The 60,948-nt window shown below is 45.1% G+C and overlaps 1 protein-coding gene and 1 pseudogene across 1 annotated transcript; one reads left to right on the plus strand and one right to left on the minus strand.

The window, feature by feature from the left end:
* Positions 1–13,260: 13,260 nt before the first annotated feature.
* NYX (nyctalopin) lies at positions 13,261–45,596 on the plus strand. Its single transcript, XM_063703000.1, has 4 exons — positions 13,261–13,434; positions 13,767–13,844; positions 41,093–44,081; positions 45,394–45,596. Exons 2-3 carry the CDS (start codon positions 13,808–13,810, stop codon positions 42,499–42,501), a joined length of 1,446 nt encoding a protein of 481 aa, XP_063559070.1. The 5' UTR covers positions 13,261–13,434; positions 13,767–13,807; the 3' UTR covers positions 42,502–44,081; positions 45,394–45,596.
* Positions 39,838–40,233, minus strand: LOC101136662 (gem-associated protein 7-like; annotated as a pseudogene).
* Positions 45,597–60,948: the final 15,352 nt, after the last annotated feature.

Here is a 60,948-nt window from a genome sequence, read left to right on the forward strand (position 1 = left end):
ACATGAGAATTCAAAGTATGCTAAGAACAGAAGTAAATACTGGAACAAAACAGTTGTGTAAAAACCTAATAAATAGAAAGGTTAGAAAAACAAAAATTAGGCCGGGTGCAGTGGCTCATGCCTGTAATCCCAGCACTTTGGGAGGGTGAGGCGGGAGGATCACCTGAGGCCAGGAGTTCGAGACCAGCCTGGCCAACATGATGAAACCCTGTCTCTACTAAAATTACAAAAATTAGCCAGGTGTGGTGGCTCATGCCTGTAATCCCAGCTACTTAAAAGGCTGAGGCATGAGAATTGCTTGAACTCAGGAGGCAGAGGTTGTAGTGAACTGAGATAGTGCCACTGTACTCCAGCCTGGGGGACAGAGTGAGGCTGTCTCAAAAGAAAGAAAGAAAGAAAGAAAAACAAAATCTTCTGATGTCATTTAAAAGGAAACAAAGGCCTGGCGCAGTGACTCATGCCTGTAATCCCAGCACTTTGGGAGGCCGAGGTGGGTGGATCACTTGAGGTTAGGAGTTTGAGACCAGCCTGGCTGACATGGCAAAACCCCATCTTTACTAAAAATACAAAAATTAGCCAGGTGTAGTGGCACACATCTGTAGCCCAAGCTACTCGGGAGGCTGAGGCAGGAGAATTGCTTGAACCTGGGAAGTGGAGTTTGCAGTGAGCCGAGATCATGCCACTGCACTCCAGCCTGAGAGATAGAGTGAGACTCTGTCTCAAAAAAGAAAAGAAAAGGAAACAAAAAGTTTTTTTTTTTTTTTTTGAGACAGAGTCTCACTCTGTTGTCCATGCTGGAGTGCAGTGGCCCAGTCTTGGCTGACTGAAACTTCCACCTCCCGAGTTCAAGGATTCTCCTGTTTCAGCCTCCCAAGTAGCTGGGATTACAGGCGTGTGCTACCATGCCTGGCTAATTTTTTTTTTTTTTTGTCTTTTTAGTAGAGACAGGGTTTTACCACGTTGGTCAGGCTGGTCTCGAACTCCTGACCTCAGGTGATCCGCCTGCCTCGGCCTCCCAAAGTGCTCGGATTATAGGCCTGAGCCACCATGCCCAGCCAGAAACAAAAAGTTAAGTAATCTACATAAACTCCATAAATTGAAAGGGAAGTAACGAATAAAAATTAAACCTAAAAGGAAACGGTATGGTAAAATTTTACCAATTAAAGAATTAAATGTAAACAGACCGAACTCTCCTATTAAAAAATGGCAGCCTACCAACTGCCTACAACAAAATCTAACAACTTTTTGCAAACAAGAGACACACAAACCAAAATCATCATCAAGAGAGTAGCAATGTTTGAGGATATTCCCATGTGAACAGAAGAAAAGCTGGGATTACTATTTTAGTAGCAGATAAAGCAGATGTCATGTCATAGCAAAAGGCAGTACAATAAATAAATAAGGTCATTACATAATGCTCAAATGCATATTACATTATGAAAATTGAAAATACTGAATGTATGTGTTACAAAAACCATTGTAACAAATCCATAAAAGGAAATAGACAAAAAGGCAAGAAGAAGTAAATATGATTTTAATTGGAACCCTCAATATTCCATTTCTGGAAAAAATAGACAAAAACTAAATTGAAAAATACTGTATAATTGAATAATTCTTTCAAAAAACTGTTTTCAGGGCTTACTAGATTTTAAGTCTGTCCTACATGCTAGAAGACAAGTCCATGAACAATATGAATTTAACAGACTTATGGAGAGATTAGAGATGGGACAAGTTAATATAGTCTCTTTTCAAGTGTACATAGATCATACCATCTGCAAACAAACAAACATATAAAAACACTAAGATCCTATATTGGACAATAAAGACTCATTCTTTCATTAGTTTAGCACACATTAACCAGTTTATTCAATGTATTAGGTTGTTTTGGTATTCACAGAAAGGCAGAAATACCATCCACCAAATGGTCAAACCACAAGTCAATAAAATTAAAAAAAAATAAAAGCAAGTAGGGCTCGGTGGCTCATGCCTGTAATCCCAACACTTTGGGAGGCCGAGGTAGGCAGATCACCTAAGGTCAGCAGTTTGAGACCAGCCTGGCCAATATGGTGAAACCCTGTCTCTACTAAAAATACAAAAATTAGCCGGGCATGGTGATGCACGCCTGTAATCCCAGCCTCTGAGTGGGAGGCTGTGGCAAAAGAATTGCTTGAACCTGGGAGGCGGAGGTTGCAGTGAGCCGAGATTGTGCCACTGCACTCCAGTCTGGGTGATAGAGTGAGGCTCAAAAAAAAAAAAAAAAGTACAATTCAATAGCAGTAGGTACACTTACATTGTTGTGCAACCATCACCACTATCCTTCTCTAGAATGCTTCCCTCATCTCACACTGAAGCTCTATACCCTTTAAACTATAACTCCTGATTCTCCCCTCTCTCCAGGAAATTCACTTTTGAGCTTAAACTGTTTTGAGTTAGATATTTGTACCTTGTAATCAAGAGTCAACTAACACAACTTTGTAAGAGAATATATATATAATACATATACTATATATATTATACATAATATAATACATATACTATATATATTATACATAATATAATACATATACTATATATATTATATATAATATAATACATATACTATATATAATATATAATATAATACATATACTATATATATTATATATAATATAATACATATACTATATATATTATATATAATATAATACATATACTATATATATTATATATAATATAATACATATACTATATATATTATATATAATATAATACATATACTATATATTATATATAATATAATACATATAATATATTGTATAATATATATAATACATATATAATATATTATATATTATATAATACATATATAATATATTATATATTATATAATACATATATAATATATTATATATTATATAATACATATATAATATATTATATATTATATAATACATATATAATATATTATATATTATATAATACATATATAATATATTATATATTATATAATACATATATAATATATTATATATTATATAATACATATATAATATATTATATATTATATAATACATATATAATATATTATATATTATATAATACATATATAATATATTATATATTATATAATACATATATAATATATTATATATTATATAATACATATATAATATATTATATATTATATAATACATATATAATATATTATATTATATATAATATATAGATAGAATATATATAATATATATAATATATGTTATATAGAATATAGAATATAGAATATATATATAATATATAATATATATAATATGTAATATATATAATATAGAATATATAATATATATAATATATAATACATAATATATATAATATATAATATATATCATATAATATATAATATATAATATATAATATCTATAATATATATTCTCTCTATATATTCTCTCTATATATTCTCTATCTATATTCTCTATATATTCTATATCTATATATTCTTTATCTATATTCTATATCTATATATTCTATATATATTCTTATATATATTCTATATATATTCTTATATATATTCTATATATTCTTATATATTTTCTATATATATTCTTATATATTTTCTATATATATTCTATGTATATTCTATATATATTCCATGTATATTCTATATATAATCTATATATATTCTATATGGATTATATATAATCTATATATATTCTATATATATGGATTATATATATTCTATATATATAGAATATATATAATCCATATATATAGAATATATATAATCTATATAATCTATATATAATCTATAGATTATATATAATCTATATAATCTATATATAATCTATAGATTATATATAATCTATATAATCTATAGATTATATATAATCTATATAATCTATAGATTATATATAATCTATATAATCTATAGATTATATATAATCTATATATAATCTATAGATTATATATAATCTATATATAATCTATATATAATCTATATATAATCTATAGATTATATATAATCTATATATAATCTATATATAATCTATATATAATCTATAGATTATATATAATCTATATAATCTATATATAATCTATAGATTATATATAATCTATATAATCTATATATAATCTATAGATTATATATAATCTATATAATCTATATATAATCTATAGATTATATATAATCTATATAATCTATATATAATCTATAGATTATATATAATCTATATAATCTATATATAATCTATAGATTATATATAATCTATATAATCTATATATAATCTATAGATTATATATAATCTATATAATCTATATATAATCTATAGATTATATATAATCTATATAATCTATATATAATATATACAGATTATATATAATCTCTATATAATATATATATTATATATAATCTGTATATATTATATATAATATATATAATCTATATAATATATAATATATAGATTCTATGTAATCTATATATAATATATATAGATTCTATATAATCTATAGATACTATATATACAGATTATATATAATCTATAGATACTATATATAGAGATTATATAGAATCTATATATACTATATATACAGATTATATAGAATCTATATATACTATATATATTCTGTATATAATCTATATATATACTACATATATTCTATATTTAATCTATATATATGTAGATTCTATATATATGGATTATATATATTCTCTCTATATATATTCTCTATATATATTCTATATATATTCTCTCTATATATTCTATATATATTCTATATATTCTATATATATTCTATATATATTCTATATTCTATATATATTCTATATATTCTATATATATTCTATATATATTCTATATATTCTATATATTCTATGTATATATTCTATATATATTCTATATATTCTATACATATTCTATATATTCTATACATATTCTATATATATTCTATATATATATTCTCTCTATAGATATTCTGTCTATATATATTCTATATATATATATAGAGAGAGAGAAAGACAGAGAGAGAGAAAGAGTCTTACTCTGTCACCCAGGCTGGAGTGCAGTGGCACGATCTCGGCTCACTGCAGCTTCAACCTCCTGTGCACAACTGATCCTCCCACTCCAGCCTCCTGAGCTGTGGGACTACAGGCATGCACCATCATGTCTGGCTAAATTAAAAAAATTTTTTTTGTAGAGATAATGTCTCACTATGCTGCTCAGGCTGGTCTTGAACTCCTGAACTCAAACTATCCTTCTCCCTTGGCCTCCCAAAGTGTTGGGATTATAGGCGTGAGCCACTGTACCCAGCAGAGAATATTTGTTTGCTTGTTTGTTTTGAGATGGAGTTTCACTTTTGTTGCCCAGGCTAGAGTGCCATGGCATGATCTTGGCTCACTGCAACTTCCACCTCCTGGGTTCAAGTGATTCTCCTGCTTCAGCCTCCCGAGTAGCTGGGATTAAAGGCATGCACCACCATGCCTGGCTACTTTTGTACTTTTAGTAGAGACGGGGTTTCACCATGTTAGTCAGGCTGGTCTCGAACTCCTGACCTCAGATGATCCATTCACCTTGGCCTCTCAAAGTGCTGGGATTACAGGTGTGAGCCACCTCACCCGGCCTGTTTTTAAAACAGTGAAAACAGAATACAACATATAAAATTACATATAACAAGAACTATAAAAGTATTCAAACTCTTTGTCACAATAATTTTATTCTGGAGAATATAACCCAAAGAAGAACCCTCCACCACCACCATCACCACCACCACCACCACCACCACCACCACCACACACACACACACACACAGACACACACACACACACACAAACTATATTGAACAAAAGCATTCATAGCAGGCTATTGATAATAAATTATGAAAACAACATGATATACATCAATATGAATGACAACTAAGAAAAAAATTGTAATGACATGTGTGCACCATGTACAAACATGAAAATGTTTGATATGTTTTGGCTGTGCCCCCACCCAAATCTCAACTTGAATTGCATCTCTGAGAGTTCCCACATGTTATGGGAGGCACCCCGCGGGAGGTAATTGAATCATGGGGACCAGTCTTTCCCATGCTATTCTCATGATAGTAAATAACTATCACGAGATCTGATGGGTTTATCAAGGGTTTCTACTTTTGCTTCCTCCTCATTCTCTCTTGCTGTCGCCATGTAAGAAATGCCTTTTGCCCTCCACCATGATAGTGAGACCTTCCTCGGCCACGTGGGACTGTAAGTCCAATTAAACCTCTTTCTTTTGTAAATTGCCCAGTCTCGGGTATGTCTTTATCAGCAGCATGAAAACAGACTAATACAATGTTCATATAAAATAATATAAAGTAAAAGAAACAAAAAAAATTGCAGACACGCACTGATTGTAAGTACAAATGAATGAATGACCTGAATGCACACTTCACAAAAGAGGGGGTTTGAATGGCCAACAGGCTTATGTAAAGTTGCTCGATGTCATTAATCATCAGGGAGTTGCAAAGTAAAACCACGATGCAATACCACTTCACACCCACCAGAATGGCTCAAATTAAAAAAGACAATACCAAGTGTTGACAAGTATATAGAATAACCAACACTCCTATACACGGTTGCTGGGAGTGTACATTGGTACAATCATGTTGGAAAGCTGTTTGGCAGTATCTATTCCACTCCTGGGCATACACCCAAGAGAAATTCATGTACTTGAATATTCATAGCAGCACTGTTCCTAATAGCCCCAAACTGAAAACTATTCCAATGCGTGTCAGCAGTAGAATGGAGCGAGAAATATGGATAGTCACACAATAGAATATGCAGGTGTCAGCATTCTATGGCCTGCAGGCCAAATCCAGCCTGCTGCCTGTTTTTTGTAAATAAAGTTTTATTGGAACACAGCTGCACTCATTTGTTTATGTATTGTCTATGACTGCTGTCACCCTACAATTGCAGGGTTAAATAGTTGTGCTAGAAATCACATGTCCCACAAGCCTGAAATATTTACCATCTGGCCTTGAACAGAAAAAGTTTGCTGACCTGGGCTATGTAGCAATGAGAATGAATGAACTACAACTACACGCAATAACTGAATGAATCTCACAAACAGATTGTTGAGGGAAAAAAAAAAGCCAGATCCACAATCGTACGTGTTGTATGATTCAATTTACATAAAGCACAAAACCAGGTGAAACTATTCGGTGCCGTGAAAAGTCAGGATAGTGACTACCCTTGGGGAGGTAGTGTCTGAAATAGGGCATGGCGCAATGGTAATGTTCTGTTTCTTGTTCTGGGTGTTGTGAACAATAACCAGGCCAGGCGAGGTGGCTCACACCTGTAATCCCAGCACTTTGGGAGGCCATGGTGGGCGGATCACTTGAGGCAGGGAGTTCGAGCCCAGCCTGGACAACATGATGAAACCCCGTCTCTACTAACAATACAAAAATTAGCCGGGTGTGGTGGCGCACTCCTGTAGTCCCAGCTACTCGGGAGGTTGAGGCAGGAGAATCTCTTGAACCCGGGAGGTGGAGGCTGCAGTGAGCTGAGATCGCAACACTGCACTCCAGCCTGGGTGACAAAGTGAGACTCTGTCTCAAAAAAACAAAAAACAAAAACAAAAACAAAAAACCACAAAACACACACACATAAACAATAACTGGCCAGGCACGGTGGCTCACGCCCTTAATCCCAGCACTTTGGGAGGCCGAGGCAGGTGGATCACCAGGTCAGGAGTTCAAAACCAGCCTGGCCAAGATGGTGAAACCCCATCTCTACCAAAAATGCCACGCCCGGCCCTTGGTGTAACTTTTATTGAAAAAAAAATCCAAGTGTAAGTGGATACGCGAAGTTTAAACCCATATTGTTCAAGGGTCAACTGTATCGGGAAATGGAGAGCCCTACTTTGTTTTTTGTTTGACATCTGCTGCAATGGGAGACAAACCTACTTTGGATGCAATGTAAAGAACGATGATTTCAGAAGAGGCCCCAGGAAGGTGTATTTGTGGGCAGTGGGCAGAGCTTGTTGGTGAGCTAACCCTTCATTTACAGGTGACAAACAGGCCATGCGCACTACGCGGCCTGGTCAGGAGGACACGGCATTGGGAGACCTTCCCCAGGGTGTGACCTTTGGCAGGTTAGGTCCCCACCCTGGCATCCCTTCCAGCCCGGGCATTCTGCGACTCCAGGTGCGTGAGGAACGTTTCTGGCACCAGGCACGCCCTGGGACTTTCCCCAGCCCTGGCCCCCGCCCACACCGAGTAGGTGGGGGTGCCGCGGCGGGGAGCAGACAGAGGCCCCGGGGCCGCCCCACCCCGACTCCCGAACCTCGGTGCCCTCTGGCGGCCACGCTGGGCAGGACCGGGCTCATCGGGGGCGTGGCTCGCCCCGGAGGCTCCGCCCCTTCTCCCCAGGGTGGGGCCGGGGTGGTGGTTACCGGCAGAGCCTGCAGAGGTTTCGCAAGGACGTGACCTTTATGGGAAAAAAAAAACCACTGTGTCACGCACGGTTGCCAGCCGGGGCCAGCGAGCTGAACTAGTTTTCTGAAGCCCGCGGAGGGAGGAGCCAGAGCGGAAACGTCCAGCCCAGTGACTCGCTGCCTACTGCCCCTCCAGGACCGCGGCGGCGCGCCCTGAGCCCCGGGGCACCAGATGGGGCGCGAGCCCGCACCCAACTGTGTCTGGGCCTGCCGTTGGGGCGACGTCACTGTCACTACACTGGGAGTCAGCGGAATGAGGGCACTCTCGCCTCTCTTCCTCCTTCCTCCAATTCCAGAAATGAGGCCCGGGAGCCCAGGCTGATCCAATCCAACCCCACTGAGCTGGGGTTTGGATTGGAAGGGCGGATGTGAAACGACAGAAGTAGGATAGTTTGCGAATAAAGAACAAGGCAGTTGGGTGCTTTAGCCACAGAATAGGTTCAGCCAAGGTCATTTAGAGGTGCCTAGCAAGAGGGGAGTGGCTACCCCTCCCCCATCCTGATCTGAGGCATGCAGTGGGGACGTCGGGGGTGGCCACAGGGGCTCAGGTCCTTATTAGGACCTGAGAGAAACCCAGGGACTGGGAGGCAGGAGGACAGGGTACCCACTGGGTCCCAGCTCCACCTTCATCTGTCACTCTGGGGAGCAGGTCACTTAACCTCTCTGGGCCTCAGTTTCCTCACTTGAAGAATGAGGAGTCTGGACAAGATTATGGAATATGTTTCGAGTACAATCTGAGGCCTAGGAACTGAAAGTCCCTGTCCTGACACCATCCAGTAAGTCAGAGAAAAAGGAAGGGTAAGAGGCCAAGGCTGTCACTCACCCGGTTCTCTTTCTATAGCTCCCTTACGAATTCTCACATGGGCTTCAATTCCCTTCAGCAAACAATTGTGCACTTCCGCCTGTGTGCCAAACCCAGGCTTGGGCCCAGCTTTGTGGGGCCTGGGGCAAGAGTACGCACGGAGGACCACACACTGTATGTCTGAATATTTAAAAGCTACACATCAAGCTAACAAACTGTTAAATAAAACATGTTCTATCCTCCTATCTGAGCAGATATACCTTCATAACAATCTGGAAGGTCAAATTCAAGTTTGCAATTCTTGTATTCCTCAGCATTCTGGGCTAGGGTGTGATGGCACAGAGAGTGGCCCCAGCTCAAGGCCATGGCGTAACTTCCCTCTATTCCCAGGCCGGATCCATCCCATGCTATAACGGATCTTTCCCACACACGTCCTCATATCCAAGCTCTGTCCCCATCTCTGCAATTGTCTACCCCCTAAAGGATCACCTCTCGAGTGTGCACATTGGTGAGACCATCCACCTTCAGGAGACTGGACCTAGAGAAGTTGGTTCAGAACCTGTTGGGCAGTGAATTCCCAGGTCGCAGGTATCCAGAACATGGTTCTGGGTGGGTAAGTGTCTTGGCCTCAATGACTCCTTGCCCTGTGTCTCCCTGCCTCTTGCCCTGTCTGAAGGCGACACCAGCCAGACATTGTGGGGGTGCAGACTTGGATCAAGCACAGCCCCTCCAAGGAGGCCAGCCATCCAAACACTATGAACTTTGGGCGCAGTGGCTCAGGCCTGGCGTGGTGGCTCATGCCTGTAATCCCAGCACTTTGGGAGGCCGAGGCGGGCGGATCACTTGAGGTCAGGAGTTTGAGGCCAGCCTGGACAATGTGGTGAAACCCCATCTCTACTAAAAATACAAAAATTAACCGGACATGGTGGCGCATGCCTGTAATCCCAGCTACTCCGGAGGCTGAGGCAGGAGAATTGTTTGAACCCAGGAGGCGGAGGTTGCTGTGAGCCGATAGTGCGCCACTGCACTCCAGCCTGGGCAGCAGAGCGAGACTCAGTTTCAAAACAAACAAACAAACAAACACTGTGAACTTCGAGGCAGATGCCTGCAAGTGAGAAAGGAGGGCACTGGAAGGGGATTCATTTCTTAGAGGTGGTAGCGCTTATGCTAAGCATAGCAGGCAGATTGAGATTTCAGCAGGTGGAGAAGTGGGGAAAGAAAGGAGTAAAGCAAAGGCCCAGGAAGGGCTACCCAGGGTTGGGGTGTCTGTGAATTGTCACTACAGGGCAGAAAGGCTGGAGGGCAAATCTGTGTCCTCCAGATAGCAGGCAAAGCCTCCAGTAGTTGCCGGCTGTCTTAATTAATCGGTAATTCTTACCAATTCCAAGGTGGGGAAGCCTGGCCAAAACGGCGAAACCCCATCTCTGCTAAAAACACAAAAATTAGCCAGCCATGGTGGCCGGCGCCTGTAGTTCCAGCTACTTGGGAGGCTGAGGCAGGAGAATGTCTTGAACCCAGGAGGTGGAGGCTGGCAAAATCATGCATCTTGGGCCATCACTATTTCTCAAGGTCACTTACACACCCCTTCTCCCTCCTCCAGCTCCTTTTATGGGCTACCAACTGCATGATGAGTGAGAGCTAGCATGGGTACAAAACCACCCCAGGAGGGCCAGGTACAGTGGCTCACGCCTGTAATACCAACATTTTGGGAGGCTGAGGCGAGTGGATCATTTGATGTCGGGAGTTCGAGACCAACCTGGCTAGCATGGTGAAACCTCATCTTTACTAAAAATACAAAAAAAACTAGCCGGGTGTGGTGGTACTCACCTGTAGTCCCAGCTACTCAGGAGGCTGAGGCAGGAGAATTGCTTGAACCCGGGAGGCAGAGGTTGCACTGGGCCGAGATCACGCCACTGCACTACAGCCTGAGGGACAGAGTAAGGCTCCGTCTCAAAAACAAAAACAAAAAAATCCCTCCCCCAGCAGCCCACGAGTGGCTGGAGTAGGCTCTGAAAGGGCCGGCCTTTCTCCTGTCTTGAGCTTTAAGTTTCTCCCAGGGGAAGTCAGTCAATCACATTTCCTGTAACAACCCTGGGCCACCTGCTTTTCTCCCTGCAGCAAGGTTTTGATTAAGGGCTGCTCATCCTCCCAAGTCGGTGGTACCAGCTCACCTGGTGGATGGGCTCCTTCCTTTTTATGCCAAGAGTCTCTGATGCCTCCTTATTTTCCACTTGGGAGAAATGTTTCAGTTCACAGGTGGAGAAGAAGGTCTTCCTTAGTGGGATCCCAGTGCCAGAGCACCAGGCCCACTGGCCTGGAGAAGATTGAAGGCAAGGTTGGCCCAATAAGCTGCGAACAAAGGTTGTGGGTGCAGACAGGTTGGCTCTTACAGTCGAGATTCAGCCTCTGGACTGCTGCTGGGGGAGTGGGGGCTTCATTGGGCTAAGGCTTGGCGTGATGGCTACAGGGACACCTCCGACACTGGTGGTCACAATGAGAGGGCTGCCCACTGCTCTCATCTAATAAGCGGGGTGAGCCCAACACTGGGGATAGAGATGTCATTTGAGAGGCCTCCCCCACCCACATCCCTACCCCATCCCTAGTATTCTCTTCTTTCCAGCAGGTTAGACAAGTTCAGCCACATTTTGGCTTTCAAGGCTGAAATGGAAGAAAACAAAAATTCCCCAGGGCACGGTGGCCTGAGATGTCTAGATTCACATCCAGAACCCTTTCTGTGGGAAGGGAACTCCTGGCTTCCTCTCATCAGCACTGGCTCACCAAGTCCTGCGTGGCCAGAACTTGGCAGGTTGCCATGGATACCTGGAAGTGCTGTCCCAGCAGACAGCAGAGGCTTGCTGGGGCCAGGAGAATGTGGGGGCACCTGAACTGCTGGCCAGAAGGGCTAGATAAACAGGCCCCCCTGCCACCCTCATTTTGATCAGGCCCCCTCCACCAGTCTCCTAAAACAGGGCTTTCCAAACTTTACCGGGCACAGGAATCCCCCTCTCCGCCGACCTAGTTAAAATGCAGATGCTGGCCGGGCGCGGTGGTTCACGCCTGTAATCCCAGCACTCTGGGAGGCCGAGGCGGGTGGATCACAAGGTCAAGAGATCAAGACCATCCTGGTCAACATGGTGAAACCCCGTCTCTACTAAAAATACAAAAAATTAGCTGGGCATGGTGTAGTCCCAGCTACTCAGGAAGCTGAGGCAGGGGAATCGCTTGAACCCAGAAGGTGGAGGTTGCAGTGAGCCAAGATTGTGCCACTGCACTCCAGCCTGGGCGACAGAGTGAGACTCCATCTCAAAAAAAAAAAAGCAGATGCTGATTCAACAGGTCTGGGGCGGGGGGTAGAAGGCGCTGAGATTCTGTGTTCCTAACGAGCTCTCAGGTACTGCTGCTGGTCCACCGGCCACACTGAGTAGCCAGGGCCTAAACTGAGTCCTGGTAGGTTTCAGAAACCTCAGCCAGATTCTGAAGGTCCCATTCCTGGACCCACTGCCTTAGGCCACCACTACCAGCCCTAACCCCAATGGGAACCTCTTGCCTTCTTGTAGTGGAAGGACTCTCTCCAGTCCGTTTTTGTATCATTCACCATCAACCACTTCAAAGAAAGGAAATCAGCAGCCTGCATTTTGGGGAAACATTTTAAGCTGTCCTGTCCCTTCTCCAGCTCTCCAAGTTATATAATGCGTCCTTGTTGAAAATGCTGATAATACTGTTTGGGTGGCAGGAAGCCAATTTCAGGCTACATATTGCTTGGGGCTGGGGCTGGGGTCAGAGAACGGGGCAGGGTCTGGGGAAGGTTTAAGGAGAGAAAGGGGCCAGGCAGATGGAGAGAGGACAGGAGGGCCAGGGTGGTCAAGGCCCGGGGATAAAGCCGATTGGTATGTCAGCAAAATCTGTCACTGGCTTTAGTGATTCGAAAGGCAGACACATTCTTTCATCTCTGTTAATCCTCATCTGATACAGAGGATTTTCCTGCCATTAAATCTGGAGAAAGAAAAATAAGCACTCAAACCTGCACAAGCAACTGTTTCTCTTCAACCCTTGCTCCCGTCCCCCCACCCCCACCTTTACTTCTCTCTCAAACCATTTTTAGCATCTGTGGCTGCCTGATTTGGGAGATGGATGGGCTGAGGGAGTGGAGGGGGACCTCAGAGGAGCAGGACCAGGGAGACTCCCAGGACGGTAAGCAACATTTGAGGACCATTCACTAACGCTTCTCTGCAGGGGTTTCCTCTCCATCCATTTCCTTGCTGGGTTGTCAGTGATGCCATCTGAGTTGCTGTCAGGGCTGTAGCCTGACAAAGGGTTTCCTAATAGATCCAAGCTGTCCATTTGCGGGGAGCTTCTGATTGCCTGTTGTTACTGGTTTCTCTTAGCCCAACACCAGGGTCATTAAGAAGGAAGAAATGTGAGGAAGAAAGAAAGGCAGGGCATTCAGGAAGAAGTGTGGAGGCATGGGAGGGTTCTCATGGGGCCCTCCTGGGCACTGGGTGACCTGTCCTTTCTCCCCTCAGATAGGGATCCCACGGCTGGGTGGTCCTAAGCCACTGGGTGGATGAAAGGCCGAGGGATGTTGGTCCTGCTTCTGCATGGTGAGTTCTCCTGCCGGTGGGTGCAGGGGTTGGGAAGAGGGGTGGAAGCCACAGAGCTTCTGCCCAAAGAGTCTTTAAAGTGGCTTCCGGGACAGCGGTATCTGGACACTTCTGATCAGGTTTCACTGACCCTGTGATCGTTGGGGAGGGGATAGAGAAAGCAAGAAAACAGCAGGTGGTGGGGATTTTTGTTTGCTAAAAACAAAACTCCTGAGCCGAATATATGAAATAGTCCTCTTGGTGATTTTCTTATTCTAATTTCAGATATGAATTCATTGGCGTGATAACCAAAAGCTACAGTGCTACAGTGTTTTTTTTTTGTTTTGTTTTTGGAGACGGAGTCTCGCTCTGTCACCCAGGCTGGAGTACAGTGGTGCGATCTCGGCACACTGCAAGCTCCGCCTCCCGGGTTCACGCCATTCTCCTGCCTCAGCCTCCCGAGTAGCTGGGAGTACAGGTGCCCGCCACCACGCATGGCTAATTTTTTGTATTTTTAGTAGAGACGGGGTTTCACCATGTTAGCCAGGATGGTCTCGATCTCCTGACCTCGTGATCTGCCCGCCTCGGCCTCCCAAAGTGCTGGGATTACAGGCGTGAGCCACCGTACAGTGGTTTTTTCTTTTCTTTTCTTTTTTTTTTTTTTGAGACAGAGTCTCACTCTCGCCCAAGCTGGGGTGCAGGGGCATGGATCTCGGCTCACTGCAACCTCCGCCTCCCGGGTTCAAGTGATTCTCGTGCCTCAGCCTCCTGAGTAGCTGGAACTATAGGCACCTGCCACCACGCCCTGCTAATTTTTTGTATTGTTAGTAAAGACGGGGTTTCGCCATATTGCCCAGGCTGGTCTTGAACTCCTGACCTCAGGTGATCTGCCTGTCTCGGCCTCCCAAAGTGCTGGGATTACAGGCGTGAGCCACCGTACAGTGGTTTTTTCTTTTCTTTTCTTTTCTTTTTTTTTTTTGAGACAGAGTCTCACTCTCGCCCAAGCTGGGGTGCAGTGGCATGGATCTTGGCTCACTGCAACCTCCGCCTCCCGGGTTCAAGTGATTCTTGTGCCTCAGCCTCCTGAGTAGCTGGAACTATAGGCACCTGCCACCACGCCCAGCTAATTTTTTGTATTGTTAGTAAGGACGGGGTTTCGCCATATTGCCCAGGCTGGTCTTGAACTCCTGACCTCAGGTGATCTGCCTGTCTCGGCCTCCCAAAGTGCTGGGATTGCAGGCATGAACCACCGTGCCCGGCCTACAGTGGTTTCTAATCACATTATTTTAAGCTCATTTAGTTAAAAACAAAAGTCCCTTTAAAAAACCACCTTCCTAAAGGAAAAAGAAAAAATGAAAAATGCCTTGGAATTATAGGATTATGGATATTGAAGTTATTTTTCAAAGTTTCTTGCTCTGTTATGTGCACTTTAATATACCAAGAAGACTCATTATGAAATATTTTCCCTGGCTCTAGCTGTTCCAATCTGACTGAGATAGCCCAAGGAAAAATCCTTTAAATTCTTCAGTAAATGATTCTACACAAAGAATCTGTTTTTTTCTGACCCTCAAGTGAATTTAATTATTTGAGACATGATGATCTATGTAATAGACCTCTGTATGCGATGCTGATAGAGAACATTTTACCAGATCATCTAAAACAGGAGTAATGGAGTTTTCTTCCTCTTTATTCCACCTTTTCAAAAACCGGAACTTGCTCTGTTCAGTCAACCAACAGGCATACACTGTGTGCCTTCAAAACGCTCGAGAGATATTTATGAGGGATATAATAGCATGCTCTTTGTCCTTGAGAAAATTCTTTTATAAGAGATTCAATAAATAAGCAATAAAAAAATTGGAGCAAGGCACATGGAACACTGTGATAAATAGGACGTGACTTCCTACCTCGAGGAAGTTCTAAAGAACAGAGGTTGATATTTATATAATTACTAACAGTCAACTTCTTGCCATTCCTCCTACCTTGAAAAAAAAAAGAAACTTGATTGACTCATTGGGGCACAATGTTTGCTTCCAACAGCCAGTATCATTTTAAACGTGCACCAAAAGCTCTACCGTTCCTCACAGAAAGCAGACAGTATTCATAGCCTGCACACTTCAAAACAGGAACTGTCCCTGCTACAGAAACCCGAAATATATCCAGACTTCTTGTGACAAGTTGGAGAGCTCAGCGGTGACATCATTTGCTAACAATAGATGCACTTAAAATTAATGACCATCTTCACATCCCCTGGCACTTTAATTTAAAACACACTCTAGCAAGCACAGAGAATATTTCTCTGACTGCGAGTCACAAGCAATACGGACAATATGTTCCCGAGAAGCAGGCAGGGATAGTGCTCTACCTCCTTGGCCAGAAAAAAAATGACTACGTGAGCCTCACAAAACAACACCTTGGAGAAATCAGAAGTGGCTCGCAGCAGGGAAATTTGGGGCAAGAGAAATTCTCCTCTGGACACACAGGGCTCCTGGAAGTGCCCCACTTCTCAGATGCATAAGTGCAAATACCTCTACCTCCTCCCCCCATGTTAACCCCTGGGGTCTTCCCACTGTTCACAGCATAATATCTGAACCCCTTAACTTCCTTTACAGGGTCTTTCACATGTGACTTCCTCTACACTGAGTCTTCAAAGAGAGTCAGGGGTTGTGTGTTTGTGTTTTTTGTGTGTGTTTCTTTTGAGACAGGGTCTCGCTCTGTTGCCCAGGCTGGAGTGCAGTGGCATGATCTCGGCTCACTGCAACCTCTGCCTCCCGGGTTCAAGTGATTCTCGTGCCTCAGTCTCCAGAGTAGCTGGGATGCACCACCACCACACCTGGTTAATTTTTGTATGTTTAGTAGTGATGGGGTTTCACCATGTTGGCCAGGCTGGTCTTGAACTCATGGCCTCAAGTGATCTGCCTGCCTTGGCCTTCCAAAGTGCTGGGATTACAGGTGTGAGCCACTGTGCCCCACCAAGATTTGCATTTTAAAGGAAGTCTATAGGAAAATAAAATCACGATGAGGTGCCACTCACACAACTAGAATGGCTACATTTTTTTTTTTTTTTTTGAGACAGGGTCTCACTCTGTTGACCAGGCTGAAGTGCAGTGGTACTATCTCGACTCACTGCAACCTCTGCCTCCTGGGTTCAAGTGATTCTCATGCCTCAGCCTCCTGAGTAGCTGGGATTGCTGGCGTGAGCCACCACACCTGGCATATATATATATATATATATATATATATATTTTTTTTTTTTTATTTTTTTTATTTTTTTTTTTTTTTGGTATTTTTAGTAGAGAGGGGGTTTCGCCATGTTGGCCAGGCTGGTCTTGAACTCCTGACCTCAAGTGATCTGCCCACCTCGGCCTCCCAAAGTGCTGGGATTACAGGTGTGAGCCACCACGCCCAGCCATAATTTTTGCATTTTTAGTAGAGATGGGGTTTTGCCATGTTGGCCAGGCTGGTCTCAAACTCCTGGCCTCAAGTGACAGGCTCAAGTGAGGCTGCCTCGGCCTCCCAAAGTGCTGGGATTAGAGGTGTGAGCCACAATGCCCAGCCAAGAATGGCTACAAATTAAAACACTGACAACAGCAAATGTTGGTGAGAATGTGGAGTAACTGGAACTCCCATACATTGCTGCTGGGAATGTATAATGGTGCAACCATTTTGAAGAACTGTTTGGTAGTTTCTTAGAAAGTGAAATACATACTTATCATATAACTCAGCCATCCCACTCCTAGATAAATGAGAAACAAAAACACATGTCACAGCTTTAGTCACGATAGGCTGAAACTAGAAGCAATGCAAATGTCCATCAACAGGTGAGTGAATAAACAAATTGAGGCACCTCTATCCAGGGAAATACTGCTCAGCAATAGAAAGGAATGATCAACTGATATTCATGACCACATGGATGAACTTTACAGAAGGTTGTGCAAAATAAGCATTTGATTTCATTTCCTTTTGAGACAGAGTCTTGCTCTGTTGTCCAGGCTGGAGTGCAGTGGCGTGATCTTGGCTCACTGCAACCTCTGCCTCCCGGGTTCACGTGATTCTTGTGCCTCAGCCTCCTGAGTAGCTGGGATTACAGGTGCCCCCCACCATGCTCTGCTAATTTTTGTATTTTTAATAGGCATGGGGTTTTGTCATGTTGGCCAGGCTGTTTTCGAACTCCTGACCTCAGGTGATCCACCTGTCTCGGCCTCCCAAAGTGCTGGGATTGCATGCGTGAGCCACTGCACCCAACCTTGATTTCATTTCTGTAAAGTTCTAAAACAGGCAAAACTAATCTATAGTTCAGAAAGCAGGTCAGTGGTTGCCTGGAGCCAGGGGTGGGAAAAGGACTGAAGTCAAAGGAGCCTGAGGAAACTTTCTGGGTGGTAGAAATGTTTTAAGTCTTTTTGCTGTTGCTGTTGTTGTTGTTGTTGTTCTGAGACAGGGTCTTGCTCTGTTGCCCAGACTGGAGTGTAGTGGTGCAATTATGGCTCACTGCAACCTCAACCTCCTGGGCTCAAAGGATCCTCCCACCTCAGCTTCCCGAGTAGCTGGGACTAAATGTGCACCACCATGCCTGGCTAATTTTTGTTTTTTGTTGTAGAGATGGGGTTTCGCCATGTTGCCCTGGCTGGTCTTGAACTCGTGACCTCAAGCAATTCTCCTGCCTCGGCCTCCCAAAGTGCTGGGTGCCCAGCCAGAAATGTTCTAAGTCTTGATTGGGGTGGTGGTTACACAGGCATGTGTACATTTATTATACTTACTGAACTGCACGCTTAAAATGGGTACATTTTATTGTAAGTAAAGTATACCTTAATCAACTTGATTTAAAAGAAAAAATGAAGGCTGGAGGGAGAGAGTGGCTGTACCAGAAGCAGAAAAAATGCTTCACTGTCCACAGTCAGGCACTGTGGTATATCAGGCAACATGTATGTGAGATTCATCAACGTTATTACATGGATTAGAATAGTTTTTCCTTTTGAATGCCTAGTAATATTCATTTGTACAGATTGACTGGTTAGTTTATCCATTCCCCTATTGTCGGGTGTTTGTTTCCAGTTTGAGGTGATTGTTAATATTTAGGCCTGGAGGCCTTTCTGGGGCCTTGCATTCTTCTCCTTAGATGGGACAGATGTTCATCTTCAAGTTTCACCAGGCCTGTGAGGCTACCAGCACACCACCCCTCTGGAAACATTGATTTCTCCATCCCTTATGACACGTTAGTCGGCAAAACTGCAGCTCGAATCCTTTCTTTCCTGTCACAAAAGGTACCTGCATGGGGTGAAAACCAAGTTCTGGGGTCACAGGAGGCCAGAGGCCACAGCATGGTCTCCGCCTCCGCACTTCTGTTTCCTCCAGCCAGTCTTGTTTTGAAGATCCAGCATTGGGTTTTGGTCCGAGGAGCCACTTGGTAGCATTTGCCAAGAATGGAAGGAGAGTGATTTCTAGAGCCAAGGTAGCTAAATAGATTTTGCTGAAACCAGAAATTTGACCATGTTTTCCCTTGCTATTTTTGGTTTCATAAGGCTCAAGTTCTTTTAAAACAATGAGAATAAAGAAACATTCCAATCTCAGTCTGTGGTTAGAAACACCAAGTGGCTGTTCTCCTAGCAAACCTCAAGGTGGGAAAGCACATATTTGAAAAGCCGAGGGCTTAGGAAAGAGAAACTGCTCAGATGGTCTGCATTAGACCTCATTATGCGGGTGCCTGAGGCTGGCCATCCCTGCCTCCTTGCAGCTCGGGGGCTGGCCAGGACACCCGATAGGGACACACAAGCAGGGAGCCATTTCTGGTGTTTATTTTCCCAGATTCAGGGACGCCTTGTAACATTTTTAAAAAACTGAAGGAAAATTCACACAAGATAAAATTAACCATTTAACTATCTTATTTTCTTCTTCTTCTTCTTCTTTTTTTTGTTTTTTTTTTTTTTTTTTGAGATAGAGTCTTGCTCTGTCGCCCAGGCTGGAGTGCAGTGGTGCGATCTCTGCTCACTGCAACCTCCGCCTCCCAGGTTCAAGCTATTCTCATGCCTCAACCTCCTGAGTAGCTGGGACTACAGGCATGCACCACCATGCCCAGCTAATTTTTATATTTTTAGTAGAGACAGGGTTTTGCCATGTTGGCCAGGCTGGTCTCAAACTCCTGACCTCAGGTGATCCGCCCGCCTTGGCCTCCGAAAGTGCTGGGATTACAGGCGTGAGCCACCACACCCAGCCCATTAACCATCTTAAAGTGTACAATTTGGTGGCATCCAGCACATTGTCAATGTTGTGCAACCATCGCCTCTACCTAGTTCCAAGACATGTTAGTCTCCCCAAAAGCAAACCCAATGTCTATTAAGCAGTCACTCCCCATTCTTCCCTCTCCTCAGCCCCTGACAGCCATTAATCTACTTTGTGTCTTTATGGATTGGCATATTCAGGACATTTCCTATAAAGGGAATCATAAAGTATGTGGCATTGTATGACTGGCTTCCGTCACTCAGCATGTTTCGGAGGTCCATCCATGTTGTAGCATGTGTCAGTCCTTCATTCCTTTTTTTTGTTTGTTTTTGAGACAGGGTCTCGCTTTGTCACCCAAGCTGGAGTGCAGTGGCAAGATCACAGCTCACTGCAGCCTGGACCTCCCAGGCTCAAGAGATTCTCCTGCCTCAACCCCCCAAGTAGCTGGGACTAGAGGCACACTCCACCAAGCCCAGCTAATTTTTATATTTTTAGTAGAGATGGGGTTTCACCATGTTGCCAAGGCTGGTCTTGAACCCCTGGACTCAAGCAATCTGCCTGCCTTGGCCTCTCAAAGTGTTGGGATTATAGGCGTGAGCCACCATGCCAGGCCTTCATTCCTTTTTAAGGCCAAATAATATTCCATTGTATAGTTATGCCACATTTGCTTATCCATCCATTGGCTGATGGACATTTGTTGTTTCTACCTTGGTCTGTTGTGAATAATGCTGCTGTGAACGTGCATGTGCAACTGTCTCTTTGAGACCTTGCTGTCAATTCCTTTAGGCATATGCCTAGGCATGGAATTGCTAGGTCATATAGTAATTCTACATTACACTTTGTAACTCTTTATATCACACAGATGAATCCCATTTTTATAAAATTGGTGCATCTAGACCCTTGATTTTTGACTTTGGCTGCATATGGTAATCACCTGTGGAGCTTTAAACATACCAATGCCTGATCCCACCCCTGAAGATTCTGATGTAATTGATCTGATGTATGGCCTGGGCACTGTGAGTTTTCAAAGCTCCACAAGGTGATTCTAATGTTCAGCCCTGGAAATGAACCATCCTAGACTCCAGACTCCTCTTTACAGCCTATCCCTAGTAATAGCTTCAGTATTCTGACAACTGGTGTCTTGCTTTCCATTCTAGGGCAGATTTCCACATGGTCCCTTTTTTTTTTGAGATGGAGTCTCACTCTGTTGCCCAGGCTGGAGTGCAGTGGCGTGATCTCAGCTCACTGCAACCTCTGCCTCCCGGGTTCAAGCAATTCCTCTGCCTCAGCCTCCGGAGTAGTTGGGACTACAGGTGCATGCCACCATGCCTGAATAATTTTTTGTATTTTCAGTAGAGACGGGGTTCACCATATTGGCCAGGCTGGTCTTGAACTCCTTACCTTGTGATCCACCTGCCTCAGCCTCCCAAAGTGCTGGGATTACAGGTGTGAGCCACCGCACCCGGCTGATCCTTTTTTTTTTAAGATGGGCTCTCACTCTGTCACCTAGGCTGGAGCACAGTGGCACAGGCACAGCTCACTGTAGCCTCGACCTCCTTGGCTCAAGCAATCCTCCCACCTCAGCCTCCCAAGTAGCTAGGAGTACAGGTGTGCATCACCACGCCTGGCTAATTTTTGTATTTTTTGTAGAGATGAGGTCTTGCCATGTTGCCCAGGCTCATCCTGAACTTCCAGGCTCAAGTGATCTTCCCACCTTGGCTTCCCAAAGTGCTGGGATCACAGGCATGAGCCACTGCACCTGGCCTCCACATGGTCTTTGAAGGATTTGTGCCTTAGTGAGGTTTAATCTTGTGACAAGAATGGTTCATAAGAGCCCACAACTAGCTTGGGCCAGTGTTTTCACAGCTGTGTCAAGCAACGAGACACATCAGTCCCCCATAACTGTCTACAAATTACAGATGAGGAAACTGAGAGACAGAGGTTGTCTGAGGTTTTTTTTTTTTTTTTTTTTTTTTTTTCTTTTGAGACAGAGTCTCACTCTGTTGCCCAGGCTGGAGTAAAGTGTTGCAATCTCGGCTCACTACAACCTCCGCCTCCTGGATTCAAGTGATTCTCCTGCCTCAGCCTCCTGAGTAGCTGGGATTACAGGCGCCCACCACCATGCCTGGCTAATTTTTTGTGTTTTTAGTGGAGACAGGGTTTCACCGTGTTGGTCAGGCTGGTCTCGAACTCCTGACCTCAGGTGATCTGCCTGCCTCGGCCTCCCAAAGTGCTAGGATTACAGGCATGAGTCACTGCGCCCAGCCTGAGGATTTTTTTTTTTTTTTAAAGCAGTATGACAGAACAGGGATGAGAGTGTCCTCAGAGTTTATGAGAGAACTAGGTCAAGAGGCTGTGCCCTCAGGGTGAGTATTTTAAGACCGAATGTTCTGGAAAGCCTTGCATGTGAATCCCGGGGTGATGACAGAGGCTGGCTGAGTAGGGACCTGTCATGAGCCCAGGGCAGTCCTGCTACACTTATTTCTCATCTTCCCCTCCCTACCTCAGACTGGGAAAAAAAAGCACTGAAGCCTTTTTCCGATTTCCAGATGGATCCTTCCCCAAAATACCGGTGCAAGAAGAGAAATTGCTAAGCAACTGCCAAATGAGTTTCACCTTCTCTTTTCACAAACTGTAATCTTTATTTTTAATGTGGTAAATGTTTTTCTGGCCAAGGTATTCCCATGGAACCCAGCTCTGAATAGCCAAGGAGATTCGTTTTTGGAATGATCACTGCTGATTCTGGGAGAGGCTATTTTTTCATTTGGATTCAGCAAAACCAGGGATGTCCTAAACAGTGTTTGATATGATGTTATATATTTCCTGTCAGCCAATGGGGAGCAGTTTCCTTTTGGTTGAGGGGTGCTGCATGGTCCTGAATTTGAGTTTTCTTTGCCAAGGTGAAGAGGTCACTGGCTGGGTGCGGTGGCTCATGCCTGTAATCCCAGCACTTTGGGAGGCTGAGGAGAGCGGATCACTTGACCAGGCGGTTCAAGACCAGCCTGGTCAACATGGTGGAACCCCGTTTCTACTAAAAATACAAAAATTAGTTGGGCGTCATGGTGCGTGCCAGTAGTCCCAGCTACTTGGGAGACTAGGCAGGAGAATCGCTTGAACCCGGGAGGCAGAGGTTGCAGTGAGCTGAGATCCTGCCATTGCATCACGTGGTTCTTCAGGAAAAGGAGGAGAGGCCAGGAAGAGGGAGATGGTTCTAGAGAGATTAAGGGAGCCTGTCTGATTCAGGTTATTGCTCAGGACTCTTGTTGCAAAGCATCTACTCTAGGTCGTTGAAGCCAAGAAGGAGTTTACTTAGGGACATTAGGTATTCTCAGGCTTCCTACTAGAGGCCACACTGCCCAGAGCAATGCCTAAACCAGGAAGTGCGCAGCTCCAGCAAAAATCCTGTGGCCACTGCCATTGGTGGCCATACCTGGCAGCTCCAGGGAATCATGTTGGGTACTGGGTGCCAGAAATGCAAGCCTAAAAGCCTCTGCCATCATTCTGGCCAGACACTGGTTTCTGCCTGGTGCCTACTTCTGAATCCAAGTCTTACTGGGTGTCTGATTGACAAAGCTATGTCGCATGCCTGAGCCCTAACTGTAAAGGGAGTTGAGAAAGAGAGTTTCCGGCTTCCATCTTGAGGAGGCAGGACATATGATGTTGGAAATTCTCTAAATGTAGAAAGAGTGCTTAAAAGGTACTCAGGAGCCAGAACACATGCTATGGTCTGAATGTTTCTGACCCCCATTCCCCACCCAATTTATATATTGAACCCAACTCCCCAAGATGATGGTATTAGGAGGTGGTGCCTTTAGGAGGGGATTAGGTCCTGAGAGTGGAGCCCTCATGAATGGAATTAGTGCCCTCATAAAAGAGGCCTCAGAGGCCAGGTGTGGTGGTTCATGCCTGTAATCCCAGCACTTTGGGAGGCTGAGGTGGGTGGATCACCTGAGCTCAGGAGTTCACACCAGCATGGGCAACATGGTGAAACCCCATCTCTATTAAAAATACAAAATTACCTGGGCATGGTGGCACATGCCTGTAATCCCAGCTACTCGGGAGGCTGAGGCAGAAGAATTGCTTGAACCCGGGAGGCGGAGGTTGCAGTGAGCCGAGATCATGCCATTGCACTCCAGGCTTGGGCAACAAGAACGAAACTCCATCTCAAAAAAAAAAAAAGGCCTCAGAGAGCTCCCTTGCCCCTTCTACCATGTGAGAACACAGTGAGAAGACAACTGTCTATGAACCAAGAAGTGGGCCCTTGGCAGACGCAGAATCTGCCTTGCTCTTGGATTTTCCAGCCTCCAGAACTGTGAGAAATCAATTTCTGTTGTTTGTAAGCCACCGAGTCTACGGTAGTGTGTTATGGCAGCCTGAACTGATTAAGACAATATACCAGCTTCTTCACCTTGCCCTTGGCTCCTGCTCCCCCCTAACTTTGACCTGCACATGGCTTTGGTACAAACTCCAGCCCCAAAGCTAGACAGGTTGGTGCTCACATGACCTTACTGACTAGTTATTCACTGCCTATTCCATTTTCACGGAGAAAGAATGAATCTGATTAGCTCTGTTTAGGTCAAAGTGTTTAACTGCAGTGCAAACAGCTGTAGTTTGGAGGAGATGGCAGAGACACATGGGGCTCTGAGTAGGGTATTTTTTTCTTAGAGGCAGTGGCTGGCAACACCTGCTGTCAGACCGTGGAAAATGAAAGCTACAAGGGCTCTCAAAGACCAGGATGTGCAGTGTCTTAGTCTATTTCGTGCTGCTGTAACAATACTAGAGACTGGGCAATTTATAAAGAACAGATATTTATATCTTACATTTCTGGAGGTTGGGAAGTCCAGGATTGAGGGGCTCACATCAAGTAAAAGCCTTCCTGTGGCGCCATCCCATGGTGGAAGGTGGAAGTGTGAGAGAGCAAGATGGGGCTGAACCTGCTTTTATAACAAATCTACTTTTGCAATAATGACATCAATTCATTCACGAGAGCAGAGGTCTTACGACCTAACCACCTCTTAAAGAGCCCACCTCTCAACACTACTGCAGTGGGGTTTAAGTCTCCAACACGTGAACTTAGGAGGACATATTCAAACCATAGTATGCAGTTTCTTCAGTTTACAGTTAAAGCAATGAAAGCTCAGAAAGGCTAGGTGTGTGGGGTGGGAGATAGTACAGTATAGTGAAAAACAAACAAAGGTTGGCATCATTTAACCGTCCTGAACCTCAGTTTCCTCTTTCATGAGAAGAGAAGAATAATCCTTATCTTGCATGGCTGTCATATTAAATGGAATAATGTCTATGGCAAGCTTAGCCCTGAGCAAATTCTTTTTGAGACGGAGTCTCACTCTATTGCCCAGGCTGGAGTGCAGTTGTATGATCTTGGCTCACTGCAGCCTCTGCCACCCAGGTTCAAGTGATTCTCCTACCTCAGCCCCTCTCCCCCTGAGTAGCTGGGACTACAGGTGCGTGCCACCATGCCCAGCTAATTTTTGTATTTTTAGTAGAGATGGGGTTTCACCATGTTGGCCAGGCTGGTCTCAAACTCCTGACCTCAAGTGATCCACCCACCTCAGCCTCCCAAAGTGCTGGGATTACAGGCATGAGCCACCACACCCAGCCCTGAGCAAATTCTTATTAAAAGCTGGTTGTTGGCCAGGCGTAGTGGCTCACGCCTGTAATCCCAGCACTTTGGGAGACCAAAGTGGGCAGATCACTTGAGGTCAGGAGTTCGAGACCAGCCTGGCCAACGTGGTGAAACCCCGCCTGTACCAAAAATTCACAAAAAATTAGCCAGGTGTGGTGGCAGGTGCCTGTAGTCCCAGCTACTTGGGAGGCTGAGGCAGGAGAATCACTTGAACCCGGGAGGTGGAGGTTGCAGTGAGCTGAGACGGTGCCACTGCACTCCAGCCTGGGCAACAGAGCGAGACTCCGTCTCAAAAAACAACAACAACAACAACAACAACAAAGTTCGTTGTTTTAAGAGCAAAAGAAACCCATACAATTTAATTAATTTGAGTAGCATTATACATGTTCATATTACCCAGATAACATATGTTACCACAGTACCTAAACTATGTCCTGTAGATATTTGCTGTCATTTGGGGGTGCTTCCATCTGTAGGTCTTGTTCTGTTGAGCTGCCCCGAGCCACTCCCAGCAGCTCTGTTCTAGGACTGCATGTAAATGTCATCATATAGGCTGGGTGTGGTGGCTTACGCCTGTAATCTCAGCACTTTGGGAGGCTGAGGCAGGTGGATCTCCTGAGGTCAGGAGTTCGAGACCAGCCTGACCAACATGGTGAAACTCCATCTCTACTAAAAATACAAAAATTATCTGGGTGTGGTGGTGGGTGCCTGTAATCCCAGCTACTCGGGAGGCTGAGGCAGAAGAATCACTTGAACCCAGGAGGCGGAGGTTGCAGTGAGCCGAGATCACACCACTATACTCCAGGCTGGGCAACAGAGCAAGACTCTGTCTTGGGGAAAAAAAAAAGAAAAGAAAAAAGAAAACAAAAAGTCATTGTATAGTATGTTTCTTTTGTGTCAAGTTTCTCTTAACATGTTTTTATTGCTTGTATCAGTAGTTTGTTCCTTTTATTGCTGAGTAGTATTCTACTGTACAAATAAATTATAATCTATTTCTGCATTCTACTGTTGGGTAATTTCTACTTTTTATCAATTATAAATTAGCCTCTATGAACACTCTTCTATAGTCTTTTTGTGGACTTTTTTTTTTTTTCATTTCTCTTGGGCAAATACCTAGGAGTGGAATTGCTGAGTCATATGATAGGCATATGTTTAGCTTTAATAGATATTGCCAAAGTTTTACAAAGCTATTGAGCTATTTTACACTCCCATTGACTATGTGAAAGAATCTAGTTTTTCTCCATCCTCATCAACATATGGGGTTATCAGTCTTTTGAATTTTAGCAGAAAATCTCACTGCAGTTTTAATTTGCATTTCTCTGATGGCTAATGATGCTGAGCACCTTTTCATGTGCTTAATGGCCATGTAATATATTCTTTTCCTTTTTTTTTTTTTTTTGAGACAAGGTTTCACTTTGTCACCTAGGCTGGAGTGCGGTGGTGCCATCTCAGCTCACTGCAGCCTCTGCCTCCTGGGTTCAAGCAATTCTCCTGCCTCAGCCTCTTGAGTAGCTGGGATTACAGGCACCCGCTACCACGTCCGGCTAATTTTTGTATTTTTAGCAGAGACGGGGTTTCGCCATGTTGGCGGGGCTGTTCTTGAACCCCTGACCTCAAGTGATCCGCCCACCTCGGCCTCCCAAAGTGTTGGGATTCCAGGCGTGAGCCACCGCACCCAGCCTATTCTTTTGTTAAGCATTCAAGTCTTTTATCCATTTTTTAAAAATAAATTTTAAAAAATTTTATTCTTTTTCTTTGCTGGCAAAGTGAAAGCAATCACCGATTTTTACTTAGTTGTCTTTTCATTATTCATTTGTAGGAGTTATTTTTACATTCTGTATAGTCATATATATAACACATACATACATATATACAATTCATATTTAAAGTGTATCCTCACGAAACCATCACCGCAATCAAGATAATGAACATATCCATCACCCCCAAGAATCATGCCCCATTATAATCTCTCCCTCCTACCCTTCTTTGCCTCCCTACTCATCCCCAGGCAACCCCTGATCTTTCTGTTACTATAGATTAGTTTACAGTTTCTAGAATTTTATGTAAGTGGAGTCACACAGTATGTATTCCTTTTTTTTTTTTTTTTTTTGGTCTGGCTCCTTTCACTCAGCAGAATTATCTGTCACGTGATTCATCCATGTTGCAGGTATCAATAGTCATTCCTTTTTTTTTGGCAATTTTAACATTATTTTTTTCTCTTTCATTTTTTAAAATTTTCATAGGTTTTTGGGGAACAGGAGGTATTTGGTTACATGAGTAAGTTCTTTAGTGGTGATTTGTGATATTTTGGTGCAGTCATCACCTGAGCAACAAATACTAAACCCAAATTATAGTCTTTTATCCCTCACCCCCTCCCACCCTTTCCCTCTGAGTCCCCAAAATCCACTGTATCATTCTCATGCCTTTGCATCCTTATAGCTTAGCTCCCACTTATGAGTGAGAACGCATGATATTTGGTTTTCCATTCCTGAGTTACTTCACTTAGAATAATAGTCTCCAGTCCCATCCAGGTTGCTGTGAATGCCATTAATTTATTCCTTTTTATGGTTGAGTAATATTCCGTCATATATATATATATACACACATATATATACACATATACACATATATATACATATATACACATATATATACATATATATACACATATATATACATATATACACATATATATACACATATACACACATATATACATATATACACATATATACATATATACACACATATATACATATATACACATATATATACATATATACACATATATACATATATACACATATATACATATATATACACATATATACACATATATACATATATACACATATATACCTATATACACATATATACATATATACACATATATACATATATACATATATATATACACATATACATATATACATATATATATACACACATATATATACATATATACACATATATGCATATATACACATATATACATATATACACATATATACATATATACACATATATACATATATACACATATATACATATATATACATATAGATATACACATATATATACATATATACATATATACATATATACACACATATATACGTATATATACACATATATACGTATATATACACATATATACGTGTATATATATACACATATATATACACGTATATATATACATATATATATATACGTGTATATATATACACCACAGTTTCTTTATCCACTTGTTAACTGATGGGCATTTGGGGTGGTTCCATATTTTTGCAATTGCGAATTGTGCTGCTATAAACGTGCGTGCAAGTATCTTTTTCGTATAATGACTTCTTTTCCTCTGAGTAGATACCCAGTAGTGGGATTGCTGGATCAAATGATAGTTCTACTTTTAGTTCTTTAAGGGATCTCCACACTGTTTTCCATAGTGGTTGTAGTAGTTTACATTCCCACCAGCAGTGTAGAAGTGTTCCCTGTTCACCACATCCATGCCAGCATCTATTATTTTTTGATTTTTTGATTATGGCCATTCTTGTGGGAGTAAGGTGGTTTTGCGTTGTGGTTTTGATTTGCATTTCTCTGATCATTAATGATGTTGAGCATTTTTTCTTTTTTCTTTTTTTCCTGAGACACAGTCTCACTCTGTCGTCCAGGCTGGAGTGCAGTGGTGCGATCTTGGCTCACTGCGACCTCTGCCTCCTGGGTTCAAGCAATTCTCCTGCCTCAGCCTCCTGAGTAGCTGGGATTACAGGCACGGGCCACCACGCCTGGCTAATTTTTGTATTTTTAGTAGAGACGGGGTTTCACTATATTGGCCAGGCTAGTCTTGAACTCCTGACCTCGTGATCCACCCGCCTCGGCCTCCCAAAGTGCTGGGATTACAGGCATAAGCCTCCGTGCCTGGCCAAGCATTTTTTCATGTTTCTTGGCCATTTGTATATCTTCTTTTGTGAATTATCCAATAGTCATTGCTTTTGATTGCTGAGTAATATTCCACTGTATGGCTATATCATTTGTTTGCCCATTCAACTCTTGATGGACGTTTGCACTGTTTCTAGTTTTGGGCTATTAAGAATAAAGCTGCCAAAGTCTTTGTATAGACATACGCTTTTATTTCCCTAGGAGTAGAATGGCTGGATTATAAGGTAGGCATATGTTTAACTTTTAAAGAAACAACCTCATTGTTTCCAATGTGGAAGTCCCATTTTACATTCCACCGGCAGTGTAAGACAGTCCCACCTGTTCCACATGTTCTCCAACACTTGGCACCTGTTTTAGTCCCTTCGGGCTATTGTATCAAAGTTCCATAAAATGGGTGGCTTATAAGCAACAGAAATGTATTTATCACAATTCTGGAGGCTGGAAGTCCAAGATTGGGGTGCCAGCATGGTTGGGTTCTGGTGATGGCTCTTTTCTGGGCTGCAGGCTGCTGTCTTCTTATAGTATGGCCAGTCTTTCTAATTTTAGCCATTCTAATAGGTGGCTACTTTAATTTGTATCTCCCTAACAACTAATGATGTTGAGCATCTTTTCATGTGCTTATTTATCTTCTATCTTTTTTTGGTGAAATGTTTCTTCAAATATTTTGCCCATTTATTAACTGGATTATTTTCTTATTGAGTTTTGGGAGTTCTTCATATATTTTAAATACAAGTCTTTAATGAGATATGTGACTTACAAATATTTTCTCACAGTCTATTGCCCGTCTTTTCATTCACTTTGCAGTGTCTTTGAAAGAGAAGAAGCTTTAAATTTTGATGAAGTCTAGTTTATTATTATTATTTTTAATTTTATGGTTATTGCTTTTTCTTCTTCTCTCTCTCTTTTTTTTTTGTCCCAAGAAATCTTTACCTACCTCTAGGTAACAAAGATACTCTCCTGTGTTATCTCCACGAAGCTTTGTAAGTTTTAGCTTTTACATTTAGGTTTACGGTCCATCTAAAATGAATTTTGCGTATGGTGTGAGGTAGGTGTTGAGATTCTTTTTACTTTCCAGGGATTACACTATGCATCCTTGTCGTGGTCTACCTTGAATTAATCTTGTATTGCTTCAAGTATAATGTAAGATCCTTATGAGAGTACAATTCAATTCACCTCCCTTCTCATCCTTCATGTAATTGTTGTCATAGTTTTCATTTACGTGTTTTAAACTCCACAATACATTGTTATTTTTGCTTTAAATAGTCACTTGTCTTTTAAGCAATTAAGGTGAGAAATAGTAGTCTTTTTTTTTTTTTTCTGAGACGGAGTTTTGCTCTTGTTGCCCAGGCTGGAGTGCAGTGGCGCAATCTCGGCTCACTGCAACCTCTGCCTCCTGGGTTCAAGCGATTCTCCTGCCTCAGCCTCCCGAGTGGCTGGGACTACAGGCGTGCGCCACCACACCCAGCTAATTTTTGTATTTTTAGTAGAGACGGGGTTTCACCATGTTGGCCAGGATAGTCTCGATCTCTTGACCTACTGATCTGCCCGCCTCGGCCTCCCAAAGTGCCGGGATTACAGGCATGAGCCACCACATCCAGCCCAATGCCTGGCTAATTTTTTGTATTTTTAGTAGAGACAGGGTTTCATCATGTTGGCCAGGCTGGTCTTGAACTCCTGACCTCAGGAGATCCACCCCCACATCGGCCTCCCAAAGTGCTGGGATTACAGGGGTGAGCCACCGTGCTGGCCAGTAGTCTTTTATATTTAGTAACATACTTACCATTTCCATCGCTCTTTATTCCTTCTTGTAGACCTAATTTTCATCTACCAGCATTTTCTTTCAGACTGAAGAATGTCTTCATTTCCTGTGCAGAAGATCTGCTGGAGAAGAATTTTCTCAGATTTTGTTTACCTGAAAATATCTCTATTGCCCTTCATTTCTGAAGATATTTTTACTGGAGAGAGAGAGAATTCTAGGTTGCCAAATTTTGCTTTTCATTCAGCGCTTAAAGAGCACTAATCCCATTCTTTTTTTTTTTTTTTTTTTAAAAAACAAGGTCTGGCTCTGTGGCCCAGGCAGGAATTCAGTGGCATGATCTCCACTTACTGCAACCTCTGTCTCCTGGGCTTAAGCGATCCTCCCACCTCAGCCTCCCAAGTAGCTGGGACTACAGGCACATGCCACCACACATAGCTAATTTTTGTATAGAGACAGGGTTTCGCCATGTTGCCCAGGCTGGTCTCAAACTCCTGGGCTCAAGCGATCCACCCACCTCGGCCTCCGAAAGTGCTAGGATTACAGGCATGGGCCACTGTGCCCAGCCACTAATCCCATTCTTGATCATCCACTCTCATGACCTAAGTACCTCTCAAAGTCTCCATCTCCTAATACCATCACTTTGGGGGTTAGGATTTCAACACATAAATTTGGAAGGCGGACATAAACATTCAGACCATAACTGTGATTATCTTTTACTGTTTTTTACTCTATGTAATATGTCTTCTTGTTTTGGATACTTTTAAGAATTTTCTATCTTTGGCTATGATGGGCCGTGTGTGTGTGTGTGTGTGTGTGTGTGTGTGTGTGTGTGTGTGTGTTTTATGTTACTTGGGGCTTGCTAAGCTTCTTGTTTTAATCAAATTTGGAAACTGTCATCAATTATCTTTTAGCCATATTCTGTATCTTCTCTCCTCTGAGACTCCACATACATGTATATTAGTCTAATTGCTTGATATTGTTCCACAGGTCATTGAGGCTCTGATAATTTTTCCCCCAGTCTTCTTTTTATTTTCTCTCTGTGCTTCACTTTGGTTAATAACTACTCGCCTCTCTTCAAGTTTATGAAGATTTTCTTCTGCAGTGTCTAATCTGCTATTTATCTTATTCAATAATTTTTAAAATTTCAGCTATTGTTTCAGTACTAAGATTTCTACTGGGTTCCTTTTTAGAGTTTCCATACCTCTTCTAAAATTCAGATTCCCCATGTCTTTGCCCATGATCCCTATCTTTTCCTGTAAATTCCTTAACATATTTATAGCAAATCTTTGCTTGGTAATTCCAACATGTGGGCTGTCTGAATCTGCTTCTGCTGTTTTTTTTTTTTCTTCTTGACAAGTGTCATGTTTGCTGCTTCTTCACATGTCTACTAGTATTTGGTTGTACACTGGATACTGTGGAGGCAGTGGTAGAAACTGGATTCTCTTGTCTTCTGTTGAAGAGTGTAGAATTTTGTTCTGGCATTCAGTTAAATTACTGGCAGATCACCTTGTTCCCTGAAAGCCTTGGTTTTAGGCTTTTTAAGGGTAGGACTACTTGAGTTTTGCCTTTAGTCCTGGGAAATGGTCTTCACTCCTGAGGCATGGTCCTTTGGGGTTTCAGTGGAAAGCTCAAGGTATTTGACAAGCTCCTCTAACTTGGCGGACCTTGAACTCTTTTCTTTTCTTTTTTTTTTTTTTTAAGATAGAGCCTTGCTCTGTTGCCCAGGCTGGAGTGCAGTGGCATGATCTCAGCTCACTGCAACCTCCACCTGTAGTCCCAGCTACCTGCCCCCCGAGTAGCTGGGACTACAGGTGCCTGTCACCACACCCAGCTAATTTTTTTTTTTTTGTATTTTTAGTAAAGATGAGGTTTTACCATGTTGGCTGGTCTCGAACTCCTGACCTCAAGTGATCTGCCTGCCTCGCCTTCCCAAAGGGCTGGGATTACAGGCGTGAACCACCACGCCCAGCTGGGACCTTGAACTCTTAAACTGCCTCCTGTCACTGGGCAATTGCTAAAATCTCTGTTTAGGTCTTTTGGTGTTTAGTTCTTGCTTTCCCCTTGGGCTCCCTGGAGTCATCCCACACATACGCCCTTCAGAACTCAGCCAAGGACATAAGGGGAACCTGTATACTAACTTTGTGGCTCCTCTTTTGAGGCTCCCTATTTTCCATGTTTTCCCTCCTCAATTTCCAGCCACTGTGGCAGCTATAAATGCTGACCTCTAAGCTGTCAGCTTGCTTTCTGCTTTAGCTTCACTCCCCATGTGCTGTGTGGACTTGAAAATGCCCTGAGAGAGCCGGGCCCAGAGGCTCACGCCTGTGATCCCAGCACTTTGGGAGGCCGAGGCAGGAGGATCTCTTGAGGTCAGGAGTTCAAGACCAGCCTCGGCAACATAGTGATACCTTGTCTACAAAAAATTAGCTGGGCATGGTGGTACATATTTGTAGTCCCAGCTACTTGGGAGGCTGAGGTGGGAGGATTACCCAAGCCCAGGGAGGTCAAGACTGTGGTGAACCGAGATTGCACCACCGCACTCCAGCCTGGGCAATGGAGAGAAGAGACCCTGTCTAAAAAAATAAAAAAATAAAAAAAAAATCCTGAGAGGAAAAATCAGTTAGATGCACATCTCACCTAGTTTGTGTCTCTTCTTTGAAGGGTTGCATTGACTCTGATTGCCTGTTTTGGTTGTTCCCTGGTGCTTTAAAACAATTTTTTTTTTTTTTTGAGACAGAGTTTTGCTCTTGTAGCCCAGGCTGGAGTGTAATGGCGTGAACCTGGCTCACTGCAACCTCTGCCTCCCAGGTTCAAGCAATTTTCCTGTCTCAGCCTCCTGAGTAGCTGGGATTACAGGTGCCCGCCACCATGCCTGGCTAATTTTTTTTTTTTTTTTTTTTTTTGTAGTTTTAGTAGAGACAGGGTTTCGCCATGTTGGCCAGACTGGTCTTTTTTTTTTTTTTTTTTTTTTTTTGAGATGAATTTTCGCTCTTGTTGCCCAGGCTGGAGTGCAATGGCGTGAACCTGGCTCACTGCAACCTCCGCCTCACGAGTTCAAGAGATTTGCTTGCTTCAGCCTCCCGAGTAGCTGGGATTACAGGTGCCTGCCACCATGCCGGGCTAATTTTTGTTTGTTTGTTTGTTTGTAGTTTTAGTAGAGGCAGGGTTTCGCCATGTTGGCCAGACTGGTCTCGAACTCCTGATCTCCGGTGATCCGCCCACCTCGGCCTCCCAAAGTGCTGGGATTACAGGTGTGAGCCACCATGCCCAGCTAAAACAATTTTTTTAAAAAAATTTTGTCCAGAGTCTACCATAGATAGCAGTGGGAATGTTAGTCTGATAGAAGCTACTCTGCCATGACTGCAGTAGAACTCATCCACATATATTATTATTAAAAGAATTTTTTTTTGGTGCCTTGCTTTTCTGGCTCACTAAACATGTACTTAGTCTTTATACTGAACAAACCAATACAGTTTTGCTGTCAGTTCTGAGAATTTACTTGACTTAATTTATTATTATTATTATTTATTATTTATTATTTTAGATGGAGTCTCACTGTGTCACTCAGGCTGGAGTACAGTGGCATGATCTTGGCTCACTGCAACCTCTGCCTCCCGGGTTCAAGCGATTCTTGTGCGTCAGCCTCCTGAGTAGCTGGGATTACAGGCGTGTGCCACTGCGTCTGGCTAATTTTTGTATTTTTAGTAGAGACGGGGTTTCACCATGTTGGCCAGGCTGGTCTCGAACTCCTGACCTCAGGTGATCTGTCTGCCTCTGCCTCCCAAAGTGCTGGAATTACAGGCGTGAGCCACCACGCCTGGAGACTTAATTTATTATTTTTTGGGAGGACAAGGTCTTGTTCTGTTGTCCAGGCTGGAGTTCAGTGGTCCAATCATAGCTCACTGTAATCTTGAACTCCTGGGCTCAAGTAATCTTCCTGCCTCAGCCTCCTGAGTAGCTGGGACTACAGGTGCACACCACTGTGCATGGCTAATTTTTTTATTTTTTGTAGAGATAGGGGTCTCACTATATTGCCCAGGCTGGTCTGAAACTCCTGGGCTCAAGCGATCCTCCTGCCATAGCCTCACAAAGTGCTGGGATTACAGGTGTGAGCCACTGTACCCGGCCTTGACTTAATTTAAATTTCACTAAATAATCCAGTAAATTAGTTATTGCTCCTAATGGCTATCAAAGTTTCAGAGGCTAAAAATAGGTCTCTAATAGTGACAATTTCTTGAGTGTTTAATTAAAGTTTAAACTCTAATCTATTTTTTGAAACAGGTAACATAGCCACATGGTTCAAAATGTTAAAGGCTAAAAGCAGTGTACATTGAGAAGCTTCAGTCTCACTCTTCTTATATATGTTTTTTAAACATAGGCAGCTACCTTTCTGATCTCTTGCATTATACAAATTGGTTGTATCCTGACTGTTGTAATCCCAGGAGTTCCTTGACAAATTTTTTTTTTTTTTTTTTTTTTTTTTGAGACAGAGTCTTGCTCTGTTGCCCGGGCTGGAGTGCAGTAGTGTGATCTCAACTCACTGCAACCTCTGCCTCCCTGGTTCAAGTGATTCTTATGCCTCAGCCTCCAGAGTAGCTGGGACTACAGGCACGCGCCACCATACCTGGCTAATTTTTGTATTTTTAGTAGAGATGGGGTTTCACCATGTTGGCCAGGCTGGTCTTGAACTTCTGACTCCAGTGATCTGCACGCCTTGGCCTCCCAAAGTGCTGGGATTACAGGCATGAGGCACCATGCCTGGCCAGCAAACAATTTTTAAAATAAATGGAGGAATCCTTGCATAGGAAGGCATCATTTAATTCTACAAACGTTTATTGAGCCATACAGTGCGCCTGGAACAGTGTTAGCTATTGTGGGGTATAAACATGAATCATATGACTGAGTGTACTTTTCTTAATTAGAAAGGAGAAGAGAGTAGAATGAAGGACTATTTGTAAAGAAACCTGATGCCTGATACTTGACCTAGTTGGAAGGGTTGATAGAAAAAGGTTCTGCCTCTTTCCAGCTGAGGCCTGCAGTTAAGGTTATATTCTTGGCCCTGTCTCCCTAGCAGGGTGTCTCCCCAGCCCAGCAGCAGCCCTGTTTACAGCCAGGCTCAGCACAGAGCCCAAGAACCTTGCTGGAAGCTTGGTGTCTATCTCAGTTTTTAGGGAGATGGAAAAGCTAAGTCAGGCATCCTCAACATCAGAATGTTGAAGTGGCTCCAGTTTACAACTGAGGGGCTGTTCAAAGGCCTGAGTGCTCTTCAGCTGTGTCTGAGAGGGCTGGATCCACTTCTCAGCTGCTTAGAAAACATGGAGTGTCCATAACAGATGACCTGAAAAGACATTGGAAACCAAGCAGAGCTACAGAGGTGGCAGCGAGTGTATTCTACATATCCCTTTTGGGGCCACATCTTCAGGTTCCTGCAGGGACTTGGTTAGGCAAGGCCGGGTAATGTGTACAGAATGAGAGGATGTGAGTGGCAGGCCAGGGGTATTTGCTAGGAATTTGGGAGTACTGATGACGAGGGGTAGAAATTATGAATCGGTGGGCATATTTACATCTGGGTACTGTTTGCTCTCCTACAGGAATTTCAGATAGAGCTGCCCCTGACCATGAAATAAACATTGTGCATCTACCATGCTGCCTTTTCCATTGGTCCTCAAGATTGGGCTTGGGGCCTCTGGCTTCCACAGGGTAGCAGGCCACGATGACATTCTACTTTTTTTTTTTTTTTTTTTTGAGACGGAGTCTCACTCTGTCACCCAGGCTAGAGTGTAGTGGTGCAATCTCGGCTCACTGCAACCTTTGCCTCCTGGGTTCAAGCAATTCTCCTGCTTCAGCCTCCCAAGTAGCTGGGATTATAGGTGCATGCCACCACACCCGGCTAATTTTTGTACTTTTAGTAGAGACAGGGTTTCACCATGTTGGCCAGGCTAGTCTCGAACACCTGACCTTAGGTGATCCACCCGCCTCTGCCTCCCAAAGTGCTGGGATTACAGGCATGAGCCACTGTGCCCAGCCTCATGACATTCTACTTTGCTGCAGGTGGCAAGCCTACTTGTGGGCTTTTGAAGTCTTTATCTGATCCTCCATTCAAATGCTCAAAATGAAAGTAATTTATAAGCAACTTACTCTCCCATGATGATGTAAAAAAGTTTCTAGCAGGTAAGGACTGGTGAATGGAACTTAACTGCAGAGTGTCTATAATTAATTCTTTTGAGATGTGCAAGAAGGTCATTGATTTTATTTAGTATGCTGTCCTTTTGGCTTAATTTTAGTGACTGTTACAGAAAAAAAAAATTGATTGACAGGCTTTTCTTTCATTCCCAATCTCCTGCTCCCTAATTCTCCCTCCTCCTTGAGGTATAATTTACTCAATGGGGGTGTTCAGAAATTGAATTCTTCTGGTGAGAGGAACTATAGTAGCACCAACAGAAATATAACACAAGCCGCATGTTTAAAAATTCTGAGTAGTCACATTAAAAAACGTAAAAAGAAACAGTTAACATTAATTTTAATATTTTATTTAACCCAATATATCTAAAATACCATTGTAACATGTAATCAGTATAAAAATCATTGATGCGGCTGGGTGTGGTGGCTCACACCTGTAATCCCAGCACTTTGGGAGGCCAAGGTGGGCGGATCAACTGAGGTCAGGAGTTTGAGACCAGCCTGGCCAATATGGCAAAACCCTATCTCTACTAAAAATACAAAAATTAGCCAGGTGTGGTGGCACATGCCTGTAATCCCAGCTACTCGGGTGGCTGAGGCAGAAGAATCACTTGAACCTGGGAGGCGGAGGTTGCAGTGAGCCGAGATTAGCGCCATTGCACTCTAGCCTGGTGACAGAGTGAGGACTCTGTCTCAAAAAAAAAAAAAAAAAAAAAAAAAAAATCATTGATGCAGTATTTTACTCTTTTTAAGTCTTTGAAATCTGGTGTGTCTTCTATATGCATAGCACATCTCAATTTGGGTTGGCCACATTTCAAATGCTCAGTAGCCCATGGGGCTAGTGGCTACTGTATTGGGCAGCGCAGGTCTAGGGTGTAGGCCACAGCAATGTCCTCGGAGATCCCCCAGGGCCTGCAGACAACAAACCCTCAAGGCCACATTCTAGTGTTCCCTGACCAAACTGAGGGTGGGGCTGCTATTTCTCATGGCCCAATAATGAGATGCAGATGAACTGGGAAAGGAGGGAGTTTTTATTTCTGTAACTGGTTACAGGGAAAAGGACTGGAAAATATCTCCAGACCAACTCAAAATTACGAAGTTTTCCAGAGCTTATATACCTTTTTTTTGGGGGGGGGGGGGGATGGAGTTTCACTCTTTTCACCCAGGCTGGAGTGCAATGGGACTATCTCAGCTCACTGCAACCTCCGCTTTCTGGGTTCAAGCAATTCTCCTGCCTCAATCTTCTGAGTAGTTGGGATTACAGGTGCCCACCACCATGCCCGGCTAATTTTTGTATTTTTAGTAGAGACGGGGTTTCACCATGTTGGCCAGGCTAGTCTTGAACTCCTCACCTCAGGTGATCTGCCCACCTCGGCCTCTCGAAGTGCTGGGATTACAGGCGTGAGCCACCGCACCTGGCCCAGAGTTTATATACCTTCTAAGCTATATGTCTACGTGTAAGTGTGCATTCATCTAAAGACATGTGATTAACTCCTTCTAATCTATGACTAAAATCTGAGTTTTGAAGACCTTCCTCTGGAGCCTCAGTAAATTTACTTAATCTAGATGGGTCCAGGTGCTGGGGTGATTACCCTTATTTTGTCTCCTGCTAAATCATGGAGGTTTGGGGAGTTCCTCCAGACCCCCAATAAACTTGTTTGTGGAGGTCTGGGGAGTTTAGACCCCCAGTAAAACTTGTTTAATCCTAAATGGGTCCTGTTAAGAATTATTTCATAATCTTGTCATGCTTTAAGGCCCAGGAAAGGCTTGGGCAAAACTCTTGGTGGGCTTTTGTTACCTTCCAGCCTTTGTATAAGGGCACTGGTACATATATATATATATATATATATATATATATATATATATTTTTTTTTTTTTTTCCCTGGGGTAACTGGTTCTTTAGCAGGAGGGGAGCACTGGGGAGTATCTTCAGGGTGGCTGAACTTTGCAACCTCTTTAATAAACAACTTCCCCCTGTGCAGTTTGTCCTCCTTTATCACCACACTCCGATGCCCTGGTATTCAGGAAATGGCATCAGGCCCATATTTCCGTAGAGTTCAGAGTTCTGTGAGGTAGAGCATTCCTTCCAATGGGATCTTAGAATTCTTAGAGTTGCAGAATTTTACTGACTAGACTCAGGAGGTCTCAGGAGTCCAGACTTCCTTAAAGCTTGGCTCAAAATTCCAAGGGAGCTCATAATTCCATGGGGCCCAGAGTTCCTGGCTCGGGAACATTGGGAGGCCTGGGATACAGTGGCTTAGCCTCAAGCAAAAAGGTGAACAATATCTTTATGGCTTGAAGGTATACGAAATAATGTCACTACATCGGAGCAGCGCCTCTGCTTGCACACCTATGGGAGTCTGTAGCTGTGACACATAGAAGTTGGCCACATCCATGTCGGTGGCTCCAAAGTGGGTGGCCACACGCACACCCTCGTGCAATGTGAAGCTCACCTGATGACTCACCATGGCCAGCAGGCTGCGGAGGTAACGCTCCCGAAGGGCGGCTCGGGCCCGCTGCTTCTGGGATTCCAAGGATTCTTGAGCTATGGAACACTCCTGGATTTCAAGAACCTCTGACTACAGGGGGGCTCTGCGTCCATCAGGGGCAAAGCCACGGCTGAGACCATCAGGGCCTCGGGGCAGCCGGAGCACAGGCACAGGAAAGGTCACTGGAGCCTGCATTGTCTTGGCGAGGTCCGTGGCTACTGTGGGCGCCCCCACTTCCGCCGGCACCCCGCAGTAGAGGCCCTGGAAGGCCCCGAGCCGCGGAGCCTGGGTTCCGCCTGCGCCACCGCCACCAACCCACGTGGTCACGGGCAATTTTTATTTATTTATTTATTTATTTATTTATTTATTTATTTATTTTTGATACGGAGTCTCACTCTGTTGCTCAGGCTAGAGTGCTGTGGCGTGATCTCAGCTCACTGGAACCTCCGCCTCCCGGGTTCAAGGGATTCTCGTGCTTCAGCCTCCCAAGTAGGTGGGATTACAGGAGCCCGTCACCACGCCCGGCTAATTTTTGTATTTTTAGTAGAGACGGAGTTTCACCATGTTGCTCAGGCTGGTGTGAACTCCTGAGCTCAGGTGATCCGCCCGCCTTGGCCTCCCAAAGTGCTGGGATTACAGGCGTGAGCCACTGCGACCGGTCAGCTTTTAATATTTAACTTAACCATTCAGTCAGTGCTGAAACAGTAGTTATGGAGGCCTGCATTAGTGAGTCCTGGCCTGCCACGCTAGGAGCACACAAGTGGTGGTACAGGCAGGAGGGAGTTTAGAACGGGGTCAGCTGCAGGGATTGCAGCTGGGTTTTGCTGATTAAGGTAACCGGAAAGCAAAGGAGCGGGTGTCTTAGGTGGATAAACCCGTGTGAGGCCGCGGAGGTGGGAAGAGGCCATATGCCTGACACAAGATAACTCGGTGGAGGGCCTGCATCCTGCTGCCCGGGCAGGCAGGATTTTTCCTGGGGTGACCTTTGGCTGACGGTTGCTCCTTTTTTCTCTTTTCTCCTCCTTACCGACTCCCCACCACCCTGTCCCCGCAGCGGTGGTCCTCGGCCTGCCCAGCGCCTGGGCCGTGGGGGCCTGCGCCCGCGCTTGTCCCGCCGCCTGCGCCTGCAGCACCGTGGAGCGCGGCTGCTCGGTGCGCTGCGACCGCGCGGGCCTCCTGAGGGTGCCGGCCGAGCTCCCGTGCGAGGCGGTCTCCATCGACCTGGACCGGAACGGCCTGCGCTTCCTGGGCGAGCGGGCCTTCGGCACGCTGCCGTCCCTGCGCCGCCTGTCGCTGCGCCACAACAACCTGTCCTTCATCACGCCCGGCGCCTTCAAGGGCCTGCCGCGCCTGGCTGAGCTGCGCCTGGCGCACAACGGCGACCTGCGCTACCTGCACGCGCGCACCTTCGCGGCGCTCGGCCGCCTGCGCCGCCTGGACCTAGCCGCCTGCCGCCTCTTCAGCGTGCCCGAGCGCCTCCTGGCCGAACTGCCGGCCCTGCGCGAACTCGCCGCCTTCGACAACCTGTTCCGCCGCGTGCCGGGCGCGCTGCGCGGCCTGGCCAACCTGACGCACGCGCACTTGGAGCGCGGCCGCATCGAGGCGGTGGCTTCCAGCTCGCTGCAGGGCCTGCGCCGCCTGCGCTCGCTCAGCCTGCAGGCCAACCGCGTCCGTGCCGTGCACGCTGGCGCCTTCGGGGACTGTGGCGTCCTGGAGCATCTGCTGCTCAACGACAACCTGCTGGCCGAGCTCCCGGCCGACGCCTTCCGCGGCCTGCGGCGCCTGCGCACGCTCAACCTGGGTGGCAACGCGCTGGACCGCGTGGCGCGCGCCTGGTTCGCTGACCTGGCCGAGCTGGAGCTGCTCTACCTGGACCGCAACAGCATCGCCTTCGTGGAGGAGGGCACCTTCCAGAACCTCTCGGGCCTCCTCGCCCTGCACCTCAACGGCAACCGCCTCACCGTGCTCGCCTGGGCCGCCTTCCAGCCCGGCTTCTTCCTGGGCCGCCTCTTCCTCTTCCGCAACCCGTGGTGCTGTGACTGCCGCCTGGAGTGGCTGAGGGACTGGATGGAGGGCTCCGGACGTGTCACCGACGTGCCGTGCGCCTCCCCGGGCTCCGTGGCCGGCCTGGACCTCAGCCAGGTGACCTTCGGGCGCTCCTCCGATGGCCTCTGTGTGGACCCCGAGGAGCTGAACCTCACCACGTCCAGTCCAGGCCCGTCCCCAGAACCAGCGGCCACCACCGTGAGCAGGTTCAGCAGCCTCCTCTCCAAGCTGCTGGCCCCGAGGGTCCCGGTGGAGGAGGCGGCCAACACCACTGGGGGGCTGGCCAACGCCTCCCTGTCCGACAGCCTCTCCTCCCGTGGGGTGGGAGGCGCGGGCCGGCAGCCCTGGTTTCTCCTCGCCTCTTGTCTCCTGCCCAGCGTGGCCCAGCACGTGGTGTTTGGCCTGCAGATGGACTGACCTGGCCAGAGGGGGGAAAGTTTGCTTAACTGGGCTTGAGTGTGTTTGTGGTAAGGGGAGAGGAGCCGGGATGGAGGGCAGAGGTGAAAATCCCAGTGGAGGGTGGAAGGAACCGTTTGCTTCCAGAGATGGCCCCAGGGAGAACACAGGGAGGTGCCACTCGAGGGGGAGGATGGTATGGATTTCTGCTTTTGTCACACGGGCATCCATTGGAAAAGAGAAGCAAGAATGAACGTGGGCCCTCGGGTGGGAAGACTAGGAATCGGAAGCTTCTAGGGCTTCACATCCCTTCCCCTCCCCTCCCCTTCCCCTCATCCTCCAGGCAACAGTGCCTGCAGGGCCTGAATTAGAGAGACTTCCATTGGCTAAGTAGTTAAGAGCCGTCCCATTTCTCCTGGCGGGGTAACCCATTATACCGAAGTCCTTTGTTTTCTACCACAATCCTCCTCCTCCTCTCCAGGGGCCTGGAAACACTAGGATTCAGGAAGGTAGGCAGGACGTGAGAGAAGGGAGATGGGAGAGAGACTTAAGACAAAGGGTGGCGGTGGTTCCTGGGGTCTGAGATGTGTTAGGAGGCGTTTAAAACAAAGATCCAGTTCATTTACTCCACAATTATTCCCAGGGCTGGCCCTAGCCACAAAGGAACTTTAGGGCAGGGTAGGGAAAAAAGGGGCAGCAGGGGGTGTGTTTGTGGACAAATAAATTTGTAAAGTCCGAGGATTAAAAAAAAAAAAAGGTTAAACCGGTTTCTCTACTGCTGGACTTTTCAGAGTCTTTCATATGCTAACATTCATTGTGAATCTCCCAAGAGGCCACACAATCCTTTTTTCTTAGCATTTTGTGGGATGAATGTCCGGAAGACACAGAGAGCGGGGCAGGGAGGCTCCAGCTTGGATGATTCCATTAGGTGTGGAAATTATTATGGGCTGCACACTGCGGGGCTGACTAACGGCCAAGAGGGAAGGAGGCAGCCAGTAGCTGGGAAAGGCGATTTAGAGATTTCTCAGGTTGGGAGTTGGCCAACTATATTCCCCCAGGCTTGACTGCAAGGGCAAAGGCCAGCCAGGCCTGCAGCAAGCATGCATGGCTCTGGGTGTGCTGTGCCTGAGGGCGGGGTTACCAAATCCCACCTAGGGGCCCTACCAAACCCAGCTTTTCTCAGGGTTGCATTGGGAACAAACGGTGTTTGTTCTGTCTGCCTCAGGATCAGCAGCTCGTTTAGCATATGCTGCAAGAATAAGGCTTTGCAGGCTGAGTTGCAAATGCTGGCTCTGCTGGTCTGCAGTGGCCATCTCTGTGGTTTGCAGCAGAACCGTCCTAAGCTGGTCACAACAGGCAGGGATTCCTGACAGACTATAAGGCAGTCAAGTCAAGAAAAGTGCATATGCTGCTCACCACTTACACAAGAACCCAAGCTGTTCTCTGCACTGCATGCTATGACTGCATTTGTCAACATTCTGGAAATTGTCATCTTTTTAATGTCCTCTCTATATTTGAAGAGGTGGGTTTTGAAAACCCACATGAAGGCCAGGCGCGGTGGCTCACACCTGTAATCCCAGCACTTTGGGGGGCTGAGGCAGGTGGATCACGAGGTCAGGAGCTCGAGACCAGCCTGGCCAACAAAGTGAAACCCCATCTCTACTAAAAATACAAAAATTAGCCAGGCATGGTGGCACGCACCTGTAGTCCCAGCTACTTGGGAGCCTGAGGCAGGAGACTCGCTTGAACCTGGGAGGCGGAGGTTGTGGTGAGCCGAGATTGCGCCACTGCACTCCAGCCTGGGCAACAGAGCAAGACTCTGTCTCGAAAAAAAAAAAAAAGAAAACCCAAATGAATTCAGGGTGCACCAAGCTGTCACTTCTTTTTTTTTGAGACGGAGTTTCATTCTTGTTGCCCAGGTTGGAGTGTAGTGGCGTGATCTTGGCTCACCACAACCTCCGCCTCCTGGGTTCAAGCGATTCTCCTGCCTCAGCCTCCCGAGTAGCTGGGATTACAGGCACACGCCACCACACCCGGCTAATTTTATATTTTTAGTAGAGACAGGGTTTCTCCATGTTGATCAGGCTTGTCTCGAACTCCTGACCTCAGGAGATCCGCCTGCCTCGGCCTCCCAAACTGCTGGGATTACAGGCGTGAGCCCCCACGCCCGGCCAAGCAGTCACTTCTTCATGGGGACACTCCTGTGTCTCTGTGTAATACTAAGTATTGGAAGTGTCGCACAAAGTACTGCTGAGGACAGGTGTATTCAAATGTTTCAACCATTAATGGTCATTAACTCAATGGGTTTTAAATTTTTAAAAAACCAGACCGGGCACAGTGGCTCATGGCTGTAATCCCAGCACTTTGGGAAGCTGAGCCAGGAGGATCGCTTGAACCCAGTAGTTTGACACCAGTGTGGGCAACATGGTGAGACCCCATCTCTACAAAAAAATAAAAAATTAGCTTGGCATGGTGTCGAGCACCAATAGTCCCAGCTATGCAGGAGACTGAGGTGGGAGGATGTCTTGAGCCCAGGGAGTTGAGGCTGCAGTGAACTGTGTTCATATCACTGCGCTCCAGCCTGGGTGACAGAGCAAGGCCCTGTCTGAAGAAAAAAAAACCCAGCGTTTAAAAAAAAATTATAGAATAGAAAAGTCACAGAGTATCACATAATATTATAAGACTAAGTATTGTTTTGTGAAACTTTTTTTTTTTTTTTTGAGACGGAGTCTCGCTGTGTTGCCCAGGCCGGAGTGCAGTGGCGTGATCTCGGCTCGCTGCAACCTCCGCTTCCTGGGTTCAGGCGATTCTACTGCCTCAGCCTCCCGAGTAGCCGGGACTACAGGCACCCCCCACCATGCCCGGCTAATTTTTGTAATTTTAGTACAGACGGGGTTTCATTGTGTTGGCCAGGCTGGTCTCGAACTCCTGATCTTGTGATTCACCCACCTCGGCCTCCCAAAGTGCTGAGATTATCAGGCGTGAACCACCGCGCCCGACAGAACTTTTTATTTAATATATATGTATTTGTTCAAATTATACTTGTATGTGTGTGTGTACTGGGTTACTGTGTACAATTTATATTTTATTGTGGATTATGTTAAAATTTGAAAGCTACTGATCTGGAGCATGTGTGATTTTTTATTTTGAAAAATTTCAAACCTACAGAAAAGTTGCAAGAATGAACACTTTGGCCATTTACCTAGGTTTCCCAATTGTTAACATTTTACCATATTTGCTTTTTCTCTCTCTCTTTCCGTATTATTATTATTTCTTACTAACAGTTTGAGTTAGTTGCAAATATCATGACCTTTTGAACCCAGGAATTTGAGGTTACAGTGAGCTATGATTGCGCCACTGTGCTCCAGCCTGGGGAACAGAACAAGACCTCTTCTCTTAAAAAAAAAAAGATTCACTCTATACTGAAATTTTAAGAGTTAGCAAAATTATTAAGCAGTCATGTTTTTTTCCTGTGGGCGAAAAATGAGGTTTCTAGGTCATGGCTTGCTTTGGTTTGGTCACAATACTCAAAACTAGAAACCTGTTGATTGATTGCAATATTTCAAAGTGAATTTGTTCTCCAAATGTCTTACTTTTGAAAAGTGACAAGCAGATGAGGGCAGAATTGTTGTTTGCTTAAACCGAGTGTTGTGGCCATGGTAACTGAGTGAAGATCACGAGAATCCTGGAGACCAGATCTCTGCATTGAGGTATCCATGGAAGTCCGTGGCAGACATGCAGCCTGGGTTACTGAGGAACAAGGTGCTGCCTTGAGAGGAATGTCCTTCCTTTCATTTGGAGCGGGTTTATGAGAGTCAGCCTCAAAATGCTGCTCCGGTTCTGCCTGGGTGGTTAGATGGCCAGCTTTTTAATGGACATTTGCTTGGCTGAATGTTTTTGAAGGAGTATCAGCATTAAAATAGCCTCCAGGGAAACAGGTTTTTATAGAGCTACTCAGCCCAGTAGAATTCTGGGAACGTGGGAGCTACTTACTGCCAAACAGACCCAGAGTTGCTTGGAATGAGTTGCCAGTGAATTTGTGGCCGTTATGAGCTCTCGTGAGAAAACAGAGAGTGAAGACTTTCCATTTTGAGTTCATTTAGTCTCTCACCCCATCACTGGCTACATGGTACCTTAAGTAAATAGTAGGTACTATAGATTCTGTTAAGCAAAACTATGTGTACCAATCAGGATGGGCCATGTTATGCTGCGGTAACAGATAACTCCCAAAGCTCAGTGGCTTACGGAGGTTTATTTCTTGCTCATGCTACCTGTCCATTGTAGGATCATTAGCGGGGCTCTGCTCATTGTAGCTATTCAGGGACCCAGGCTGACAAAGGGTACACCATCTTAGGACATTGTTATCCAAACACGAGGCTCTAGGGTTTGCCACAGAAGAGGAGAGCTTGGGAGAGTTGTGCATCACTCTTTTTTTTTTTTTTTTTTTTTTTTTTTGAGACGGAGTCTCACTCTGTCACCCAGGCTGGAGTGCAGTGGCACGATCTCGGCTCACTGCAAGCTTCACCTCCCGGGTCCATGCCATTCTCCCGCCTCAGCCTCCCGAGTAGCTGGGACTACAGGCGCCCGCCACCACGCCTGGCTAATTTTTTGTATTTTTAGTAGAGATGGGGTTTCACCGTGTTAGCCAGGATGGTCTCGATCTCTTGACCTTGTAATCTGCCCACCTTGGCCTCCCAAAGTGCTGGGATTACAGGCGTGAGCCACCGTGCCCGGCCTTTTTTTTTTTTTTTTTTTTTTTTTTTTTTTTGATACGGAGTCTCGCTCTGTCGCCCAGACTGGAGTGCAATGGTGCCATCTTGGCTCACTGCAACCTCCCCATCCTGGGTTCAAGCAATTCTCCCACCTCAGCCTCCCAAGTAGCTGGGAGGGCATCTGCCATCACGCCCAGCTAATTTTTGTGTTTTTGTAGAAACGGGGTTTCACCATGTTGGCCAGGCTGGTCTTGTACTCCTGACCTCAAGTGATCTGCCTGCCTCAGCCTTCCAAAGTGCTGGGATTACAGGTGTGAGCCACTGCACCCGCCCTGTGCATCCCTCTTAAATGCTTCCACACAGATGTGACACACGTTGCTGCTCAAATCTCATTGACCAAAAAGGACACATAGCCAGACTTAATTTCACTGAGAAATGGAAGCATGATTTCCCTATGTACCCAGGAGAGGGGAACTGGGAATATCAGTGAACACTAGTAATGCTCCAGGCTGGGTGTGGTGGCTCATGCCTGTAACCCCAGCACTTCAGGAGGCTGAGGCAGGAGATCACTTGAGGCCAGGCATTTTAGACTAGCCTGGGCAACACAGTGAGACCCTGTCTGTACAAAAAAAACAAAAAAATTAGCCAGGTGTGGTGACACATGCTTGTAATCCCAGCTACTAGGGAGGCTGGGGTGGGAGGATCACTTGAGTCCAGAAGTTGGAGGCTGCAGTGAGCTATGATAATGTTAGGGTAGGTAGTCAGGCATGAGCAGAGCAGAAGAGGGCTCTCCCCCCACCAGGAATGGCAGGTGGCCATCAAGTGATGGGCAGGCAGTTGGTAAAGTGTGGCGCTCAAATAATAATTTGTCACAGCTGGTGTCAGGGAAAGGCAGGCTGCCAATAGATAGAAAACACCTGAAACTGGTGATCAGCAGGTTCCCGATAAGATCTCAGGAGTTGGCCGAGTGGACTCAAACATGCACACAAAATGGCAAAATGGTGGAGTTTAACCTTCCTCTAGGAACACTGGATTGGTAAGGGAAAAATGCCTCAAGTGAGCATGCGTGCGACTCCAGTAAATGCACTGTGCGTGCAGCCCCTCCCAAGTGCTGGCAGGCCACTGCGCGTGCAGGCAGCTGACCCCAAGGGAAGACTCAGGGGAGAAGTAACGCAATCCCGGAAGCATGCCAACATAGAAAACCCCAAGTCAAAGGTCACACCATGCACTTGAATCTCTCAAGTTGCCTGCTTGGCCCTCTTCCAAGTCTACTTTACTTCCTTTTGTTCCTGCTCTAAAACTTTTTAATACACTCTCACTCCTGCTTTAAAACTTGCCTAGGTCTCTCACTCTGCCTTATGCCCCTTGGACAAATTCTTTCCTCTGCAGAGGCAAGGATCGAATCTGATGCAGACCCAGGCGGATTCACCACTGCTAACAATCACAGTACTGCATTCCAGCCTGGGCGACAGAGTGAGACTCCGTCTCTAAAAAACAAATAAAAACCTTTACTTCTCAGAACTGTCAAAAGGAATAGAGACTCGAGGGGGAAATCTGGTGAGCAATCCACTAGCCCCCAGCTAGGCTTCTGGACACTGTATTTAGCCAATAGGAATGCTATGGCCTCTTTGTATTGGTTCTTTCAAGTTAAGGGGACAGAAAATATAAAGACAAAAGGCTCATATTTTTCCTTTAAAAAATGTTTTCCATACAAATACTCAACGTACAATATTCAACTCCCCAGAAGCTTGATCTTTGGAAAACATCCCCCCTTAGCCCTCTGGCTCTTTCTGAGAGGCTCCTCTGTGGTGGTTTCACACCTGAGGTCAACAGCCCCCACACCCACCCACCTTTGTTAGGCTACCACAGTGCTGCCCTCTAGAGGACAATATCTGCTGGGCACAGCTGTCCTTGGCTGGCTGTCCCTTCTGCCAACCTCAACCTGACCTCAAGGAAGGGAACCCTAGTCCTCTTTGATCCTCAGGCCCAAAGATGGTTTAGACCCTTTCTTCACAGCCCAGAAGAGAACACCAGGCTGGGAAGTGAATGAGACTTTTCCAAAGGGTTGGTTATAATAGAAGGGAAGTGAATAGGCCACTGACTAACACTGGATGGGGCTGTTGGCAGAACTGTCAGCCCCCAACCCCCTCAGGGGACCCTGCAGCTGGCCTAACTTCCCTCCCTACCCACACGCCCTGGGAATGCTAAGGCCTCCCTCTGTTTCTGAGGCCAAACTCTCAGGGAGGATTTTTTTGGCCCCCAGCCTAAAGCCCACCTCACCAACCCCACACGGGAAACTCTACTCTCCAGGCAGTGGCCCGCTTTGTCCTCAGCAGCATTCCCCACAGGATGTCACACATAGTTCTACTGTGTGGGCCATCGGAGCTGCCAAAAGGAGCAGTCAAGTCCAGGTCCTCAGCCCACCTGCCTGCCTGCCTGCCTTCCAGTCCCTTCTTTGCCCTGGCTCCACATTGTCTAAAAACTGCTGCTCAGAGCTCCAAAAGAACAAACAATAATTCTGGGGACACCAGTTAGCCTAATATTACACAGACTAAAGTAACATTTCTCTCCAAAAAGCCCCAACTTCTGGGAGACTAGCAGATACTGGGTGGCTGAGGCAGGAGGGTCACTTGAGCCCAGGAGTTTGAGACCAGCCTGGGCAACATAGTAAGACCCCATCCCTACAAAAAAAAAAAAAAATTAGCCAGGCATGGTGGCACGCACCTGTAGTCCCAGCTACTCAGAAGGCTGAGACGGGAGGATCCCTTGAATCCAGGAATTTGAGGTGGCAGTGAGCCATGATTACACCACTGCACTCAGCCTGGTGATAAAGTGACTCTGTCTCAAAAAAAAAAAAAAAAAAAAAAAAAAAAAGTACAGCATGCCCCTTCTTTTTTAACTGTTGCATGTATGACCAGTGTTTTTATCTGGAAAGATACTTCCTTTTTCTTTGCTGGAACAAGACTTTTCACTCCCCCCTCTGAGACTGTGTTCAGGTTTCCCCCGAAGGGTGAGGGGTGGGCCCTGCCTTTCTATTTGCACTGGGCCTGATAACTTCACAGAGCAAAGTACAGTCTTTCTTGGAGGCCCCTCATCTCCACCCCAGAGGGCAGAAACTGCTTGTGACATTACATGAGTTTTTCAGATTCCAGAAGCTGGAGAGCTCCATCTTTGTCCCATTAACCCTGTTGGCCAGGAAATGTCCCTGCATCTACTACTGGCTCTCCTGGGTGATGGGTGTGGGGATGGCATGACCTTGTCCCCAGTGTCATCCAGAAAGGATGAGGGGGACAGGTGTCATAGCAAGAGTATTAGTTCATTCTCACATTGCTAACAAGACATACCTGAGACTGGGTAATTTATAAAGGAAAGAGGTTTAATTGACTCACAGTCCCGCAAGGCTGGGGAGGCCTCAGGAAACTTACAATTATGGCAGAAGGGGAAGCAAACCCGTCCTTCTTACATGATGGCAGCAAGGACAAGTGCGGAGCAAAAGGGAGAAAAGCCCCTTATAAAACCATCAGATCTCGTGAGACCTCACTATCACAAGAACAGCAGCATGGGGGAACCACCCCCACAATTCAATTACCTCCCACTGGGTCCCTCCCACAATAAGTGGGGATTACGGGAACTACAATTCAAGATGAGATTTGGGTGGGGACACAGCCAAACTATCCATATCACCAGGGGAGGTGGTATTCTTGTGTTTAAGCAGTAGTAACTCCCCTCCCTTCCCCTCCCTTCCCCTCCCTTCCGCTCTCTTCCCCTCCCCTCCTCTCCTCTCTCTGTCACGGGACTGGGCTGATTTGAGGAGTCTTCTGTCTAATTCTCCTCTCCCTGGTCTCAAGCAGCCCCTGGTCTTTGGTGTCTGTCCCCACTGTGGTCTCGGGTACAGGCAGGGGTACCCAGCACTTTGGTGTCTGCCCCCACTGTGGTCTGGGGTACAGACAAGGGTGAAGTGTAGCCACTCCCGGTCAACTCCAGTTCCTGAACAAATGTTATTTCTATTCCATTTATGTTCCAGGCAGAGGAAACGTAGAAGCACTTAGACAAACATGTGCAATCTTCAAGAGAGTTCCCTTGACATTTTGCTGACTTTTACAACTGTGATCCTGAGAGGAGAAAAGGAGTTTTTGTTCATAGGCGGACTCACTGAAACACCAGCCTGCAGGGAAGCCCATGGAGGTCTTTCCTTCGTGGTTCCCATTTGCCTAGCAGGAGTTCCCTAATGGGCCTACATCACCTCAGGCCTAGGCCAGCTTGTGGCTCGCTTGCCATCCAGTAGCAGGTCACGTGGGTTGTGGCATCATTAGTTACAAGCTGCAATACAAAATAATAGTAACAAAGTAGATGGGGAAATTTCCACATGCATCACAGGTAGTAAGATAAGTATTACTTCATTAAACGTTTACTTCAGTTATGTGTGTGTGCTTGTGTGCGTGTGTGTACACCGGATTACAATACAAAAATGCATCTTTCAGCTGGGTGCAGTGACTCATGCCTGCAATCCCAGCACTTTGGGAAGCGGAGGCAGGAGGATTGCTTGAACTCAGGAGTTTGAGACCAGCCTGGGCAACATAGTGAAACCTCGTCTCTACTAAAAATCAAAAAAATTAGCCGGGTGTGGTGGTGCCTACCTGTAGTCCCAACTACTCGGGAAGCTGGGGTAGGAGGCTCGCTTGATTGCTTGAGGCTGCAATGAGCCATGATGAAGCCACTGCACTCCAGCTTGGGCAACAGAGTGAGACCCTGTCTCAAAACAAAACAAAACAAAACAAAAAGTGGCCGGTGCAGTGGCTCATGCCTGTAATCCCAGCACTTTGGAAGCCCGAGGCGGGCAGATCACCTGAGGTCAGGAGTTTGAGACCAGCCTGGCCAACGTGGTGAAACCCCGTCTCTACTAAAAATACAAAAATTAGCCGGTTGTGGTGGCAGGAGCCTGTAATCCCAGCTACTTGGGAGGCTGAGGCAGGAGAATCGCTTGAACCCGGGAGGTGGAGGTTGCAGTGAGCCGAGACTGTGCCATTGCACTCCAGCCTGGGCAACAAGAGCGAAACTCAGTCTCAAAAAAAAAAAAAAGCATCTTTTTCTGTCAGTCACAATCATATTTGAAAGTCAGTGTCGGCTGGGTGCAGTGGCTCATGCCTGTAATCCCAGCTACTTGGGAGGCTGAGGCAGGAGAATCGCTTGAACCCGGGAGGTGGAGGTTGCAGTGAGCCGAGACTGTGCCATTGCACTCCAGCCTGGGCAACAAGAGCGAAACTCAGTCTCAAAAAAAAAAAAAAAAAGCATCTTTTTCTGTCAGTCACAATCATATTTGAAAGTCAGTGTCGGCTGGGTGCGGTGGCTCATGCCTGTAATCCCAGCACTTTGGGAGGCCGAGGCGGATGGATCACTTGAGGCCAGGAGTTCGAGACCAGCCTGGCCAACATGGTGAAACCCCATCTCTACTAAAAAAAAAAAATTACAAAAATTAGTTGCGCATGGTGGCGTGCCTGTACTCCCAGCTACTCGGGAGGTTGAGGTGGGAGAATTGTTTGAATTCGGGAGGCAGAGGTTGCAGTAAGCCAAGATCGCGTGCCACTGCACTCCAGCCTGGGGCGACAGAGTGAGACCCTGCCTCAAAAACAACAACAACAAAAAATTAGCTGGGGGTGGCGCACTCCTGTAATCCCAGCTACTCAGGAGGCTGAGGCAGGAGAATTGCTTGAACCCGGGAGGCGGAGGTTGCAGTGAGCTGAGATCACGCCACTGCACTCCAGCCTGGGCGACAGAGCAAGACTCTATCTCAAAAAAAAAAAAAAAAAAAAAGGAAAGAAAGAAAATCAGTGTCATAGATCAATTTGATTCCTTATTTGTTTTCAAGGAGCATAGGATTGAAAGTAAAGTGCAGTAGTACTCCATTTCATTTGTTGCTTATTTGTCTTCCGGCCACTATATTTTCCTGCACCACCACCACAAAGTGGACTTGCCTTATTTATACCATGTTTAAAGACATAGTTAAATCCAAAGAAGTAAGACTGGGAATTTTGAAGGTTACCTGGGCAGTCAGGAGTTATTAGGTTGGTGCAAAAGTAATTGCGGTTTTTGCCGTTACTTTCAATGGTAAAAATAATGTAATCGAGGTACTCTTCAGCCTGAAAAGGCAGGGTGAATTTTTATGTGCAGAGCAGGCCACTAATGAGTGCTGGACTCCCGCAGTGCAATTCTGTTTCGTTCAATATGTTAATAACTATTGATAAGAATGTCTTTGAATGACCTTCTTGGTGTCTTGCAGTGATACTTATCAAAGTACTCAATAACATGAAGAAAAAACCCCCACCCAACCACCCAAGGATGAATGATTACAGAGGTTGTGATCATTTAGGATAAATCCCATCGTGTCAGCTCTGTGTCCTGTTCCTAATACTGTATCTAACTGCCTTTCCAAAATTCTCCAATTTCTACTCCAAAATGGTTGTTGCTCTGGAAATCAAATGGTTACCACGATTGACTGCCAGGCAGGTAGTCAGTGCGTAATCACCTTAGTGATTTAGTTCCTTTAACAATCCTCTGACATAAGCATTGTCATCCTCATTTTGCAGATGTGGAAACTAAGTTTAGAGAATTAAGCGACTTGCCAAAGGCCCAGAGCTAGTAAATGGCAAAACTGGGTTGTGAATCCAGGTCTCTAAGTTCCAGAAGCTCCAGACCCTGAGTAAACGTCCCTATCTCTAGATAATGAGGTGACATTTCTCTTCTGGGGCTAATAGTTGAAGTTCAGAAGAAATGACTTTTAAAAATTCCAAAAGAATTATACACCATGACCAAGTGAGATTTATTCCAGGTATGCAAGGCTGGTTCAACGTTTGAAAATTAATGTAACTTATCATGTTAACAGGCTAATGAAGAAAAATCATATGATCATGCCAACTGGTGCAGGAAAAGCAGTTAACAAAATCCAATATCCATTCATGATAAAAATGCTCGGCAAGTTAGAGGGGCGTGATTTCAACTCGATAGCATTTACAAGAAACCTATCACGTTGGTGAAAAAGTAATTGTGGTTTTTCCCACTGAAAGTAATGGCAAAGGGCCAGGCGAGCTGGCTCATGCCTGTAATCCCCGCACTTTGGGAGGCCGAGGCAGGCAGATCACCTGAGGTCAGGAGTTCAAGACCAGCCTGACCAACATGGAGAAACCTCGTCTCTACCAAAAATACAAAATTAGCCCGGCGTGGTGATGCATGCCTGTAATCCCAGCTACTCGGGAGGCTGAGGCAAGAGAATCGCTTGAACCCAGGAGGCGGAGGTTGCGGTGAGCCAAGATCGCGCCACTGTACTCCAGCCTGGGCAACAAGAATGAAACTCCGTGTCAAAAAAAAAAAAAGTAATGGCAAAAACCACAATTACTTTTGCACCAACCTAATATTACTAATATTAGCTGGGTGTGGTGGCACACGCCTGTAGTCCCAGCTACTTGGGAGGCTAAGATGGGAGCCTCCCAAGGGGCTCAACATCCTTTGAGCCCAGGAGGTTGAGGTTGCAGTGAGCTGGGATCAGCATGCACTGCACTCCTGACTGAGCAGCAGAACAGACTCTGTCTCTAAAACAAAAAACCAACAAGGAAACAAAACCAAGAAACCTATAGCAAATACCATACTTACTGGTGAAAGACTGAATGCTTTTTTTTTGAGACAGGGTCTCAAAGTGAGGCAAGGATGTCCACTCTTTTTTTTTTTTTTTTTGAGATGGAGTCTTGCTCTGTCATGCAGGCTGGAGTGCAGTGGCATGATCTTGGCTCACTGCAACCTCTGCCTCCCGGGTTGAAATGATTCTCCTGCCTCAGCTTCCGGAGTAGCTGGGACTACAGGCATAAGCCATCATGCCTGGCTAATTTTTATATTTTTAGTAGAGACGAGGGTTTCACCATGTTAGCCAGGCTAGTCTCAAACTCCTGACCTCAGGCAATCCACCTGCCTCGGCTTCCCAAAGCGCTGAGATTACAGGCACGAGCCACCATGCCTGGCCAAGATGTCTACTCTTACCACTTTTATTTAACATAGTACTGGAAGTTCTAGCCAGAGCAATAAAGTAAGAAAAAGAAAAAAGACATACAGAGTTGAAAGGAAGAAATAAAACTCTTCTTATTTGCAAACAACCCAATTTTCTATGTAGGAAATTCCAAATAATCTACCCCAAAATTCCTTGAACTAAGAAGTGTGTTCAGTAAGGTCACAGGATGCAAGATCAATACACAAAAATTAACTGCATTTCTATACATTAACAGTTGTGAAAGGAAACTATCTTGGGCCCCCAAAATCACGAAGCTAAAAGGAAAAGTCAAGCTGGGGACTGCTTAGGGCAAACCTGCCTTCCATTCTATTCAAAGTCACCCCTCTGCTCACTGAGATAAATGCATATCTGATTGCCTCCTTTGGAGAGGCTAATCAGAAACTCAAAAGAATGCAATCATTTGTCTTTTGTCTACCTATGACCTGGAAGGCCCCTTCTTCCTTCGAGTTGTCCTGCCTTTCCAGACCGAACCAATGTTCATCTTACATATGTTGATTGATGTCTCATGTCTCCCTAAAATGTATAACCACTTGGGCATCTGTTGTCAGGACCTTCTGAGGCTGTGTCATGGGTGCATGTCCTCAACCTTGGCAAAATAAACTTTCTAAATTAACTAAGACCTGTCTGATTTTGGGGGTTCACACAGTGAACACATGGAAACTGAAATTCAAAACACAACATTATTTACAATCACTCCAAGGAAAATGAAATACCTAGGTATGCATTTAACAAAACATGTACAGGATCTGTTCAAAATGCTGATGAAAGAAATTAAAGAAGGCCAGGTGCTGTGGCTCATGCTTGTAATCCCAGCACTTTGGGAGGCCGAGGCAGGCAGATCACGAGGTCAGGAGTTCAAGACCAACCTGGCCAACATGGTGAAATCCCGTCTCTACTAAAAATACAAAAATTAGCTGGGTGTGGTGGCAGGCGCCTGTAATCCCAGCTACTTGGGAGGCTGAGGCAGGAGAATTGCTTGAATCTGGGAGGCAGAGATTGTAGTGAGCCGAGATGGCGCCACTGCACTCCAGCCTGGGCGACAGAGAAAGACTCCGTCTCAGGGGAAAAAAAAAGAAATCAAAGAAGACCTAAATAAACGAAGAGACATACTGTGCTCAGGGACGGGAAGAATCAACATAGTAAAGATGTCAGTTCTCTCCAAATGGTTCTAGAGGAGTAATGCAATTCCTATCACAGTCTCAGCAAGGTTATTTGTAGACATAGACAAGCTCATTCTAAAATGTATATCTGAAATGTATATGGAAAGACACAGTCTCTAGAATAGCTAAAGCAATCTTCATGGAGAAGAATAAAGTGAGAGGAATCACTCTACATGATACTAAGTCTAACTATATAACTACAGTAATCATGACTGTGGTATGGTCAGAGAGATAGGAACATAGAAACATAGATCAATGAACAGAATAGAAAACCCAGACATATGTCCAGGTGCAGTGCTTCACACCTGTAATCCCAGCACTTTGGGAGGCAGAGGCGGGAGGATTGCTTGAGCTTAGGAGTTCAAGACCAGTCTGGGCAACATAGTGAGACCTCGTCTCTACTAAAAGTAAAAATAAAAATAAATTAGCTGGGCATAGTGGCATGTGCCTGTAGTCCCAGCTATTTGGGAGGCTGAGTTGGGAGGATCTCTTGAGCCTGGGAGATCGAGGCTGCAGCAAGCTATTATTGTGCCAGTGCACTCCAGGCTGGGCAATTCAGTGAGATCCTGTCTCAAAAAATAATTTAAGAAAACCCAGACATAGATCAATGCAAATATGCTCAGCCAATTTTTGACAAAAGTGCAAAAACCGGATTTTAAGACATCATCTAGCTACATAATCAAGGCTCTGTGGTACTGGTAGAGGGATAGACAACGGAACAACAGAACAGAGTAGAGAATCTAGAAATAGAGCCACACAAATATGCCCAGCTGACTTTTGACAAAGGTGCAAAAGTAAATCAATGGAGGCTGGGTGCAGTGGCTCACACCTGTAATCCCAGCACTTTGAGAGGCTGAGGCTGGCGGATCACTTGAGTAGTTCAGTTTGAGACCAGCCTGGCCAATATGGTGAAATCCTGTCCTTACTAAAAATACAAAAATTATCCAGGCATGGTGGCGTGTGCCTGTGGTCCCAGCTACTCAGGAGGCTGAGGCAGGAGAATTGCTTGAACCTGGGAGGTGGAGGTTGCAGTGAGCTGAGATGGTGCCACTGCACTCCAGCCTGGGTGACAGAGCAAGACTCCATCTCAAAAAAAAAAAAAAAAAAAAAAAATGTAAATCAATGGAGAAATGAGAGCCTTTTCAGCAAATGGTGCTGGAGCAATTGAACATCCATAGGCAAAAAAATGAACCTTCAACCTAAATTCACACCTTAGATAAGAATTAACTCAAAATGAATCATGAAATTAAATGTAGGGCTGGGCGCAGTGGCTCGCACCTGTAATCCCAGCACTTTGGGAGGCTGAGGCAGGCGGATTACGAGGTCAGGAGATCAAGACCATCCTGGCTAACATGGTGAAACCCCGTATCTACTAAAAAATACAAAAAAATTAGCCAGGTAAGGTGGCGGGCACCTGTAGTCCCAGCTACTCGGGAGGCTGAGGCAGGAGAATGGCGTGAACCTGGGAGGCAGAGCTTGCAGTGAGCCGAGATTGCGCCACTGCACTCCAGCCTGGGCGACAGCGCGAGACTCCATTTCAAAAAAAAAAAAAAAAAGAAATTAAATGTAAAATACAAATTATAAAACCTTAAGAAAAAATAGAAAATCTGTAGGCCCTAGGGCTAGACAAATAGTTCTCAGCATTGAGGAAAAATTGACAAATTCTATCTCATCAAAATTAAAAAATGTTGTTCTGCAAAAGCCCATGTAAGTAGGATGAAAAGACAAGGTATGGCCTGGAAGAAAATATTTGCAAACCGCATATCCCACAAAGGAATCTCAAAACTTTTTGGTAAAAAAGCCAACAATGCAATTAGAAAATGGGCAAAAATTACAACAGATATTTCACCGAAAAGGATACACAGATGGTAATTAAGCACACGAAAAGAGGTTCAGCATCACTAGCCATCAGAAAAATGCAAATTCAAACCATAGTGAGATAACACTACACAAAAATAAAAAATCATGACAACACCAAATGCTGGCAAAGATAGGGACAAACTGGATCACTCATAGATGGCTGGTGGGAATGTACAAGGGTATAGTCATTCTGGAAAAAGGTTTTCAGTTTCTTACAAAATTAAACATCCAACTGCCCTATGATCTAGCAATTGCACTCCTGGCCATTCATCCCAGAGAAACAAGAACTTATGTTTACAGAAAAGCCTGTACATGAATGTTCACAGCAGCTTTATTCATAATAGCTAAAAACTGAAACCAGCTCAGATATCCTTCAATGGGTGACTGGTTAAACAAACTCTGGGCTGGGCGCAGTGGCTCACGCCTGTAATCCCAGCACTTTGTGAGGCCGAGGTAGGTGGATCTCCTGAGGTCAGGAGTTCGAGACCAGCCTGGCCAACATGATGAAACCCTGTCTCTATTAAAAATACAAAAATTAACCGGGCATGGTGGCTGGCACCTGTAATCCCAGCTACTCGGGAGGCTGAGGCAAAAGAATTGCTTGAACCTGGGAGGTGGAGGTTGCAGAGAGCCGAGATCGTGCCATTGCACTCCAGGCTGGGTGACAAGAGCAAGACTTCGTCTCAAAAAGAAAAAAAAGAAAGAAAGAAAGAAAAGAGAAACAAACTCTGCTATCATTTTTTTTGGCTTTCCCCTGCTCACCACTAGTAATTTTCATTGATATATATTTTTTTGCTTTCTCTATTTTTTTTTAGTTCTTTCTTTAAACTTTTTTTGTAGATTTTATTTCTCTAGTTTTATTTTTTCTTTATTGTTTTAGTTTTGTTCTTCTCTAGTTTTAAAATACGTGCATCAAGTATACACCTACTATGTACCCACAAAAAATAAAAATTAAAACATAAAAAAATTAAATACATTCATCAGCAAAACAGAACATTGTGAATCATATTGTCAGAAGCTCCTCCCAGGGATGTAAAACTTTTCTCCCTCAAGCTGAGCAGTGGCATTGCGGGTTTGCCTGGCATGTTTTTGACCTTGTAAAACAGCATCCTGTGGTTAGGAGCTGGTCTCTAGACGAACGAACCCAATACAGCACTTTAGTAATTTCAGGTGATGGCTGACAAGGAACGGCGTGTGCTTTCTGGTTTCTCTGGCACATAGCTGACATCACAGGGCTTACTCCTTGTGATTTAGGCGGCAGCTGCAGGAACAGCCTTCTGGAAAGACAAAACCAGCATCATTTGTCTCACCTCTCCTCGGAGTGCTGAAGCTTCCTTTTCCTCATTAGGAACATTCCTTTTACCTCAAAGAGCTATTGTGAAGAATGAAAAGCAGAAATAGCTGGGAAGCACTTCACGCCAGCCAAGGAAATGTGAGTCACCGCTTGAGTCTCAAGTAGGATTGGGCTCAGCTGTGAGTAACATAAACCCTGAAATACCAGTGGCTTAAACGAGGTAGAAGTTTATTCCTTTTTCGTAATAAAGTGCAGGAGTGTGACAACATGGATGATCGTGGAGAACATTATGCAAGTGAAATTAACTAGTCATAGAAGGACAAACACTGCATGATCTCACTTACATGTGGAATCTAAAAGAGACAAACTGGAAGAGTGGAGTGGAGTGGTGGTTACCAGGGGCTGGGCAGGAGGGGTTGGGGAGATGTTGGTCAAAGGGTACAAATTTTGTACCTCAAGAGATCTATTACTAAAATGGTGACTGCCGGTCGCGGTGGCTCACACCTGTATTCCCAGCACTTTGGGAGGCCGAGGCGGGTGGATCACCTAAGGTCAGGAGTTCAAGACCAGCCTGACAAACATAGAGAAACCCCGTCTCTACTAAAAATACAAAAAAATTAGCCCTGCATGGTGGCGCATGCCTGTAATCCCAGCTACTTTGGAGGCTGAGGCAGGAGAATCGCTTGAACCCGGGAGGCAGAGGTTGCGGTGAGCTGAGATTGTGCTATTGTACTCCAGCCTGGGCAACAAGAAGGAGACTCTGTCTGGAGAAACAAAAACAAAAACAAAATAACAATGTATTGTATACCTGAAAATTGCTAACAGAGTAGATTTTTTTCTTATTTATTTATTTATTTATTTATTTTTTTGGGACAGTCTCACTCTGTCATCAAGCCTGGAGTGCAGTGGCACAATCTCAGTTCACTATAACCTCTGCCTTATGCCTCAGCCTCCTGAGTAGCTGGGACTACAGGCATGCGCCACCATGCCTGGCTAATTTCTGTAGTTTTGGTAGAGACGAGGTTTCACCATGTTGGCCAGGTTGGTCTTGAACTCCTGGCCTCAGACGATCCACCTGCCTTGGCCTCCCAAAGTGCTGGGATTACAGGCGTGAGTCACTATGCCCGGCCACCAACAGACTTTGATCATGGTGACAAAAACATGTATAGTGTGCCTTTCATATCAAGCCAACTCTGGGTTGCAACTGGCCTGAAAGTAGGAACCCCCACCCTTGGGAGAACTCACCCTTAGCCCTGTCCCAGGCCCTTGGGAGGTTTGCCCCATCTTGGCATGACTGAAGGTAAGGGCAAGCACATGTCCTTGCTGCCCTTAGGGTTCTCATCTCCCTGCTCTGAGGGATTCCTCCTGTTTGCCTGGCGTTACCTGCCT

This window comes from Gorilla gorilla, chromosome X (genome assembly GCF_029281585.2).
Source record: "Gorilla gorilla gorilla isolate KB3781 chromosome X, NHGRI_mGorGor1-v2.1_pri, whole genome shotgun sequence".
NCBI lineage: Eukaryota > Metazoa > Chordata > Mammalia > Primates > Hominidae > Gorilla > Gorilla gorilla.

Excerpts from the sequence above, each read along its gene's own strand:
- NYX (XM_063703000.1), top strand. The coding sequence starts at position 13,808 with ATGAAAGGCCGAGGGATGTTGGTCCTGCTTCTGCATG. Across the intron at positions 13,845-41,092 it reads GTTGGTCCTGCTTCTGCATG|CGGTGGTCCTCGGCCTGCCC; the intron begins GTGAGTTCTCCT and ends CTGTCCCCGCAG.